Genomic DNA, 72089 nt, shown 5'->3' with positions numbered 1-72089 from the left:
GTGTCATTTCCTTTCTAGGTTTCAATCAATTCAGCAGTATAACCCATAGAAGAAGAATCTGAGAACAAATATTACAAATGTATCACTCTCCAATCTTTGTCTACTTATCTATCAACACAAATACTAAGAGAATCTAAGAAAGGATGCACAAAGCTCAGGATGCACAAAGCTCAAGAACAAGCTAATCGCTTGTTAGGTAAAGATTCTAACTGGCCTCCTTTTAGTTGGTATTGTTCAAGATCTACACCTGCTTGGATACATAGCTCAACTACTGCTGGAAGCCTCTGAACACTAAAGCTTTCCTTGCATCCAACTCTCTGCTTTCCAACTCCATCGAGGAGGTGGTAGCAATATGGAAAACCAACATCTCTTATTACTCCTCTCCTCCACACAGGGGTAGAATTCCTAGAACCACATCTAGGGCCATCACATGTCCTTATCTCATGGCCAATGTGACCAATGTGCACTTCTGAACAAGACCTAGAGATACAAGTAACGTTATTTGCACAATCTAATTCTCACTTCTTATCACTGCCAATTACAAGTATTCACAACTTGGAGAAAAATGAGGAATGCTCCATAGGGAGGTGCTAGAGATGGAGGGATTTACCTGCATTTTTTCACAGGGATGACAGTATATCACCATCGACAAGTTTGTCAAGGCCGCGAAGCAGCGTCTCTCTTGCAGTGTAGACTTGGCGGACTACCTCAATGAGGTGGGCAATGAGGAGGCCATTGTTAGGAGCATGCTCAAGGACCTTTCATGGATTTTTCTGCCTGATTCGCTTCTCTTCCTTAGCCCTCTGGATTAGAACCTTCATAGGTGTCGGGTATGGCTTTCTCTCCCATTTCCTTCCAGGCTTGAGAATACCAGCATATGGAATTTCCTCATCTTCCTGCAAATCTTCTGTCTCTTCTTTGTGAAAACTTTTTCCTTTGTGAGCTGAAAGGGGCCAGAAATTTGACTTGAATCTGGATTTTCTTCATTCTACAAAAAACATACTGTATCAGGGGCCTTTCTAGCAGCATCCCTCATCCAAGTTGTTCCAATTTTTGCGAATGTCAGTAAATTTTCTAGAAAAGAAAGGAAGGGTAAAATTAAGTGACTGTAAATTGCAGTTATGACTCAAATAATTTGTAATCTTTGACGGCCATTTTTTTTTGTTAAGGTAGTAAATTGCAACACTAAAACAAGATAATCAAGTGAAAATTTGCACTATGATTAAATATTAAAGATGAGAAAGAGAGGGAAAAAAATATTACAAAATACCAACTAAGATATAACTCCAGGCAGTAGTCTTAGAAAGTAACTTAAAAATTTAAGTCTAGTAATGTGCGCCATTCAAGGCCTGGGCTTATAACATATCGTTTCTAACAATCTAAAGGAAAGTAAAGCCGACCAAATTATAGCCTTCAAAACCAAGACGAAATTTATCATTCTTACCATCAGACTTCTATAAGGAGATTCAACAAACATCTGTTGGGCACTAAAGTAGAATCTTAACATTACATAGCAAATCCTTTTTCCCATGACCATTCTCCTCCTCTTGTACACACCTAACATCTCATAGTGAAGGAAAGCCGAACGAAAAAGAAAAGAAAAGAAAATTTCTACCACTTATCACTCCATGGCCGAGCAATCAACAGCTCCAAGATAGCCATGATGCCTCTTCGCAAGCGCCAGATCTTCTCATATTGTAAACCATCGAGGAAGGAAGAGGGAAACTCTCTTCTACCACCTCCTCATTCGTGCTGCAGTTTCACTCCTCGCTTCGAAAATCTCTGAAGGAGAGCAAAGTAGACGCGAAAACAATACACTGATTTCATGTATTAGGGATATTTGCATTTAACACCCTATAGGTTTTATAAATTTGCGATGCACTCCCTGTATTTTTCACAAGCCTAGATTAGGTGAACACTACTATAGATAATATATTCTCACATCCTTCTTCTTTTTCTTCTATCTAGGTTTGGTGATAAATGATACACAAATCATAAACATTATCCATTTAATAATCGAGGTAGGGTGTGATGATGATATATTATAATTTGATGTATGATTAAAGTATAAGTTATTTTTGCTAGTGTATGTTCTCTAGCTCCAAATATGCTAGATTTTGAAATTAATTTTGTGCTAAGCTTGAATTGAATTGGATTACACTCCTAGCATTGGAAAGCTAATATACGATGATTTTTTTTTTAAATTAAGTGGAAACTTATCCCAGTTAAAATACTGGTAGGATTCGAATTTAAGAATTGTATTTATCAAAATTGGACTAGATATTGACCTGATTAGAGGTTGGATCACTAGATTATTGGATCAATCAATATGTCACCAAGTCGGATTACAGGTTTATTTAAGATTTATAGTTGTATTTCCTCTATTAAGTCATGGTTAACGAATATTTACGCTTAAGTACATCAATCATATGACTCATAAAAAAAATCATATCTTGATTAAAATTTTAATTTCTTAAAAATATAATTATTTTAATTTTAGGATTAAATTACATTTAGGGTAAATAATAGGATAGTTGAATATTAATAAGAACTAAATAAAACATTAAGTATAAATAGATAAATTTGATAGCAATCCAGTCGGTTAACAAAAATCGGTCCTAGTTGCATAATTCTTTGAACCACTTTTATTTTTTTATTTTTTATTTTTTATTTTTTTTATTTTTTTGTGTGGAAGGGTTCATAGACCAATTTCATTAAGAAAGGGGTACAATCAAGACTTAGAGGTGGATTAGTCCATTCCATACTAGTACATTCTCGAATGGCTAGACTGGCAAGGGATGGGCCTTGGTGTTGTTACACTTGCCCATTAAGGCTACTCTAATAGAGGGGAGAGAAGAAGTCCACTTGATACATTCTTAGACTATCGGATGAATAGTCTGGTCAATATAAGAATTTTGATCGTTCATAGTTTTAACAATCATTTGAGAGTCTAGAAAGATCTAGCAGTCTTCGTTTGCAGCATAAGTTTGCATAGCCTCGAGCCCACAAAGAAGAGCCAATGCTTCCCCATGAAGGGCACTCAAGTAGTTGTCTAGGTAGATGGCTTTGCCCCTGATGAACCGGCCTGGATAAGAGCTAATGAAGAGTCCTATACCACCATCTTGACCACTGCACGAGGCAGCATCTACCCAGCAGGTTATGCCGCCTGGTTTGAGATCGCCCAGTGATGTATCCTCCTACCTTTGCTCAAGATGCACGTGGGAGAGGTAGTTCGCATGGAGAGGTCACTGCTTTAGTTTGTCAAGTGATGAGATCGTGGCCGGGCCGATGTTCCAAACCATTTTCTAGAGGCGCTCTCGATCGGAGGAGGAAGCGGAGCTGACCCAACTTCCATTAGATAGCAAGCAGTACGTAGACTTGCAAGTGAAGGCTCCTGACGGCTTTGGCATCCAGACTAATTTGTCAAGCGATGAGATCGTGGCTGGGCCGAAGTAGATATTGAGAATGCGCCTAACAATATTTGGAGAAAAACTTTTCTGATTAGATCTAGATTCCAATCACAATCCCTAATAAGATCTTGAATGTCACTGGGGAGAGCAAAGCCAGATAAATTTGTATGGGGGAGCCAAGGGTCTTTAGTGATCACAATGGATTTGCCATCTCCAACAGTCCACATGACATTATCCTTAAAGATCTCTCATAGTTTTAGAAAAGAAGACCACGTCCAAGTTGATCTGTTTCGTGACTTGGCATCCTAGAAGGAAGAGTTTCAAACATGGCTTTAAGAAGAACAGTCGAGAGGCTATTTGGCTCATTCACCGGTTTCCATATAAGCTTGAGAACCAGGCTCTTGTTTGTCAGCTCCGGCATGCGAATCCCAAGCGCCCCCATTGGCCAGCAAATGACAAATGAGGTCCCAACTTCTATAGTAAATGTGTGATTGTCCTGGCTTGCAACCCCACCAGAAGTCCCGCATTAAGCTTATAATTCTGTTTAGTAGAGTTTTTGGAAAGATGGTGGTGCCCATGAAAAAGATAGCAATAGAACTTAGTACAGATTTAATTAAAGTAAGTCTGCCAGCATGAGATAGCATTCTAGCTTTCCATCTTGATAATTTACTTTGAACTTTGTTTACCACAAATTCGAAGGCTTCTGATTTGGACTTCGGAGTAAGGAGGGGACAGCCGAGGTACCTTTCACCAACTTCTAACTATTTCACTTTTAGGTAAGAGTAAATCTGAGAGCATTGAACTTGGTTAGTGGGTTTGCTGAATATAATGGCCGACACCTCCAAGTTAATTGCTTGACCATAAAACTTGCAGTACTGATCAATTGTGCTCTTTAGGTTGGTGGCATGAGTTGATGATCTACAAAACAGTAGGAGATCATTAGAGAACATTAGGTGAGAGACTTCAGGTGCTCCTCTTGCTGGTTTGATGTCGTGGATGTTGCGTAGTCGAGTTTCCTTTGATAGAGACAAAGATAAGATATTAGACCCTAAGATAAATAGATATAGGGATAAAGGGCATCCTTGTGGAACTAGTGGGCAATATTTTTCCATAGGGTTTGCCATTGATCACAACAAAAAAAGATGATGAGGTGATGCAGCTCATAATCAAGTTGGAGAAGTTGTCAGGGAATCCATATAACTTTAAACAATCATGTAAGAATGGCCACTCCATTCTGTCAAATGCCTTGGTTAAGTTGGCTTTGAGGATGAAGCTTCCCATACTGCTCTTCGAGGTCTTGAGGTAGGCGAGGATCTATTGTGCAATAACATGGTTGTCTACGATCTGGCAGCCCGGCACAAATGCATTTTGTTCTTTGGAGGTCAAACCATCAAGATAAGGCTTCGTTTGAAGAGCAAGAATCTTAGTAATGACTTTGTAGATTATGTTGTATAGACTGATGGGTCGGTAGTCATTGGTGGTGTGAGAGTTGTCCTTTTTGGGGATCAAGATGATGTGGGTTTGATTAAGAGCTGGGTCAAAGTTTCTAGTCCTAAAGAAATCAAGGATTTCCTTACAAATACTTTCTCGAAATACAGGCCAAAGAGCTTGGAAGAACTGGGCATTTAGGTCGTCTAGGCTCGGTGCCTTGTCTAGACCTAGGCTTCCAAGGACTACTTCAATTGCCTTGTCAGTGGGGACTTGTTGAACTTGTCTGCCTCCATGTCGAGAATCCGAAGGATCAAGTTGCTGAGAGAGGAGCCTTGATTGATAAAAGATGGTAGGTTTGAAGAGGCAAAGATTTGCTTGAAGTGCAAGATAAAGGCCTACTTAATCTCCTCTGACCTATATGTCTGATACATTTAGTTAGAGTCTTTTCTTATTCTATTAGTCATTTATTTTTATTAAAAATAAAATTTCTATAGGCCCTTGCGAACGCCTGCATCAGGTTCGCAAAAATAAAGAATGCAAAATGTGCGTTCGAACGCCTGCATCGCGTTCGCACATATAGAGAACGCCTTTTGTGCGTTCAAACGTGATCGGGCACATTCGAACGCGATTGACAGGAATATTCTAGAATTAGGGTTAATAATTATATTTTGGCTTGTTAACTAGCCTCTATAAAGGTGTGGTTGGCAGCCAAAATCATTATGCTTTGGGATTATTGATTTCTTGCCTCCTATCTTCTCTCTATTCTCTCTACCCTAATCTCCCTCCTCCCTCTTCACCAACCTACCACCTCTATCGTTGGCAAGGTCTCTCCTAACTTCTAATCTCCCTCGTCTGTCGAGTCCTCCCTCTTCCTTAGGATCTCGACCACTTATTCCCCTTCTTCTTTATCTTTAATAACATCCACCATCCACCCTCATCTCCATTATCATCCATAACCCTAAGATCTACTCCACCCATCACCACCACCATCATCCGTAATATATGGTATTTTCATCTCAGTTGCAGTTCGAATCTACAAAGGGTGTAAATACGAAAAACATAGATCAGGGAGTTATAGATCGATTTCACTTAGTTTCATAATTTTCTGACTACGGGAGAATATTTTGTAACTATTTTCCCTCAATTACGTGGACTACTTCCTGCAATAAATTCAGATCTTGAAGGAATCATTTCGTAGCATTATCATTTGGTATCAGAGCCTATCCTTTGGTACCGTAGAGGACCCTATCTTTGGTATCAAAGCCAGGCAAACTTAGACCTCCATTAATGATTGAAACAACGAAGATAACGTCGACAAGGAGACCAATGGAGAGCACACCGAGAAGGGAAGATTCAACCCACGATAACCCTAACTGTGAGACCGATTCCTTTGGAGCAACCATGGCAGGACCGAGTCAACCAACGTCCATGGGTGTAAGTATGGGCTTGGCGGATGAACTGAGGGGCATGTTCTAAATATTGCCACATAGAGTTGACGCAATGCAGAACGATCATAATGCTTTAAAGGAATATGTCATGAACCGATCGGCTTCGTCATCTCCTCGACGACGATCGGTGCCTCAAGAAGGACCAGTAGTGGGACCACACCGAACCGATACTCTATAGGTCCAGGTGCGACATGTTAGTGTCAATGATTCTCTTTTACATATGCCTACACATCATCCCTCACCTCCGTTACAAAACCCAAGACTGGCGATGGTGGAACCCGAGAGGCGAGCGGCACTAATGCGCTTTGTCGATGAGGAGGATTGTCACTTTGAGAATGATGTTGATCCCTTTGGAGATGGTGATGGACGTGCTTGAGGATTTAGAGAAGGAGATCAATATGCACAAAGGTTCAGATATGAACCAATGATCTTTTGCGAACCCGGCAATGCTATTTGGGGGAGAACCGCACGCTTGGACTTTTCAAAATTTTAAGGCGGTGATCCAACGGATTGGGTGTTTCAAGTGGAGCAATACTTTGATTGTCAAGGGACAGTGGAGGACGCAAAGGTTCATATGGCAAGCTTTCACCTCCAAGGAACGACATTGCATTGATATAGATTAGTTATTCGTGGTGGTGGATTTACTAGATGAGCATATTTATTTCAAGGCTACGAGATGAGATACAAGCGGATGTTCGTGCTTTTTGCCCTACTACTCTTGAGAAGGCCTTTGAAAAGGCCATAAGTATGGAACAAAAGCATAGGGCTCTAAAGATAGCAGCGAAAACCAATTGGGGCAACCGAGATGGGTAGTTTGCACCTAGAATGCCGGCTGAAAATTCTACGGGTTCAAAAACAGCGGCTGCGAGCACTAGACCACGACCACCTTTGAGACCTTCTTTCGATGTTAGAGGAGGCACAAGACCCCTGCTCGAACTCTCACGCCTGTCTAGGTGGAGGAGCAAAGAGTGAAGGGCCTTTGCTTTCGATGCGATGAATGTTTCACCCTCGGTCATCAGTGTTCCAAACCGATCGGGTGTGTGATGCTCATCAATGGTCTCGAGGAGAACGATGAGGTTATTGGTAATGGAGAGTGTTCAGAGGAGGTCCATGAGTAGGCCATTAGGAGGGCGTGGAGGAAGATATCTAAGTTGAAATATTAATGCATGTATATTCGGGTACTTCCACGTTGAGGACATTAGGGGTAGACAGACTCATTAGAAAGTATTGTCTCCACATCCATATCGATTCCGAAAATACACACAACTTTCTATATGAGAGGGTAGTGAGGAGATTGGGCTTGGATGCTAAACCGACCATGGGGTTTGACGTTGCTATTGAAGACGACACAAAGCTTAAGGCGGAGAGCTTGTGTCGCTAGGTCGGTATACAAGTGCAAGGACACGACATCATTGTGGACTTATATCATTGGCGCTGCGAGGAGCAGACATTATCCTAGGCACATAATGGTTACAAAGCTTGGGACCCGTCACTTTTGATTTTCGAAGCATGTGGATAAAATTTAAGTAAGGAAACAAAGATGTGCAGCTTGATGGTGTTTGATCTCCGCCAATTCCTGCGATGCAGCCAATGGTAAGGCTGCCATGTGCGAGTGATTTGGCCTATCTTCTATAGTTAGAACCAGTAGGAGACGAGCCTCAAATGAGTCCAGATACTACCATCGAGTTGTCTAATTTATTAGACAAATTGTTGGACTGTTTGAGGAACCAAAGGAGTTGCCACCAAGGAGAATGACGGACCATCGCATAAAGATTGTGCCCGGGGCTGCATCGACGAATGTGATGCCATATCGGTATCCACATGTGTAAAAGAAAATTATCTCAAAGATGGTAGCCGAGATGTTGTAGTAAGGCCTCATTCAACCAAGTCATAGCTCATACTTATCGCCCGTGCTATTGGTGCAAAAAAATGACGCAACATGGCATTTTTGTGTCGATTATTAGGCACTAAGCACTATTACTGTCAAGGACCAGTATCCCATTCTAGTTATAGAGGGGTTGTTGGACGAGCTTGCAAGGGCGACTATATTCAGTAAGCTTGACTTGAGGGCCAGGTATCATCAAATTAGAGTCCACCTAGCGAATGTGCACAAGACTGCCTTTCAGACTATGGACGATCACTACGAGTTCCGAGTGATGCCCTTTTGGTCCCACCAATACTCCAGCTACTTTTTAAGGCCTCATGAATGATATATTTCAGCCTCTATTGTGAAGGTATGTTTTGGTATTCTTTGATGATATTTTGGTGTATAGCAGGACTGAATTGGAGCATTGGCGGCATTTGGAGGATGTCCTGAATTTTTGAAGCAAAACCATTTGAAGATCAAGAAGTCCAATTGCCTATGGGGAGTACCACAAGTAGAGTATTTAGGCCACATCATCTCAATGGATGGTATAGCGGCGGATACATTTAGTTAGGGTTTTTTCTTATTCCATTAATTATTTATTTTTATTAAAATAAAATTTCTGTAGGTCACGTTCGAACACGGAAGGGGTCGCGTTCAAACGCCCTTACAAACGCATGCATTAGGTTCACAAAAATAGAGAACGCAAAATGTGCGTTCGAACACCTACATCGCGTTCGCACATATAGAGAACGCATTTTGTGCGTTCGAATGCGATCGGCAAAAATCTTCTAGAATTAGGGTTAATAATTATATTTTGGCTTATTGGCTAGCCTCTATAAAGGTGTGGATGGCAACCAAAATTAGGATGCTTAATGAATATTGGTTTCTTGGCTCCCCTATCCTCTCTTTAGTCTCTTTACCCTAATCACCCTCATACCTCTTCACCAACCTACCACCTCTAGCGTTGGCAAGGTCTCTCCTAACTTCTAATCTCCCTCATCTATCGAGTCCTTCCTCTTCTTTGGAATCTCGACCACTTCTTCCCCTTCGTCTTTATCCTTAACAACATCCACCATCCACCCTCATCTCCATTATCATCAATAATCCTAATATCCACTCCACCCGTCACCACTACCATCATCCGCAATATATTGTGTTTTTGTCCCAGTTGCGGTTCGAATCTGTGATGGGAATAAATACAAAAAATGTAGATCAGGGAGTTACCGATCGATTTCACTTAGTTTCGCAATTTTCTCACCATGGGAGAATATTTGGTCAATATTTTCCCTCGATTGCGCGTACTACTTCCTGTAATAAATTCAGATCTTGAAGGAATCGTTCTATAGCATTATCATTTGGTATCAGAGCCTATCAACTTGGTATCGTAGACCTATCTTGTCTAGATTCCTGAGTCCAACTTGAGTGAGGTAATCAAGTTTTTTTCTCTTCCTGACAGTAGCATATGCATGCAAAACTTGCTATTTTGATCTACCTTGAGCCAATCGACTGTGGATCTTTGCTTCTAGTAAATTTCTTTTTTGTAATTAAGATCATCAAGTTTTCTTATGAGAGTTTTCTCCTTTAGCCACTCCTTGCCCCGGTTAGGACTTCCTTGTAATTGAAGCAGATCACTCTCTAGTTCTTTGATATTCTTTTGAAGGTTGCCTGCATGCACACTTGCCCATCTAATTTTTAGCAAGTGAGTGAGAAGAGGAGTAGGAGCTATTCCATAAGTCCTTGTAGAAGTTGTAGTAGTCATTTATCTTAAACCACCAGTTCTCAACCTGAAAGTGATGAGGTTTCTTCTTTCTAGCATGAGCGATATCCAAGAGTAGAGGGTTATGGTCGGAGGAGATAGCTGGCAAGTGGAAGATGCTAGACGAGGGGAAGAAACAACTCCAAATAGAGGAGGCAAGAGCACGGTCAAGGTGCACCTGAACCAAATTGTCCTATGGGCATTTGTTTGACCAAGTATAGGTTGGCCCATTATAACCTAGATCAAGAAGCCCACCATTATTAATTTTGGAGCTGAAGTTCCTCAGCTAGGAGGTCATCACAGCAGATCCACTAGCTTTCTTTGAATGGCTAGTGATATTGTTGAAGTCGCCGATGCAACAAAATGGGGTAGGACCTATAGCAAAGCAGTTGATGTGAGTCTAGAGCTCCGAATCCTCCTCATAATATGGGTCGTCATAGATGCCTCCTAGAATCTAGTTTAACTCAGATGAGAGACCCTAGACTAGAGCAAAAATGAAGCGATGAGAGGCTTCCAAAATCTTATATCTAACAAAGTCATCCCACAAGAGCCAAAGACCTTTAGATAAGCCGGCTGAACTGACGATATGGTTATTCTTGAGAGAAAGGTAGCTGGTGATTTTCTGAGCTTTCACTAGCTCACACTTTGTTTCAGAGAGGAATGCTAAAGAGGAGTTAGTACATGTTAGGAGGCTAGAGAGATTTTGAATTGTCAAGGCGCCTCCATAACCTCGACAATACCAAGCCATAATTTTCATTGATAACCTCGCGACAATCTATCTCTCGCTGCATTACAAAAAGTGTAGATTTTTTTAGATAGGGTTTCACAGGCAACGGGGATAAGGCTTTCATCATGAGAGAATGGAAAGAAGGTTGTTATGAGTGGGAATTCTTTTGGAGTGGGGGAGGGTGGTAGTGGAGTTTTTGCATTTGTTGGGAGGGGAAATGGAGGTTCAGGTTGGTTGCTAGGGGGTTTGAGATGAGGGAGGTAGGGTAGGAGTAGTTGCATGGGTTCACATGTGGGACATGAGGTGGTGGGTGGGTAAGGTAGGGGGACAGTTGAATAGACCATCCTTAGTTTGGATTCTCATCATGCACGAAGATATTGTCAGTAATGTCAGGGCCATTACTGGTTTCTTAAGGTATTGTCACCGTCCTGATGGTCCATAGTCTTATGCAGTAGAGAACCGGCATTTTAAAAAGTCGACAGGTGGGGGGAAGTGACCCGCATTCAATGCATTTAGCGAGAAGGACAGCATGTGCATCACATCGTGACTGGGAGTGCTCTCTGGCGTCCCAAGAATTGACGCGTAACCATGTTGAGGTGACGTAGGAGATGCTTGGGTCACCATGCGCAACGACAGGTCTGAGATGGTCTGTTGTGGATATGTTTTGGATCCATCTCCCCTTCTCACTGGACTGTTAGTCACCGGCGAGGTAGCATTGAGGTTGGAGAAGCGCGGCTTAAGGAGCTCTAAGAGTTGAGCCCTCATATGTGGAGAAAGTCGTTACTCACTTTTACTTCAAGAGCTCCACACTGTGCACAATCCAGAATTTCATGACCTATGAGTCCACAGAAGACACAAAATCTTAGGAGCCTCTTGTACCTAACTATTACCTCATGGGTGGATCCGTTGAGGAGAGATACCGGAAGCACAACCACATGAGGGTTAGTGATATCCACATAGATACAACTTCGACTGAATCTTGTCCATTTCATAACTTCGTCATCAGAGCAAACTAGATCGCCAACCTTTTTGGCTAGGGCTATAGCTATTTTTTTGCGACATATACTCAAGAGAAAGACTATGGAACTGTAGCCAAAATTCAGCGTGGGAGAACTTCCATTGTCCCGGGGGCAGGTTTGGTTGAAAGGCCCAAGAACGAAGAGGTCGCGGTTGTATGACCAAGGGGAGCTTATCCAGATTTTCCATTTGTCTATCTCAAGCTCAAACGTGAGGAGAAAGGTTGGTGGCAGCCGGGGTGGTCCCAATGCTCCAGCGGCCAAGTTGGTGGTGGCTGGGGTGGTCCAAAACTCCCCCCACGACTACCAAAGAGGCTAACGTCACCTCAATTAATGTTGCCACGTTGGCCCAATCCAACGGTAATGTTACCGGGTCTCAATCCAACAGTAATATTGTCGGGTCCAATCAAACCACTTCGGAGATGTCTCGGGCTTAGACTCATCCTGTCATGCATCTTGGGTGCGCACCTAGCCACACGTGTGTTAGGTTTGCTACCAAACACAAACTGAGTGCCTTGGGGCATGGGGTTAGTGGAGAGGCCCTCCCTCTCCCATCGCCCTGATGAAGACACATGTTTCCAATCAAAGGGGCATGTATCTAGCAATGTCAACAAAATCTCCTCAAGCTGAACCCCGAGTCTTGTCAACCACTCTACGCAGTCTACGCCATCAACTCACCATGCTGGCCACGTTGCCTCGGGCTTGGCCCCCTTCACTATGACTGCTACTTCCTAAGGGGACGCCCATCCCCTCGACTCTCCCTATAGAGCTCGATGAGGGCCATGTGGCAAAGGTTGGGCTAATAGCGCCTGATATCTGTCACGCATCCTCATCTATTGCTCCCACCCTTAACCCTAGCCCTCAACCCTAATTTCCTAACTCCACTTCGTCTAACATTCCTTTTCTCTGCACACCTCCTAACCCGCTCGAGCCTCCTCTCTCACACCGCTCCAATATGGCTACTAATATCAACCCACCCAATGCTCTGGTCTTATCCCACCCTCTCTCATCCCCCTAGCCTGCTTCCAATACGAAAATCTTCCCCTTTATGGCCGTCTCTTGTGTTGTTGTGTGTTTGAATTTGCCCAACAGCGGGCCATGGACGAACATATCCACATCCTCGAGGAACCAATAGACAACGACCTCATGCCTTCCGTCACTAGTGCAACACTCAAGCACCTCAAACTACCAGCCTCAAAGTTGCAGCTCTCCTAAAGCCTAAGTCTCAAGCCGGCAAGTTCAAGGGCCACAAATCTCCTAACACTAACGAAGGCCTCATCTCCTTAACCGGCATCATGAAGGGTGGAGTCTCCAATGATATGGTCCCGTAATGAAGCTAATATCTCGGAACTATGGCATTTTCGCTAAGAGGGAAGACCGCTCTACTTTTTCAAACTTGTTGTCTATGCACCTTCTTGATTTCTTTATCCTGCTAGAAACTCATCTCACTGACCGTCGGTCTCGCTTCTTCTTTCGTAGACTTCAACCTAAGTGGTTAGGGACGTATGTCCTCGGAATTGGGTCTGCTGGCGGTATAATGATCAGCTAGAAGGAGGAGGCAGCATAGGTCTTTGAAGTCCTCTCTTTTGACCAAGCCATCTATCTTATTGTTGCGGTGCCAAGTAAAAATCTTTTCCTTCTGTCGGCTATGTATGCTAGTACTACTCTATTGATTCACAATTGGCTCTAGCATGAACTTAGTCTACTTAATATGTCAGATTTACCTTGGATTATGATGAGCGATTTTAATTATATCATGAGCCTTGATGACAAGATTTGGGGGGCGGGGGGGATTCTACTTATATTATTGCTTTTAGGATATGGGTTTTGTTGGTTCTGCTAATCGGCATGGCGACTTATATTAAGCTTGATAAAGTATTTTTTAATGCAACATTTTTTTATATTTATTCAAATTATTCTGCCATGCATCTTCCGCATATTGCTTCAAATCACTGTCTTGTTCTTATCAATCTTTATGTTTTTGCTAAACCTAAGAGGACCCCTTTTCCATTTGATTGGTTACGGTTTGAGTTTTCGGAGGTCTCCGAGATTGTTGAGAAGTCGTGGTGCTAGTTGGGTAGGCAGAGTTCTCCTCAGTTGCTATGGAGATATTCCACTCAAACCTCACATGTGTTTTAAAAGGAGAGTCACGACCTTGCCTGCCTCAACCACAGATGCGTAGCTGTCCTTAGGCAAATCAGTCTCAAGTGGCAGAGCAAAGCCAGGGTTAGTTGGATTAAAGATAGTGATTCTAAACTCATTTCTTTCAACTCTCGGCCAAAATTCGTGCTCAAATAAATTTGTTTAAAATCTTAGAGCTCAACAATCATACTTCTATTTCGGACAGTTCTCTTATAACCAAAGCCTTTGTGAAGCATTATTTTAATCTCTAGTCCCCGAAAACCTCTAGTAACCCTAGTCATACCCATCTATCTTGGCCTCCATTTCCCGCCCTGAATCCAGACTACTATGATGAAATCCTCAAGCCTTTTGGGACTGATGAGGTGAGATTAGTTGTTAACTCTATACTGACGGGTAAGGCTCCTGGTTCGGACAGTTTTCACATTGAGTTTTTTTGTATTTTTTGGAGTGTGGTGGACGGATCTTATTTCAGCTTTTTCAAATTTTCATCAGTCTGAGTCTCTTCCCCCAAGTTGGGGGCAAACCTTCATTACGTTCATTCTGAAATAGCCTAACCCCGCTCGGGTGGCGGATTTTTGGTCGATCTCCCTCTGTAATGTGGTCTATTGCATCCTTGCTAAAGTCATGGCTAACAAGATAAAATGTTATCTTCCTGAGATCATTACCTCTTAGCAGTCCACCTTCATGGCAGATAGACATCTTCATGACAATATTTTCCTGGCATAGGAAATTATTCACTTGATGAACAAGCATTCTAATATGACTAAGTACCTTGTGATCAAATTTGATTTCGGGAAGGTTTATGATAGAATTTTCTGGAATGCTATTTTGAATGCTCTTACTTTTATGAATTTTTTGTCTAAATTCATTAATTGAATCAAAGGATGTCTGTCCTCGTTCTTTTTTGCGGCTATGATTAAGGGGTCCCCGTTCTAGTGGTTCATAGGCCACAAGAGTATTCGGCAAGGGGATCCTATCTCCCCATATTTGTTTATTATGGTTACTCATGTCCTTACTGCTTTAATTAATGAGGTTGTTGATTGCGGCAAAATCTATCCTTTTAAGCTTGGTAACTTTATGATTAGTCATGTCATGTATGTTGAAGATCTCATGATTACTATTAGAGCTGATACTTGCTCATGCACCTCGCTCATGGATATCTTCAAAAAATATGAATTGCTAACTAATCTCAAAATTAACATAGCTAAATCGGAAGTCGATCACCCTCCAAACATTGATTCGGACACTTCTACCAAGTTGCTTGATATTCTTACGATTCTCATGAGCACTTATCCTTTTAAGTACCTCGGGGCCCAAATCTCCCACGTCCGCCAGCTTATCCGTGATCATAAGGCCTTGCTTGCTTGTATTGATCAACGGTTGGCTGGGTGGAAACAGGCCAACTTAAATTAGGTCGGGCGTCTCACGCTCATTAACTTGGTGATTAACTCTATCCTTGTTCACCTCATGTCCTCGTCTTGGACTTCGCTAACGGTTGTTGACCGTATCGATAAATTTGCTAGGAAATTTCTTTGGGATAAGGGCGATGGCCGCAGAGGACTTCACCTCATTGTTTGGGACAAGGTACACTCCCCAAGGTAGAGGGTGGCCTTGCGGTCAGAAAGCTTAGAATAGCTCGCCTTGCCCTTATGACCAAGATAATCCTAGCTCTTCTCAATTCAGATGACTCCTTGTGGGTCAGGCTAGTTCAGGCCAAGTATGGCACCCCTCACCCATGGAAGAAGAACCATGTCTGGAACTCGGCCGACATTTGGAAACTCATTACGACTAGCCTAATCCACACTCAGGGTGGATTCCAAAAAGTTATTCGGGATGGGAAATCCACGGCATTCAACCCGGCCTACTTTTCTCAATACTCGCTTGCTGGCTATGCGGAGGTATGTTTCCGACATTATCTGTTCCATGGTTTGGAATGAGGATCTTCTTACCCAACACTTTGGACCTGTGCTACATAAAAAAATTCTCAATATTAATATTCCCTTTAAGATGTGGGGAGGATTTGTAACGCCCCTGCCCGGCACAAGCACGTGCACGCCCACGCGCCCACAGATACACTCCTATGCATATGTAATCATGACATCATCAAATAATACCTATTAATATATGCATACTCACATAATTCAACACCAAATAAATTATATTAATCAACCAAATAAACTTGTTAATATCTGAATATCCAAGTCCACAATAATATACTTGAAACCACTACCTAATCTGGTAGGACCCACACAGACCACAACAAACCATCAAGATACAACTAAACAACTGATACACGAGTGCTTTATAATCTGACATATACTATACAAATCATCATCTGATATAATAAGGTACAAATATAACAAACGATACAACTTAATGTCTTGTTAAACTATCTTCTATACTGCTTCACGTTTATAGGTCACCTCATTCTTGCTTTAAAATATCTTATCAGGATATCTCAAGTCGCTATCACGTATTATAATATCTGTGAGTTAGAAAAGAAATAAAAAGAGAGTCATGACCAAAAGACTCAGTGAATAGACCTTATCCTGAATTAGTGAAGCCAAACAGAAAGTAAATCATGTACTGGAATAATATGAATCGAAAGTAGTATGATGCTATGTATGAACATGTATATATGTATCCTCAACAACTTATATATGAATAAAATCAATTCTCATGAATGACCATATTATATCCTCAACCGAAAATATATAACATGATGAAATTACCATATAACATCACTAAATATAACACCATATCATGTATAACAATAATGATCCAATAATACTAGTCACATCAATGATGATGCATGATGCATGTCAACCACTAGATAATCGTATATGTCAGAGCCAGATATAATCCACAGATCTCTCACTATCACAATCATCTATCTCAACTCTGAATATCATCCACCATGCTGGACTACGGTACCCAGCCCCAAACTCGATACACATCATGTCACAAGCTCAAAGCATACCCTGTCATACGCTAAAAATATCTCTGTAGATAAATCATACCCTGCCATACGCTAAAGGTATCTCAAAAGAAAGTAATCATACCCTACCATACGTTAAGGGTATATCAATGATAGTTGTATCCTGTCATACACTAAGAGTACAACCATCTTCCATCACCATACTCTGCCATACGCTAAGAGTATGTCTAGTACCAATCCGGACCAGATACCGTTCCAATCATCACATCACATCATATACATAACTATTGTCATGATTTCCTATACATGATAGATCATATGCATATATCCAGTACTGTAACAAATCATGCAACTTAGGAATTTAGGTGGTGAAGAAGCCAAGAGAAAAATGATGCAATACCGACTCCAACCATATATCTAACACATGCATACTCCTGGTAGTCTATCACATGCATACTTATGATAGAGATTATCCCGATATAAAACCATAACAGTATAATCATCTCCAATCATCTCTATATATCACCAATGTACTCATATCCCAGATCAGCCTAATCAAATGCAAGATAAAATATGCTTGATTAAAATCATCTCTATATAAAGTCATATAGTCATGCTTGAGGCCAATACATGCATGTACATAATATATAATATAACCTAATTTAAGAAAGGGATCTAGGGGATAAGACTACTCACCGTCTGATCAGAAGATACAAACCACGCATCTCTCACGTCCGTCAATTAACCGAGTGACACTCATCGTTAGCAAGGTCCACGGGGTCTCAAATAAGGGGTCCGGGATCTGAAAATGTTTAAGTAACATAAAGTTAGTTGTTTATCCCATTATAATCCGTTCGAGTAAAATATGATGATTTATTAGATTTTAGAATTTCTACTTATTTTTATAACTCGCTAGATTTTAAAAATAAAACTATAAATATAGATAAAAGCCTAATTATAATTATATCTTGATTAATTAGAAACTATATAGTCATTACTTTATAAAATAATAAATAAATATCTAAGGATAATAGTATATAAATTTGATAATTAAAATTTACAAATCTATATATTACTCTAATAGGGATATAAATAATAAATATAAGTATTACCTATATTTATACCTAAATAATCATTAATCATACAAATAATAGTTAATAATAATTATATTGAAATATATATAATATTAATAAAATAGTTAATGTCTAAATAATCTATTTGCATTAATTAAGAAGGAAAACCTAAATAAATAACACCAATAAATAAATAAATAAAACACTGTCATCAGCGCTAAGCTCGGCCCAGCATTGTGCAAAAAGAGAAGGAGAAGAAGCTGAGGAAGAAGAGAAAAAAGAAAGAAAGAAAGAAGAAGAAGAAGAAGAAGAAGAAGAAGAAGAAGAAGAAGAAGAAGAAGAAGAAGAAGAAGAGAGAGAAGAGGAGGGGACTACGGAACCGGGTCGGCGGGGAGGGCACCGGCCGTTGCTGGCCAGCCAGCGGCTGACCTCTCGCCGGCGGCTCGGTTCCGACGGGCCCGAGCTCGGGTGTGAGCGAGAGAGAGAGAGAGAGAGAGAGAGAGAGAGAGAGAGAGAGAGAGAGAGAGAAAGAAGCTCACCGAAGCTCGCGGAGGTGGCGGCGACGGCGGTGATAGGCCGGCCTCAGCGAGAGAGAGAGAGAGAGAGAGAGATGTAGCGGGAGAAAGAGAGGCGATGGGGGGTTTGGCGGTGGCTGCGACGGCGCTGGGCCCGCCGCGGCCAGCTGGCCGCAGCCGGTTGGTTGCGGCCACACTAGGGGGTGCGTGGCACCCCCACTCAATGCCCAGCTGGATGGGCACGAGGCCGGCCACAGTGTGGCCGGCCACGTCGTGCCCATGCAAAACTTAAAATTTTTAGAAGGAGAAGAAGCTGAGGAAGAAGAGAAAAAAAAAGAAAGAAAGAAAGAAGAAGAAGAAGAAGAAGAAAGAGAGAGAGGGAGAGGGAGAGGGAGAGGGAGAGGGAGAGAAAGAAGCTCACCGAAGCTCACGGAGGTGGCGGCGACGGTGGCGATAGGCCGGCCTCAGCGAGAGAGAGAGAGAGAGAGAGAGAGAGAGAGAGAGAGAGAGAGAGAGAGAGAGAGAGAGAGAGATGTAGCGGGAGAAAGAGAGGCGGTGGGGGGTTTGGCGGTGGCTGCGACGGCGCTGGGCCCGCCGCGGCCAGCTGGTCGCAGCTGGTTGGTTGCGGCCACACTAGGGGGTGCGTGGCACTCCCACGCAATGCCCAGCTGCATGGGCACGAGGCCGGCCACACTATGGCTGGCCACGTCGTGCCCATGCAAAACTTAAAATTTTTAGAAGGAGAAGAAGCTGAGGAAGAAGAGAAAAAAAGAAAGAAAGAAGAAGAAGAAGAAGAAGAAGAGAGAGAGAGAGAGGGAGAGGGAGAGAAAGAAGCTCACCGAAGCTCGCGGAGGTGGCAGCAACGGTGGCGATAGGCCGGCCTCAGCGAGAGAGAGAGAGAGAGAGAGAGAGAGAGAGAGAGAGAGAGAGAGAGATGTAGCGGGAGAAAGAGAGGCGGTGGGGGGGTTTGGCGGTGGGCAACACCGGCCCTTGGGCCGCCCGCGGCCCGCCGCAGCAGCCGGTTGGTTGCGGCCACACTAGGGGGTGTGTGGCACCGCCACGCAATTCCCAGCTGCATGGGCACGAGGCCGGCCACACTGTGGCCGGCCACGTCGTGCCCATGCAAAACTTAAAATTTTTAGAAGGAGAAGAAGCTGAGGAAGAAGAGAAAAAAAGAAAGAAAGAAAGAAGAAGAAGAAGAAGAAGAAGAAGAAGAAGAAGAAGAGAGAGAGAGAGAGAGAGAGAGGGAGAGGGAGAGGGAGAGAAAGAAGCTCACCGAAGCTCGCGGAGGTGGCGGCGACGGTGGCGATAGGCCGGCCTCAGCGAGAGAGAGAGAGAGAGAGAGAGAGAGAGAGAGAGAGAGAGAGAGAGAGAGAGAGAGAGAGATGTAGCGGGAGAAAGAGAGGCGGTGGGGGGTTTGGCGGTGGCTGCGACGGCGCTGGGCCCGCCGCGGCCAGCTGGTCGCAGCTGGTTGGTTGCGGCCACACTAGGGGGTGCGTGGCACTCCCACGCAATGCCCAGCTGCATGGGCACGAGGTCGGCCACACTGTGGCTGGCCACGTCGTGCCCATGCAAAACTTAAAATTTTTAGAAGGAGAAGAAGCTGAGGAAGAAGAGAAAAAAAAGAAAGAAAGAAGAAGAAGAAGAAGAAGAAGAAGAAGAAGAAGAGAGAGAGAGAGGGAGAGGGAGAGAAAGAAGCTCACCGAAGCTCGCGGAGGTGGCAGCGACGGTGGCGATAGGCCGGCCTCAGAGAGAGAGAGAGAGAGAGAGAGATGTAGCGGGAGAAAGAGAGGCGGTGGGGGGTTTGGCGGTGGCTGCGACGGCGCTGGGCCCGCCGCGGCCAGCTGGCCGCAGCCGGTTGGTTGCAGCCACACTAGGAGGTGTGTGGCACCCCTACGCAATGCCCAGTTGCATGGGCACGAGGCCAGCCACGTCGTGCCCATGCAAAACTTTAAAAAAAATTTATTAAGGTTGGGTTATTACATGATTATTGGATATGGGTCCCCCATCCTTCTGGCCGGGCCCGGCTAAATCAACTCACCACTTCATCCGGCTCTTAGAGGAAACCCTTCTTGAGAAATGGAAGAGATGGTCTATTTTGTGGCTCCTAAGGTCAAAATGTTCTTATATAAATGATGTTGAAATTGACTCCCAACTAGGCCAAATCTGGCCAGGCTGGGATTGGGTTCCGATAGGAGTTTCCTCATATGTGTTCCGATAGGAGTTTCCTTATATGTGATACGAAGGAGGAAACCATTGCTCACCTCCTATTTAGATGCTCATTCTCTTAGGCCATGTGGGCTGAACTCGGAGCTCTATGACCCATTGGGCCACTGGACCTGACTTGGGCCGATGGCTTCTGGCTCCTTGAGTTTAGCTTGCTACCTAAGAGCTCGCGAGCTGTCCTGCCGACGGTCATCAGTGTAATGTTCTAGAATATATGGAAGCATCATAATAATATCCTTTTTAACTCCGCCCGTGAAAGCACTCATATCACATGAGAACGAACACTAGCGCTTGCATATGAATACTATGACACGCTGTGCAAAAGGCCTTCTGAGCCACCCACCCCTCCATGCCTCATCCGGTGGGAGCCACCTCCCCTAGACTTTCTCAAACTCAACATCAATAGCTCCTTTTCGGGCCCCAGCGAAACTAGTTTGGAGGGCTTTGTCTTGCACTCCTCACTAGGTTTCCCGATCTGTGCAGGCTATCGGTATGGCATCATTCACTCAACTTTGGCTATTGAAGTGATCGGACTTCGTGAGGCTCTTCGCTATCTTAATTACCGTCTAATCACGCACCTCATTATTGAAATCAACTCGCTGCTCCTTGTTAACATTTTGAAAGGTCTCCACCCGGCTCTTTGGGCGTCCGTTGCTATCATAGATGATTACATGTATCTTTTATCTACTTTTTCTTTCTATTTTTATATCATATCTACCACGAGGGCAAATCAATAAACTGATTGGCTCGCAAACTATGGTAGGAATATGTCTTAACTGTACTTGGGAGGGTTCTTATGCCCCTTGCTCATATCTATTTTGACTGCTGATGTGAGTGATGTTTATCATAACCGGAGAAGTTGATTAATAGATTTGCCTTTATTTCTTAAAAAAGCATAACAAAAAAATATATTAAATTCTATAACTCGAAGATACAAGCATAATACCGAATAATAAACTGAGTTTTGGATTAAAAAAAACACACACACACTACAGTAATATACTTTGAGCTGAGGGACTTTTTTTGAACTGATTTACTAAACTAGTTTCAGTAACTAAATATATATATTTTTTTATATCTAATTAAATTTATTTACTAAAAAATTAAGACTAAAAAATAAAACTGAGTTCGTGGATTAATCTCAAACCAAACAATATGTGTACTCAATTTGCTAAAAATCAACATATCCCCTCCTCCTTGTGCATCTCGGGCTCTCCTCCAAGCTCGACGCCGGGAACGACGCCGCCGGGATCGGACCGACGTAGAACCTAATCTCATCTCCAGCTCGCTCAACCTTACTGATGCCAACCCACAAGAACAAGACCTTGACACTCACCCCGTCCAAGTCCTTCACCAGCCCAGCCTCCACCATCCCTGAGATCTTCCTCTTATACCTCACCAGGTACTTGTCTGCGACCTTGAACTCGCACTTGCCGTCGAGGTAGACGTCGAAGGTGCCGTCTTTCCTGAGGAGGTAGCTCTGCACCCCCTCCGGGAGGATTCCTCCGGGCAGGTCGAATTCCTTCAGGATCTGGTATGCTGATGGGAATTTGATGAGGAGTTGATGATGGGATTTGCAAAAGGCTACCAAGGAAAGGGATGAGATTAGGAGGAGGAGGAGAACCTTCAAGGAATTAGGGATTTTTGAGGATGCCATGGTGACCGATGGAAATGGTGATGGTGGTGGCGATTTGTTTTGGGATTTTGGGAACGTTTTAATACCTCAGATTACAACTTTACAAGAGAGAGAGGAGAAGAGAAGAGAATAATGACATATTCCTAGTGTAGATACCCTCAGATTAACAAATTAAGGAAATTTGAAAAGTATTCTCCTTTATTTTAATAGTTTTTTAATCAGAAAAATAAATATTATTTAAGGGATCAAGGATTGTTATTAGAGCATCTTCAAGGGTTTGGAGCCCAGCGGCTCCAATTATCGAGCCTAAAGCCCTGTGCACTTTAATGGACAGGACTCTATATTTATTATTTAATTAATATAATATATATTTTTATATATTATATTTTAAATTATTTATTAAGTCCTTTTAATATTATTATTTTTTAATAAAAAATATATAGTTAGAAAACTTTTGGTGATATCTTTATACAACTAATATTTAATAGTTTCAGAAATAATTTTAAATTACTATTTTTTTAATTAAAAACATCGAAATTATATTATACGAAATAAAAATAAAATATTTAAAACAATTTAAATAATTTAATATTAGACTCATTTTAAAGATGTTGATGAGAGGTTTCTAATGGCATTATTTTTATTAAAAATTAATTAGTAAAACTAATTATATATTCTATTTAATTAATTAGATTATTTATAAAGGATATAGACGGAATTTAAATTTTTGGAGCATTTCTAAAAGTTAAATAGTGTTGGAGGTGGGCTCCATTTGGAGATTAGAGCTCCACGGAGTTCTAAATTTAGAGTTTTGAAATCCGATTAGAGATATTCTTAAAAATCTTCACTCTTTTTTTCTACATATTTTTATATAACATCCTACTCTTGTTTTAATTTAAGTAATGTCAATATATTTTGTTAAAAACGATGATTTTTTTATATATTTTAGCCTACTTTGACAAAAATTATATATTTATGGCTATTAGAGTGCATGTGAGATAAGAATTAATTAAAAACATATGCTTTATATATTGAACATTATCCTAAGCTTCTCTCGCATCACATGTGGCTATCGCCAAACGGAACTTATGAATCATATGATTTTCGTGCTAGCTATTGTTTAATCATATAGGTGTTATTTTCTCTTCTAATTACCACACTAGGTGTATCTTTTTATATACCCTAAAATTAGCTGAAATAGATTCATTTGTGTCATTTTACCTTCTTATAATTATATTTAAACTAAAACCGTTAAGCACAGTTTATATATATTATTAGAGCGCCAAAGAATGAAGGTTATGCATCGATCGGTGGTGGTTCTCCTCTTTGCCGAATAATTGATTCAGAAGTAAACTTTGTTTATTTTAGTTTAATGTTTGCGAGTAGGTGTTATTAGTTTGAGTAGTCCCATGGCAAAGAATGATTGTTGATTTATAACTTCTTCTTTTTTTCCTATAAATTTCTGGAATTATTTAAAAGAAGTACATCTATCTGCTTAGAACTCCAATTTGTAAGTACTCTTGGTTCCTTTGCATTTACTTGGTAAATATAGCAGTAGAAGTAACATCTGACCTAGTTTCACTTGCCATTGCAATAGTAAAACCATTGCTTAAATTCTGGTTATAAGCAAATGAACAATAAAAATACTTTCTTTTTTAGTCATAGCTGCTAAGGAAGACAGTAACAATTGATATCTGAGTTTTAAAAACTTCAGCAAGCCATACATACTATGACATATATTCAAGGTTCATAACCAGCAACCAGGCCTACAGTTGAAGCAAAAGCTTTCTAGAGGAACAATACTCATAACCAGAACACAGAAGTCAGTATTTTAATAGTTAGTTAGCTGAAAAGGATATACAAACTATAAGTATGTTCTAAAGTCACATATCAGTACTTCATCATGACATTACCTAGATTAAACAACATAATGTAGGACAAACTTTTTAATCATAGATTTTAAAAGAAACATAACTAAACTCAAAGAATCTAACAACCAGAGTGTTGGAATCTACCAACAGAAAACTCGGTATATCAAAACTCTCTAAAATATTCATTGCCAATGAAAAGGGATGATTATAAGCTTTTATATAAGCAAAATATCAAACTAACCATGATGCTCTAATATAAGCAAAAAATTAAAAAAAAAAGCTTAATAAGTAAAAATAATAAAAATAGTCCTATAAAATTAGTTAAAACTCTCATTAAGCCAGAAAGCCACAAATGCAGTTCTCTTGCGCCAGTGAGAGTAAAAACACCACAAGCTCTATCAATGAAAAATGATAACTATAGAGCATAAAAGCACAAGGTGGTAAAAGCAGAACAATCCAACTTAACTCAGCTACAACAAACCTATATAAGTAAAACAAAAAGATATTCAACTTATAAACTCACAAGTTTCAGGATAAAGCTGTTAGAGATGCACATTTGATATACATATTTAGAGGAGGAGAAGAGAAAGAAAAAGGAAGAAACAGACATACCTTTCTCACTAAGAATATGTCATTAGATTATCTGTCAAGAAATGTTTTGGTAAAAAGCTTAATCAACTGTTTGTATACACAATTCCAATTTGGAGAATTACTAGCTTTATGTTCTTAATTGTCTTCCTTTTACTACCTTGTTCTATTGATTATTTATGTCTGAGAAATATAATTTGCAACTACCAATAAATCGCATTCGGCATAATTCCAGCGAACTTAGAACTTGAAGCATAGATAAATAGTTCGGTTGGATCACAAAGAGAATTATTTATTATTTTCTGATTCAACAATATCATAAGTTATATGATAGGTTACGGAACAATCCCTTCAAGATTTGAATTGATTACACGAAGCAGTCCACACAACTAAGGGAAAATATTCACCAAATATTCTCCCGTAGTCAGAAAATTACGAAATCAAGGTTGATCGATCCGTAATTTCCTAATCTACGTTTTTTGTGTTATGCCCTTCGCATATTCAAACTACAACTGGGACTAGAACATGATAGAGTGAGGATAATAGTGGTGGTGACGGGTGGAGTGGATGTTAGGGTTATGAATGATAATGGAGATGAGGGTAGATGGTTGATGTAGTTTTAAGGGATAAGGACGAAGGGGAAGAAGTGGCCGAGATCCCAAGGAGGAGGGAAGATTCGACAAACGAGGGAGATTAGAAGATAGATGAGACATTGCCAACGATAGAGGTGGCTGGTTGGTGAAGAGGGAGGAGGGAGATTAGGGTAAAGAGACTAGAGAGAGGATAAAGGAGGATAGAAACTAATATTCATTCATCCTCTAATTTTAGCTGTCATCCACACCTTTATAGAGGCTAGCAAATAAGCCAAAATAATAATTATTAACCCTAATGCTAGTGGACTCCCGCCAATCGCGTTCGAATGGGATCGACCGCGTTCAAACGCACAAAAGACGTTCTCTGTGGATGTGAACTGATGCAGGCATTCGCATGCGAGCGTTCAAACGCGTCTGACCGTATTTGAACGCACATTTCGCATTCTATATTTTTGCGAACTGATGCAAGCGTTCGAATGCACACCCTCTTTCGCGTTTGAATGCGACCTACAAAAAAATTATTTTAATAAAAATAAATAACTAATACAATAAGAAAAAAAAACTCTAACAAGGTGTATCATTATATAAGCAAGACAGAGTGAATTACGAAGAATGCATAATATCATTATAGAGGAAGCCAATACTGAAAATGTAAAGCTTACTAATAAAATATCATCTTCCACCTAAATATATTTTAAAAAAAACCCAATCAACTCTAGTAGAGTTATTAGGTATCCTTCTTTATAACCAAGGAGGTCATGCAATCGACTCCAACCCTAAATAATTATTATGATTTAGTGGCTTAGCTCAATGGCTCGGTTCGGTTAATTGCTCAGCAATGTAATTGTCTTAGAGGAGCAGCGCGACGACTTGGAGATGATCTCAATGGAGTTTAGTTCGGAGCAATTGTTCAGCGATGCACATGATTTAAAGTTTATACTATACAGCTTACTATACTGACTAAAGCTTGACAGGGCATAAGTGCCTCTATATCTAGGGAGGGTTAACCCTTTGTCCAGCTCATATCTAGTCTTCGGACTCATAAATGATAAAAAAATTAATGAAAATATCATCATAAACAATTATGTCCCTTGACATTTTTGGACCAATTGAAAACACTATACTAAGTGAGCAACATATATCAGTATCAATGTACTAATCGAATAGAATAGAGTAGAATATTTTCCTTAGATGAGATCGACCTACTCCAATTTTCCAATAAGAATAATAATAGAGACCACTTTGGGTACCATGTGTTATTTGCACATAAATGAAAAATGAAAGCAATAACCATATAGGCAAATCAAATTAATGTGAGTCTATTTTATTTATAAGCAGACTCTAGGGCTCCTCTTTTTATTTTCATTTTCCCATATAAAACCAATATATTATAATCAAAACACTCTAAATCTAGCGGTCTCAAATGAGTTTGTTGGCTGATAAACCTCTTAACTTTGCTCATTCCTACTTTGTTTCAACTGAAGCACAAAATTTGAGGACTACTTATGAGAACCACATGAGGACTATTTGTTCCTTTGTCTTACAATGGACTCTCTCCCACAACATGTAGAGTCAATCAGTATCTCGACTCATTGCTTCTTGATCAAACCCTCTACCCGTAAGGTTTGGGGTGTGCTCCTTCTCGTCTCCTCTTAGGAACATGATCGTCGTAGATTGTTTTTTGCACTTATAGCCTGGAGAGAACTTTTCGTCGCAGTAGAAGCACAACCCCTTAGCCCTCCTTTCCTCGATCTATGTTAGGGTGAGCCGTAGGGAGAAGCTCCTCTATTACCTTTGACATCGATGAGAGAAGCGCTACTTGGTAGGGGCTTCCCCACTTGCGACCAAGAGGGAGGACCAAAACCAGCATCACTCGATGTAGTCAGTTAGGATCCTCTCCAATCCATAGGGGTCCATGTCACCTTGGAGCTTCTTCCTAGCTCCTTGACCTTTTCCTCTATCATGGCTATTGTAGAAAAGGCCTCCAATAATGTCCTAGGCTGTAGGCTTTGACCTCCATTTGTATGTCAGAGTTGAGTCCATTAATGAAGGTGCTGCAGACGGCTAAGTCTGACCCGGTAAGCAATTGCAAATCCTCTCGAACTCCTTTTGATAAGCTCGAATCATGGTCCATTGAGTCAACTTAGTCAAGATTGCTTAGAAGTCTTCATACTTAGTTGGACAGAATCAGGGAACAAAGACATGCAATTCACGAAAACAAGCCATTTGGAAGGGCTCAAGTCGGAACAAGACAATTTAAGTTCCCCAAGTTCATGAGAGGCAATCCACTAGACTGGCTCTATCGAGCGGATCAATTCTTTGCCTATCAAGGGACCCTAAACCACCAAACGATCCTAATAGCCTTATTCCATTTGGAAGATATCACAATTAGATGGTTCCAAGCAGCACAATAGACTCAACTATTTTAGTCTTAGGACGAGTTCGCGCCCACCATATGTTTCCCGCATGGATCCCTTTTGCCACGTGGAGGAGGGCCCACCGTGGCATCGGCTCCATGACCCATTAGTGTGGACCATTGCCTACCTTAGCCGTAGGTGGCTTAGGCTAATTTTTAGCTATGGGTCGCTCAAGCCATAGTCTTAGTGCAAACGGTTCATGCCAGGGTCTACCCTAGGGCATCCTCCTCTTCGACCAGTTTAGTGCTCATCAATTAGGGAGCTGCGACATGCGTCATTGAGCATAGTTCTGTCACACACCTCTCTATTTTGTGTCTGTGGCATCTGTTCATCATAGAATTTGTGAATAATGGATGTCATCTCTGCCATAGATGCATGTATTGACAACAAGGTCTACACACCTTCGGTTGGGTAGTAGGCGGAGGTGGAGTCAATAGTTCTAGTGGTAAGTAGCTGGTCTTTATTGCCTCACCAATTACTGTTAGAGGATCCCTAGTCGTAGAAGTCTCCTCAGTCAATCTTGTCTCCATCCCACGTGTGGTTGTCATCTTGTTCAAGGATAGTAGTGGCTCTGATACCAAATTATTACAGACTGATTAGAGTCGATCGGCAACAAGAGAGTCTAGGCTTCGATTAGGTGAATGATGGTAAATGAAGAGAATGGAAGGTGATGGATCTCAATTGTAGGAGGGAAGATGGCGGTGGTGATGATGGAAGAAGAAGATGGAGTATGGTGGAGAAAGAAGATAGAGTACGATGAAGAAAGAGAGTAGATGGATGGTGGTAGTAGAGAAGAGAGATTAATATACTTCTACTCATGGATTATCTTATTCTAATTCCTAAAATAAAATTAAAGCTAAAATAATTTCTTAATACTTGGATGATTATATAAAAAAGCCCAACCTCTCATATATATATATATATATATATATAGCAGATGTAATGAGTCCTACAAGGACTAGCCCTAAAGGCTGACATGACTTGAATTAAGATTTACCTTAAAGACTTAAATAACTTAATTAGACTTATCTTAAAGACTTACATGACTTAACTCGACTTGTCTTAAGGGCTTACATGACTTAATTAAACTTGTCTTAATAGCTTATATAACTTAACTAGACTTACCTTAAGGGTTTACATCATGAATTAATTAAAGAATAAATAGAGTCAATCAAATCAGACTAAGATCACACCATAAATAAATAAAAAACTAAATACAATTAAATTGCAAAAGTCATAGATAATTACACTTTGATGAAAATGTCTCGAATATCCATTCCGTAAATTATTTTATTTTAAAAAATAAAATATGAGTGTCGTGAATTTTCTTTTCAGAAAATTTTACGCACACTACAGCTTTTAATAAATTGCTATAAATAGTTATAAGATTTTTCTTATATTATTTCAATCTTGGAACTAATAAACTATGTAGGATCATGTACTTGGGTTAAAAGAAAATTATATGGAAATAAATTTTAACTTTACTCTTCCTTTCTCTCGATCATGTGAAACTGACCACGATCACGATCATAATTCGAAACTTTCTTCGGAGAAAGGATGCTCTCTGCAAGGTGGTGCCTTTGCCTCTGTCTCTATTCAATCAATTAGATCAGCCTTTTTAGTCAAAATAATAAAATGAATTTTTATTTTTTTTCGTAAGAAGTATTGAATAAAAGAAGTAAAAGAATAAAAACGTCTCCATTTTTTATTTTAAATATTTTTCTTTTGAGTTCCGAGGTCCAGCCTACTATTATTGTCAGAATTTTTCTTTATATTAAATGACATTCACATATAGATAGGTTGAAAAGATTAAATACATTTGAATTCGTTGTATTTATGTCCAAAATTATTTTATCTCATGTATAATTTTTTGTACTAAACTAGTCCATATACTTCTGATTAAAATTTATGCATGTATGGAGAAAATTAATAATTCAGTTTAACCCCTTGTGGTTTAATACCTTAAAAAAGAGATTAACTTTTGTACATGTGATCCTTGTAATTTGCTACTTATTCAAACTTGTTATCTATTTTACTTTAATCTATAAGCCTAAGAGTTGGAAATCGAGAAATTTCTTAGACAAAAATAAAACTACTAGAAGCGATCATATAGACACCACTTCACTATTATTCTCCTTAGAAGTTAAAAAAAAAACGTTATGATGTGTTCCGACCTGATCGAATTATTTCATATGGGACATTAGGTTCGCTGGGTCGAACCTGATTATCATCGGGCCTTTAATTTCAGCACTAGTAGCCTCAGTCAACACTCCTTCATATCGTTCAAACGCCCTAGCCCAAGAGTGCAGAATTTGAAGTTTAGAGGGAGCGTTCAAATGCCCGACGCCAAGGTCATCTCGTGTTAGGGTTAATTTGAATATTTCTAAATATCTAGTTAGTCTCTAAAATTGTGGAGAGCAGCCATTAGGAGTTTATTAAAAATAATTGTCATTTTTTTTACCTTCTTCCACCTCTAGACTCCTCCTCTACCCTCTCGATCCTCTTCCTCTCTCGATCTCTTAATCTAGATTGTCACCCTCTCCAAGATCATTGCCCTCCCTCCCTCCTCAATCATACCTCCCTAGACCTGTCAGGACGGCCTCTCCTCCCTCCTCTTTCCGTCTCAATCCTAGCTCCACCATTTTCTCCATTATCACCACAACCCATCCATCCGTTGTTATCATCATCTTCACCACCTATCCACCAATATAACCCACCTAGGAACATAATATGCTACTATTTGTTGCATTAGTGGGCATATAAGAAAATCTACTGTGGCATTTATCTTAGTTTTTAGTAGTATTCATCAACTATCAATATAGTTTGATTTTCTAGCAGTGAGAGATAGTGCATTTAGAAAGTAATAAATAACAAATGATATATGTTACGAACCGGTTTGATCCGATCCGTAACGGTTCTAAACCAGTTTAAAAATGTGACTTTCGAAGAAGATTCCGGATCTAGCTGTTGGATCTTGCTAAAGTTTTGATATGTTGTCGCTCCTGAAGAGAGCTTTGCAACGAATCCAATATCGTAGAAGGTTTGGATGGCTAGATCTTGAGATATCTACCGAACAGTGACCGAAGATCGGATAGATCATAGCTTGTTAGTTCTTCAATGGCTAGATAGGTGCTAGGAGAGCTCTTTTAATATGAAGGGAGAGAAGTTACTGTAGAAGAGGAGGATTATGAGAGCCGACCACACTAATAGTTTAGATGGCCGATGAGAGAAAATTTTAGGAGGTGGAGAAAGAATAAGATAAGAACATGGGGCTGTTTTAGCCACATACCGATCATACACATAGCTCTTGCGCTAATATTTACCCAATGGAAATGCACCCAAGTAGGGAACGGTACATGCAAAACCAATGCAACGGTTGCTTTGCGCATGTTATGTTGTTGGGAAGTGAAGGAAATGAAGTAGGTATTTTCAAAAAAAATTCATTGTAAGATTGCAATAAGTGAATCAAAAAGTGACTTTTCTAACTTTCCCTAAATCATTGGACTTCCCTATTTACTTCTATTTTTGGCCCAATTCACTTCCTCTCCATTCATTGCATGTAAAGTATCGACCACTAAGTTCTTACAAAACTTTATATCTCAATCCAAATTATTTTATTTCAAGTTTTTTTCCCTTTATGTATACCCTTTTAAAATATGTTATTTACATGTATACCCCTCTAAAATTGACATCTATGTTTATCTCTTATAATATCCACAGTTTTTGCATGGAAATCTTTTAAGAACTTTTTCCTGGATCCCCCCTCAAACCTAACTTACTATTAATATTTCATTAATTTGACTATGAAAAGAAAAAGATACCCTTATTCTTGTTTTTTATATATTCTTCTCAGTTAATAATATTTATGTCTTTTTATATTTTAAGTACAAAAGATTTTGTTTATAGTTGTCAAAAAAGTATCCTAAAGTGTATCCATAAAAAAAAAATATGGCTTTTAAATGATATACACACAAATATAAAATTTAAAAGGTAAAAGATTCTTAGGTTGTAGTAATGGCAAGATTAAACTTTTAAAACTAAATGTGTTTATTTTTTTATACTAAACGCATATCTTTTTATAATAGAATGCACATAATTTACATAAGAGATACGGACAAAAACTCTTAAAAATTTTCTTTTAACAAATGTTAAAAAAAAGGTCATTTTAATCATTTTGCATTTATTTATATGAAGATCATCTTTATTTGCATTACCATTGGAACACAGTTAAATTTCCACTTCTCTGAATGAAAAAATAAAAAATAAAAAATAGTTTGTATAATAATTAGATTGTTGTACAAATTATTCATGTTTGGATTGCAGCCCACCAAGTCGGACGTGTTGGCCTAACACCTCTCCAAACAAACATTCTTATTGGAGGCGGAAATGGTTCTAAAAATAAAAATAAAAAATAAAAAATAAAAACAAAAAATAATAAAAATAAAAAATAAAAAATAAAAACAAAAAATGGTTCATGGATTAGGGAAATGTGTCCATTTCTGCCCGAGCGGAGATTGGCTAAAATTCCTGCCTGTAGGAATTTCCCTCACTTACCGTACTCTCAACCATTCGTTGCCTGCCAGATAAAAGTCGAATATTTTTCAACAGATTCGAGCCAATCATGAGCGGCGACGTGTCCAGTTTGCATACGATCCTTTACCCTCTTCAAATATGTCTGACGCCATCAAAGCCTATGAACCCAAGATCCGGTGTCCTTACGTCCACTCTCCGTCTGCCACGTCAGCTCTTCCCATCTCTTTTCTTAGTATCCTAAAAATGCCCCCCTTAAAACATTGTTATAACGTAGAATTTCCAGGGATAATTGTGTAATAAATGAGTGCGGGTATATATTTAAAGAAGAAATTTACAATTATACCCTTCCTCCCTCCCTCTTGACCACCTCCACGAGGAAGAGAGAGAAGAGAGATCGAAGCGCGAGCAGGAGAGAGAGAGAGAGAGAGAGAGAGAGAGAAGGAGATCTCGATGCCTCCTCCTCGTCCCCCCAACCACGACTTCCAAGACTGGTGGAACCGCGAGCGCGACCGCCTCCTCTCCCCACCGTACTCCGGCTGCGGCGCCGCCGCCGTTCCCGCCGTTGCTGCTGCTGCTGACGATCCCCCCTCCTCGTCCTCCTCCCCCGTCCACCCCCACCGCCGCCGCCGCCACCTCCTCCGCGTCATCCTCCTCCGACTCCACCGCACAGCCTCCCTCCTCTCCTCCCTCCCCCTCCTCCTCCTCTCCCTCCTCTCCACCGCCGTCCGCCGCCTCTCCTCCGCTCCTCTCTCGCCGGAACCCTCCCCCCGCCTATACCGTATCATCCGCCTCTTCCTCTTCCTTGCAGTCGTCCTCCTCATCCTCGAACTCGCCGCCTACTCCCGCGGCTGGCACTTCTCCCCACCCACCTACGCCTCCTCCGCCCATGCTCTCGAGCTCCTCTACGCTCAGTGGCTCTTCGTCCGCGCCAATTACCTTGCGCCACCTCTCCAGGCCATGGCAAATGTGTGCATAGCGCTCTTCTTGGTCCAGTCGGTGGATCGGCTGGTGCTCATGGTTGGATGTATCTACATCAGGGCGAAGGGGATCCGGCCTGTGGCGAAGGCGAGCGATGTGGAGGAAGGGGAGGAGGAGTACCCGATGGTGCTGCTCCAGATCCCCATGTGCAACGAAAGAGAGGTAAGCAGATGTAGGTCCTCTCCTGTTCCTGATGCCCTGCTTTTGCTAGGATTGATAAATTTTTGCTGATTTGGGTAGGAAAGATGAGATCTTTATCTATATAACTTACATTTCTCTTGAAGCATGATCTGGGACAGCTTAGTGCGAACACATTCAGTTAAAGTCGACACAATTAACTCTATTCTTGCCAAACAGACTTTGTTAACTCTATGTGATTCCCCCTTTTCTTGCTTTATTCTGCAACTAGATCCCATCTCATGAAAAATTAGTTCTAGTTAGGATTTGTGATGGTTCTATATCATAGTCTACTTTCAGTTTCATTTATGTAGTTGTCTAAGAGCACTACAATTGCATAACTTGTAAAGCTAGAAAAACTAAACTATTATGCAGAACAACCATCGGTTCTCTATTAAATGCACATATAAAAGAAAGGGTAAACACCAGAAAGTTGCAATCCGAACTTAGTAGTGAAATAAACATATTTAAGTCACATAGCATTCCCAGGATACAAGGTCTGCATAAATAAAGAATTCTCTGATGGTTGGACTTATGGCTGTATCTATCTCTTGCCTCATTTAAGTCATAGCAGTGCTTATCATGTAACTTTTGTCCTTATTTCCCATCGACCATTTAAATGCACAACTTTTAAGTCCGTCTTTGTTGGCTATTCTTGTAAAGAGAAGATACACAATTGTTGTTTCCATTGAACAAGAGATCTTTGTATACTTTTTAAAACCTTAATTTAGGCCAAACTTATATTTCGTGAAATGATAATATTACTCTGCAATGCATCCTTTCTTGCTAGACATTTTAAATGCTTTGTCGTCAAAATGTTTAAAAATATATTTCACATCTGATGTGAAAAGCAGATATTTCTTCAAACTTCTCTGACATTTATTTTTTTTTTATCTTGGTTTACAATAATCCTATTGCTTTCACAAAAATCATAGCTACCCACCTGTCTCAAATCATGAGCAATCCTTTTTTTTTCTCTTCTTTTTGACATCTTTGAAATTTTCTTGTCCCATGTTTCTAGTGTGTTTCTTTTTCCATTTTCACTTTTTTCTCCTCCTCATGACTAGAGCATGGCCAGAATAAAGAGAGAATGATACATTCTAGTCGCGTGTTCTCTTTGAAATTTCCATTTTTATCTAATACACTTGCTGATCGTTTCATGTGCTCAATGGAGTATCAGGCTATCAGTCCTGTGACAATGTAGGAAGACTAAAAGCTAGATCTGTAGCTGAAACAGGTTATTATAATATATGAATTGCAAGTAATGGCTTGAAATGTCGTCTGAAACCGAGGCATTTTACTGAAACATTTTGCGTTTCAGTCCTATTCGATCTAAAACTAGCCCGCAAAACTAGCTTCCAACCGAAACATTCGTAATACAACATTTTTTTTTGTTTTAAATTAAAAGCTAGATTTGACTTGAATCCAACTTGTACCTAACTCAATATCAATCTCATTACTTAAATGCTATTAAATTTTGTGTGATACATTGAAAAATACGATAAAGAAGACTATTATCAAAAGAAGTTAGAAACCGATACAACGAAACTAAAATCAAAACCTATTGATACTGAGCAAAATGTTTAATTTTTGTAATCAAGCCAAAACCAAAACCGAAACTGAAATTTCGAACTATGATTGCAACATAACTCCATTGGTAGAATCAGTGTTTTAAGTTTATCCCTGAATTTAACGTTTATGAGTTATTCTTTAACTTGAATTATCTGCTTCTAGTACTTCTTTTCAACATGGGTGGCCTTTTTTATCATGTAAATTTTCCACTTATGCATCTTTTGATTTATGGAAGTTCCATGGGGAAATTTCTGGCCATGATGTACAATGACTTTAGAGTATTGTACTTTCAGGCTTCCAAGTAGTAATTTTGTATCTTAATGTATTGTAAGATAGTGGCTCAAAGATTTCATTTTAACTAGTGTAGGATATCTACATATTATATTGGTGGGACATCTCCACTTGCATTTATAGTTTCAAGGTTTCAAGGCTTTTATGTGATAAACCACTGCTTCATGGGAGACTGTAACGGGCACAAGATCATAACTCAGAATACTGAGAACATTAGTAAGTTGGTATGAGGCAACAACAACAACAAAGCCTTTAATTCCAACTTTTTGGTGTTGACTTTATGTATCCTTCTATAATTCGGTCTGAGAGTTTTGAGACTGATTATAGAAAATTCAACTGGAATTTTTTAGACTGATTAAAGAAAATTCAACTGGAATTTTTTTTTATAGAAATACTTTATAGTTAGCAGAAAAAGAAGAAGTGATTTTTCTACATTAGATAGGACGGATTGTTCAATGTGAAGGGAGAATTAAGGGGATACTAAAGCATGATAAATGCAATAAAGTTCTTGTTCTCTGTAGTGTCTAGTTATTATTTCTCCTTAAATTAAAGCCGAGGTTCTAACCTACAGTTAACAGCTGTAAGACAACCTGAATTACATGATGTGAAAATAATTTGAAGCTGATCTAGCTTGCATGAAGATATTGAGATGTGTAATTGTGCACTAGAAAAGGACAGGTAATGGTTATTAATCGACTAAGTCAAGGTTCCATCTCGGAATGAAATACTGAACGTTAAGAATTCCATTTTCAAATGCAACCTTAGTATGTTAAGAAAATATTTGGAGGGTGCTCTAGTAATTATGTTGTGTTTGGAAGTAGAATTCCTAGGATACTTTCTCCCAACTTGCTCCTTTCATTTTCAAAGGTCAACGATAACATTGGACTAAGGAATTGGAAAAAAAATTCCTGTTACATGCATCAAATGTTTCATTTTATCCTATAAAATAGTTCCACCCATTTGGTGGAACTATTTATCCTAGGATAAAGGAACAAAACACCTTTTTACTTTTTCAAAATGCCAACTTTGCACATATATTACTCTTCTGAGAAAGGAGCTCTTTTGGAACAACTAATGGGCAAGCATGTAGCATTCTCTTGAGAGCATTACTGCTATCTCCTTTGTTGCACTGTAGCAGTCTGCATTCCTGCTTAAAGTCCATGGTTTCAGAACATAGTTCATAGACCAAATTATTGTAAATTATTTTGGTGGTATAAGGCACAACAAATGAGATTGAGAAGCATGACAATAGGTCTTTTACCCACCTATACTTTGTGATTTATGAGTTATGGGTGGGGCCCACCTAATCGATGTTTTTAATCAGATCAGTCCCTTTAGCTAGAGCCATTAGATCCTCAAATTAGTTCTCTTTAACTGCAGATTTTGCAAAACCTTTTGGTTGATACTTTCTTAAATAGACAAGTAGAAGAAGAGACATGGACATGTCCAAAATTTCACTCAGAGAAGGTAGAACAGAGCAAAGCAGTAGTTATGATAGGATAATATATGTTTTCTGCTTATAGTTAATAGTATAATGGGAATGTCCAGATTATCTTGAACAAGTCCTTTATTCTATGAATTTCCTGCACCACTCTGACTCAGAGTTCCTAATTTTGTAAGTAACAGAAATAGGAAAGCCTCAAAATGATAAGAAGGTAAAGTTTCAAATGGTGAAGTGGGTGCTAGAGAGGGTAAGGTTGGTTAGGAATGAGTTCAACTAAGGAGACTCAGATGTTTCTCACTCTCCCTTATTGATTTTACTCCAAGATATTATAGTAAATTGGTATGGAGATGTGTAATGATGATTTGAGGTCATGGTAAGGAAAACTCACACAAGTTAGTTGACAATTTGAATAAAGTGAGAGGAAGGATGTGGATGAGAGCCCATGTGGGAGTGAAGAAGAATGTAAATCTAGGTCTGTTGTCTGAAGATGGTTCCTAGTCATGCAGACCCTTTTAAATCTGCTTTTTTTTTCAGAAGCACGAACTGCGATATTTTCTATATAACTAGGTATTTATATTTGTCAATTTGACTGAATAATCTCTATGCTCTCTTCTTCCTCCTTTAGAAAGGACTCATGTCCCTTAATTACGACCTAATTAATTGATCTTACTTACTAAAGCACCTCCAAACAAGCAAGGTAATAGCAATAGTTTCCTTCCCAAAGCTATACAACAGATTTTGTAATATATACAACTAATTGATATCGGTGGCTGCCCATAAGGTAGAAACCCTAGAGAGATGAGTTGGCGGCGTTTGAGTTGGCAGTGCACACGCCTACCACACTGATAGCCCCCCTTAAACTGATGTTGGTCGATCAAGAAGCATCAATTTGCCAACAAGAAACTGATGGTGCTGCCGGATTATGGCCCTGGGGAACACATCTGCTATTTGAAGATTTGTGAAAATGTGGGAGAGAAAATACTCAAGTATCGACAGCTTTCTAAATAGAATAATAATTCACCACAATATGATTGGTACACTCATGAGATAGCCCTGCCGACATTGCACAATACTCTGACTCAATTAAAGATTTGGAAACACCATCTTGCTTCTTACTTTTCCAAGAGATTAAAGAATTTCAAAGAAATATGCACCAACTAGTGGCAGAAGGACAAGTATCAGGACATCCTGCCCAATCGGCATCACTAAATGCAACAGGACGAAGAGGAGAACTAGCAAGAAAGAACAAGCTATGATGCGAAGAACCTTGAGACATCAAATGATACGATGAACCATAGTTCGAAGGATCACGAAGCTGATCCCAATCCCTCAATTGATCGGGATCGGGTGGGATCGGTCGATCCCAATCTGGATTTCCTCCTCTCTTTCTCCCTTTCACTATTACTCTTTTTCCCTCCCTACGATAATAGTTATTGCTTCTCCATGCAGAAATTCAGCTCTAGTAAACTCCACCGACGTAGATCCAATTCCAGCTACTTCAATTATATCAATTTTTTATTTTATTTATTTTTCTCTCTCTTCTCTTATTTCTTCATTGCAGTTTTTTTTCTTCTCTCCTTCACTATGACAGAATTTTTTATTTCTTTTTCTTTTCATTTCTTTCACTCTCTCCTCCTTTTTCATTGCAATAGTTATGAGTAAGTTTTTTTTAGTTTTTAGATTTCATATATGAGTAATTATTATTTTCTTATTTTTGTTAGTTTATAAAAAAAATTAGAAATTTTCATGTATTTTTAAATAATGTTTAGAATTTTATGCAATTAAAAATAGTCTGATCTAATCCTAGCAGCCGATATATATTGTTTTTTGGGAGAACCAGTCTCCATCCCAATTCCGATTTTTTGAACCTTGCGATGATCAACTGCCAAATGAAGATGTTGAGGAGACTACATGAATTGACTAACTTGTTGGACAACAAATGAGATATCAGGCCGTGTAATCATGAGGTAATTTAAGCTGCCAACCAACTGCTGAAATAATGTAAGATCAGAACCGTACTTAACATTCACTTCTATAGGAGTATCCATAAAGGAAGAGTCCTGCAGACCAACTAAGGCAATCAAGTCATATGTGTGTTTGTGTTGATGTAAGAAGACACTTGATGGATTAGTATGAACTTCCAATCCTAAGAAGTATTGAAGAGGACCAAGATCTTTCATATGAAAAGAATCATAAAGGTTGTGCTTAAGGTGAGTAATTAGCAAAGAATCAATCTTGGTAATAACAATATCATCGACATAGACAAGAAGGACCACACTAGAGGATGTCTTTCAAAGAAATAAAGAAGAGTCATATTGGCTTTGCACATAAGAGAAACGAACAAAGTAGATCGAAATTTCTCTGGGAAGCTGTTTCAATCCATACAGAGTCTGCTTCAACTTACACACGACTGAAGTAGATGAAGGAGATAAGCCAGATAGAGGTGTCATGTAAATATCCTCCTAGAGTTCACTATGACAAATGGCATTTTTGACATCCATTTAATAAAGTAGCCAACCTTATGAGGCAGCAATCACTATAACTACAGGCACGATAGTTATTTTGGCTACAGGAGCAAATGTTTTCTCATAGTCCACCTCATACTCCTGTCAATTATCAAGAGCAACCAAACATGCCTTATAGCGATCCATGTACCCATTTGGACGAAGTCTAACTAAATAGACCCATTTACACCCAATAAGCTTAACATTAGTTGGACAAAGAACAATGTCTCTTGTGTGATTCTCTTAAGGGGTTTGAAGTTCATCCTACATAGCTTTTTGCCTACACTCATGCTTAATTTACATGTGAGTAACATGTGGGAATGGAAATAGTGGACAAGGTCACAGTAAGGAGGTACAAGAGAAACCATACCGAGCAGGAGGATGTGAAATGTAGTCAGATCGTCTAAGAGGAGGTGAAATAGGAGCAAATACCATATTAGACTCAGCAAGGTGCGCAGTAAGTTGACATCGTTCATACACAAATCTAGGCTTAAACCACTAAAGAAGAGAGATCAGATTATCAAAACTAGAAAGAATAGGAACGACATGAGAGGATGCAATATGACAAGAAAGAAATACTGGTTCTCAAAGAAAACAACATTACAAGAAATATGAAGTTTGTTAAAACATGGATCGTAGAAAGCAAAACCTTTTTGAGACACTATAACCCATAAAGGCGCAATAAATAGTAGAGAGAGTTTATGACGTTCATGAGGGGGCAAGTGAACGAAACAAACACATCTAAAAGTATGCAAATTATGATAACTAGGATGTTGTTTGTGCAGACAAAAATATGGAGAGCAAGGTTTAACACTTGAGAGGGCAGTTTATTGATTAAATAAACTATAGGAGATAAAACCTCAACCCAAAATTTAGATGGAATAAAATATTTAAGTAATAATTTCCGAAAAACATCTAGAAGATGATTCTTCCTTACAACAAGATTGTTTTGCTATGGCATATAAGGTCAAGAACATTAGGAAATAGTACCTTTATGGCGTGAAAAACCATGAAACTCATTAGACATATTCCCCACTATTATCATATCGCAAGATCTTAATATTAGTGGAGAATTGAGTCTCAACATATGCCAAAAGGACTTGAAAATAGCAAAGACCTCAAATTCAGAATGAAAAGATTTACCCAGGTATGCGAATTGTAATAATCAATGAACGTCACAAAAATACAAAATACTTCCCCAAACATCACTATGAATAATATCAAAACACTTCTCTACACAATTATTTGTATCCGTTTAGTTAGGATGTGGTTTTAAATTTTACTATCTATTCAATATCCATATTTGAATTTATATCCGCACCAAAAATATGGATCTAGATATGAATTGAGTACTATCCGATCTGTTTTCACACCTAAGTCTCTTGCTTAAAGGATGCTTGCATGAATATGTTGTTTTTCCTTTGGTAACTCTCTAAAGCAAATATTGAGAGATGAAGGAGGATCACATTCATTAGATTGAAGCGACTAGCCTCAAATTCAGACCTCGATTTCATCAAAACTTGACCTCTCTTGCTATCTCCATGTACAACCTGAACAGCCAAGAGAGATGCAGATAATACCTTAGCATATACAATATTTGAACATTTTCCCCATAAATTCTGAAATCTAGAAAAGTAATCTTGAAAAAAGAGATTGCCCCGTGTATAGCTAGTAATCTCATACTCCAACTGAAAAAGACTTGTTGTACTGTCCTGATTATATACTTCTTTTCAGTTATTCCCACATAGATTTGGCAGTCTTATAGGGCCGCATATTAAGAAGTGGGTCAATAGACCCCAATATCCATGTCATTGCTTGTGCATCTTTGACCTTCCATTGAGCTAACTTTTTAGGATCAGTAGGAGCAGAATCACTACCATCCACATGAACCCACAATTTCTTTCCAATTACAAATAATTGGAACTGAATTTCCCAGGTACTTTCTGGCAAAACGGATGGAGATCTCCCAAAACCAAAGAAGCAACAGCCACCCAAAATGCTAAATAGCACCAGGAACCTGTCAACAACGAGCCAGAGAACTAAAGGACTGCGGAACTGAAACTCACAGAAAAATTCAGAAAACAGGGAAAGCACAGAGAGGCTCTGATATTATGTCAATTTAACTGAACAATCTCTATGCTCTCTTCTTCCTCTTTTAGAAAGGACTCACATCCCATAATTACAATTTATTAACTAATTTTATTAATTAAAGCACTTCCAAACAAGGAAGGTAATCACAATAGTTTCCTTCTCAAAGCTATACAACAAATATGGTGATATATACAATTAATTTATATTGGTGGTTGCATCAAAGATTGCTAGTACAAGGTAGAACTCCTAGAGAGATGAGTTGGAGCCTACATGCCTATCACACTGACAATTTTATTGATCAATTACTTCAGCTTGCAATAATATTCTATATGTGACTGTCCTTCAGAACTTCCAGTCTTCTTCTTTTAGAGTAGATTGCTAATTTATATTGTAGTTGTAACAAAAGATTATTAGAAGATACAACTTATCTAAGCACAAAAAGAACTGGTTGAAATTGATAACTATTTTACCATAAATATATAATGAAAGTTGCAGATGGATATTGCATTTGACGTTCTTATTATCTATAATAAGATGTCTTACTATCATTGTCTTTCAGTTGATCGGTTCTTGTTCAACACTCGTTCACCACAATATATTTTTTGATTTTATTTTTGTAAAGAACTTTAGAAGAATTTCTATGTTGTAACTTCCTTCCAAAAATAGGCTGGGGAGATTTATTTATTATGGTCTGTTATGAAGTACTGGTACATTTCTTATCCTGTCCATAAAGATGTTCATTAACATCTGGTTTCATGAAATCTGTTTGTTATGTTCTTAATGTCTTTGGTACTGAATGTTTTTCAATGTCAATGCACCAGGTCTACCAACAGTCTATTGCAGCAGTTTGCATCCAGGACTGGCCAAGGGATAGAATGCTAGTTCAAGTTTTGGATGATTCTGATGATATGGATGTGCAGCTTCTTATAAAGGCAGAGGTGCTGAAATGGCAACAAAAGGGTGTCCGCATCTTGTATCGCCACCGACTTATCCGCACAGGCTATAAAGCAGGGAATCTGAAGTCTGCTATGAGCTGTGATTATGTGAAGGATTATGAATTTGTTGCAATCTTTGATGCTGATTTTCAGCCGACACCTGATTTCTTGAAAAGGACGATCCCTCATTTTAAGGTAGCTCGTTTATTTGGTCACTGCTGTTAATCTACCCCTAGGCATCAGCACTCTTGTGCAGTCTATTCCATTAAGCAAGTTTGGCTATTATGTTACTACATCTATTATTTTCCAGGCAAGATATGAATAATTTCAGCGAGTCAATTGTTAAAACTTAAAATAACTCGTTAAAGTTTAAACTATCAATAACTTTTCGTTTATGTTTCACATTCATCTAAATAGATTGCAGAGTATTTATAGTGACGGAGAGAACTTATTGTGATCCTTCCTAATATGCAATACTTTCAATTTTCAGGGGAATGATGATTTGGCATTGGTACAAACTAGATGGGCTTTTGTCAACAAGGATGAAAACCTCCTCACAAGGCTGCAAAACATAAACTTGTCATTCCATTTTGAGGTAGAACAGCAGGTGAATGGTATATTTATTAATTTCTTTGGTTTCAACGGTACAGCTGGGGTATGGAGGATAAAGGCACTCGAAGAGTCTGGTGGCTGGTTGGAGAGAACAACTGTAGAAGATATGGATATTGCTGTCCGTGCTCATCTTTGTGGATGGAAGTTCATATATCTTAATGACGTAAAGGTCTGGTATATGTTACCATACATTCAGTAACTAATTATCCTAGCCATCCATGTAAGATGACTAAATCCTTTTTTGTATCTTCATGTTCAGTGTCTGTGTGAGCTTCCTGAATCCTATGAGGCCTACAAGAAACAGCAGCACCGATGGCATTCAGGTCCGATGCAGCTATTCCGTTTATGCTTCCTTGACATTCTTCGGTCGAAGGTGGACTTTCCATACTCGTCAAGTACATGAATAAAGTGTTGCGGTCATCTGCTTAAACATTTTGTACAAGTAGTAAGTGTGAATATGCATTTACGCTCATGACAAATTATTCTCTTTTGTGGTTTTAGGTGAATATCTTCAAGAAGGCCAATTTGATATTTCTTTTCTTCCTCTTACGAAAGCTGATCCTTCCGTTCTATTCTTTTACTCTGTTCTGCATCATCCTCCCATTAACTATGTTTCTACCAGAAGCTCAATTGCCAGCTTGGGTTGTCTGCTATGTTCCTGGTATCATGTCTCTCGTGAACATCCTTCCAGCGCCAAAGTCATTTCCATTTATAGTCCCGTATCTTCTTTTCGAGAATACAATGTCAGTCACCAAATTTAACGCCATGATCTCTGGATTATTCAAATTCGGAAGTTCATATGAATGGATAGTGACTAAGAAGTTGGGAAGGTCATCAGAAGCTGATTTGGTTTCCTTTGCTGGAAAGGATGCTGCACCCCAACTTGAGAGCAAAGGCCTTCACAGAGCCTCCTCTGAATCAGGCCTCGCTGAGTTGAACAAGCTGGAGATGACTAAGAAAGCTGGAAAGATCAAGAGAAATCGTCTCTACAGGAAGGAGCTTGCACTCGCTTTCATTCTATTAACTGCATCTGCAAGAAGCCTATTGACTGCTCAAGGGATTCATTTCTACTTCTTACTGTTTCAAGGTATAACTTTCCTTGTCGTTGGGCTTGATTTGATTGGAGAGCAGGTTAGCTGAGCTTTATAAATCATCTGCAAGTTATGTTCAGAAGGCTTCAGAAGATACCAATCCACCCAGACTCGGTATATGGTTACTGCGCTACAGGCGGCAGCAGTATGATATGATAATCACCTTGACAGAAAGAAGAGATTTCATTATCCTTTGCTTTCAGCCGTCTACTCATTAAATATGGATGATTATTATTAAGAAAACAAGTGACCATTGATTTGAATAATCTGTGCTTGGATGTGGAATATTCTTTGGCAGCCCACGACATCAGAGGCGGCAAAATTCATTATATTTATTCTTTCTCGTGTTGTATGTTGTGTATTCATAGATAGATTTTTGTTCTTCTTTAAATACACTATTTTTTTTTCCTTTTTTTCGAGAATCAGTGTTGTATTTGAATAGTTATCTGATTAAAAAACTCATTGCTCTTGTGAGGGGCTGTAGTTACATTTTTGTTTTGGAGGTTAAGAGTCCAATCTGTTTCTATTATGCGGTGAATGTTTTACTTTTCTTCTTTCATGCTTTTGAGGTTTTATTCAGATCACTCTTTGCTGCCATCTATTTATTCTGCTCATAAATACTAATCTGTCAGTTTCTGTATTTAAATTGGGCCAGGAAGATTACTATCACCAAAGAAACAAGGGGATATACAAGATCAAGAGGAAGTTGTAAATATTCTCTTGATTAGTCCATACTTATATGCTACTAACCAGATTTCGCAAGGTAGAGTGGTTTGTGGAGGAGGGTGGCAGCTAAGATTTTGAGGTTTAGAAAGGTTCTAGGATTATTAATCTACTCCTAGGAAAATAAAGATGATCTAACGACTACGATAAAACTGTAAATGCACGATAACAAAATAATTAAAACCAATATTCGTTCCACACCTCAAAATAACACATGAGCTCTCCTATCTATAAAAGTAGAGTCATAACGGGTCGGATCCACTTCGTCTTATTAGGCTTACATCTGTTTTAATTTAAAATTAAAAGCAATAAGCAAAATAAAATAACTAACTAGACTCGATTCGACTTGATCCGACCTAACTGACTTGTCTCCCGTGATCGGATCATAACATTATACACTTACATGTAGACTAGTGCATATATAGCATATACCTAAAAATCTTATATTTGCTAAGTATTTAGGATATGAATGAAAAATACATAAACAAAAAGAAATGCAAATGTATTAGGGGCATATTGAAATACAATATGAAAATTGTAGCTTAGAAAATGTAGTAGCTTAACTAATTCATACTAAAGTTTTAACTAATCAAGCTAATAAACAAATATCGTTACTATAAAATAATATATAATCAAGATGAAAGCTATAGAAGTTTTTATAGTATATACTGCTATATGGAATTAAAATCATGAACAACACCGGGACAATCTCTTGGTAGGTATTTATTCATAAATCCTTAGAGGATGAAAAGCATTATTAAAGATAGTAAATCTCTAATGAAAACATTCAACAATATACTTTCTAACCACACAATTATGTATGAATAATTAATTATTCTTTTTCTATGATGGTACAGGGCATTTTGACATATAGACTCTAGTCCATTTTGTTGAAATATTATCTCAGGCATTCTTACTCATGAGGCTTTCTTAATTTTGTTCTTTTTATATTTTTTGTCCAATTATATGAGAATGTGTTTGTATAATTTATTCATGGGATAGAGTGCTTATAATCTCACTCAATGATTATATAATGCAAAGTGTTTGTGGTCTCATATTATTTTGTTCAATTGTTATGTTTATAAAGTGTTTGTGATTCCATACTGTTATTATTTTACTATTTAATATGTATTATATTTACTTTAAATGCTATAGATGTCTTATCATTATCATATACTAATATTTTACAATGAAGAAAAACTTATTTATAGATCGAATGTAACCTATATAAATGGATAAATTATATAATATATAGTTTATCGAGACTATATATCATATATAGAGGCCATAAAGTTATTTATTTTTCTCCTATACAGTTACTCTTATCTTATAGGAACTATTGAGAGTTAATCTTGGTATTAATCTCAATTTTTGGAATAAATGGATTAATAGTTTTTGGCTCGAAGATGACAATCTTAATACTTAAGACTAAGCCTTGGATGAGAGCCCTTATTGCAGTTACGCTAGCAAATATAAAAATATCGTAATAAAGTGATTTTTTAAAATGAGCGAGAAGAAATTAAACAAGTTTGGAGGCGTTTTATTTTATTAACTAATGAATAGTTTCAAAATATTTTTGTTGGATCCACAAATCCCCCCTCCCCCACACACACTCTAGTTTCCTAGTTCGCTAGGAGCCTCCTTCCCTAAATTGTATTAAGGTTGATTTAGATGGATCCTTTGTGAATCAATTAGAGTTTTTTTTTTGTTTTTTTGTAGGGGGATGTTGTGATCTGACTAGCTATCTATGTAAGAGTCATATGTGAGAAATATGGATCGATTCTGATAGCTAAAGTTGCTGCTATACATGAAGCTTTCTTATTTTTTAAAAATAAGAATTTTACCAATATCTTCTTCGAGTCTAACTCTCTTCTTCTTATCAACATCATCAAGGGCATTTTCTCTAGCCCATAGTCATTTAAATCCATCATAAATATATCTTAATTTAAACTAATAATTATTATAATTGTAAAGTTAATCATATCTTTTGCAAGGCTAGATGGTGGCTTTCCTATTGAATTGATGTTTATTTTGGTTTTCGACTCTAATGAAGCTTTTTGACCGTGGCTATTTATAAAATTATTCTTTTAAAAAAAATAAATCTAGAATGCCCACTAAAAATTTCAAAGTATAACCTTTCCGGATATGAATTAAATATTAATTTATGAGAGATCAATATAAGAAATTGATGTTGAATAAGAAGATGTCTACATTAATATGCCACACTCTAGATAGCGACATGATACTTCATGAGTTAATTAATACAAAAAGTAAATGCAATCACAAATGATAATATTAAGATTACCAATGAGCCTGTTGGAGAAAATGACAGCATAATAAGTACTAGTGAAGAGATATTGTTGAGGGTTGTAAGAACAACTTAGGATAAGACCAATATTTGTAATAAATATATATAAGATGAGGATGCATCTGCTGAAGCTATTGAAGTTATACGTGCTAAAAAATTTAAATTTTAAGGATGAAGTTGTTAAAAATTAAACTCCAAGGATGAACATGAAGCTAATGGGGGATATAAAAATTGATTAATTATTATTTAAGTAGTATTGATAGGAAATGTGATTGTTATAATTTCGATTGCACTAACACTAATTCTACAAAAGATGAAGATTATAATTAAGATGACATAGTTTTCTGAGAAAAGTTAAAATGAGAGAGAAGGGTGATTCTTCCATGCAAATTTTTTATGATGATAATATTTCTGACAGTAATAAAAAATGATCAATATATATTATCTAGGGAGGAGAAAAGACCTGATTTTTTTTAATTTAAAGGTGAGGACTTTAATAAATCTATGTTGGTTATTAGAATAATTTTTTTTTTCAAATGTGTGATCTTTTAAGTTATTGCTTAAAGAATTCCACATTAGAAAGACTATCTATATAAGTTTTTAACGAATGAATCTTCTAGAGTTACATTCGTTTGCCCAAATAAATTATTTTAGCTTAGACTTTCTATATCTTCAGTAAGAAGGACTTAATCCTTTCAGTTTAAGAGTTTATAAGGGCCCCACTCGTATGAAAAAATTTATATTTAAAATCCAACTCAAATAGTTAGACAAATTTATAGAGCAATTAATGAACATCACTAATTGAAAAATGAAGGCTATAAATTGAGCGATGAGAAGAGATTGAATGTTGAATATTTTTGGTATACAAGTTATAGAACAAAAATAAGCTATAAATGCAATTGATACTAGTCATAAATAATAATATTGTTGCGGGATTATTATGAAATGATGAAGAGACAATTTTTGGAAGCAATCCTACTACAGGTAGAAAGACTTGCTACTAATAAACCATCAGTTTTGAAAAATTATTTATATATATGTTGCATAGTCCAAATGATTTCTCAATAGATATATGACTATCTAAAAAAGTCATAGTGGATAATTGCTTAATCAGTAAAAATTGATAGACATAATTAAATGTATTTATTGACTATTTAGATATAGAGATCATGTAAAGATAGCTAAAGTTGATTTCTAGATAATCTCATTTAAATAATTGGAAGACTAAAGAAAAATGGTTGGGTATTTATTTTTGATAAATGGAAGATATATATGTATATATATATATATTTGAGTTATTTCAAATATCAATTAACTAATAATAATTTCATACAAAAAATATATAAATATTTGAGCAGCTCATGCTTGGGGTAACAGAAATACTACTTAGGCACATGTATACCAAAATTTTTAAATTATTCAAAAACAAAAGGTATAAAAAATATATCATGTGGGTAGTTGTAGAAGCTTAGACAATCCATGAATTTTAAACAATTTTGAATATATTCAAGTCATTGAACGAAGAAGTCTATGTTTGGTTAATAAATATAATTCTGCTTGTTAGGCTAAGAATAGACACTAAGTGTGATGGAATCGTAAATAACATGCATGAGTAAGGTATTTAATATACACTTGAATAATTATATAAATAATTCAACTATTGTAATGATAGAGATGATAAAAATATAGTTAATAGATTATGTACAATGAAATAATATAACTTATTACTAATTTTAAACACAAACTATGATATAAGATTCAAAGAAAATAGAATAAGAAAAAAATAGAGACTAGAAAATGTGAGATTATATATACATAAAACTCTATCTTTAAAGTAAATTACATTTAAGTCATCAAATGTAGATACAAAATGTGGGACCTCATTGGGATACCATGTTTTATATAGTTGTTGTAATATTTATTAACTAAAGACAACCAGAAAATTTTTATTACGATTACTACCATGTTAACATTTTTGTTAAGGCTTGCAAGTATATGATATACCTTATTCTTAATTAGTTAAAATTGGTCCATATAATTTTTGATCTAATCATATCTCCACATTACAGAAAATAAGGTCATCTCTTGTCTCGATTGACCCACACTTGGCTGGTTGTAACTGAGAGGGTAATGGAGAACGGCATGACCCCTTGTTGGACTTGGTGTGGCCAAAAAAATTATGCCCATATTGTCCTTTGGTCATTATTTTTATTTTCTTACGTTGTGGTTTATGTTGTTGGTTGAGGATTTTTTTCTTAATTTTAGAGATTTGTAGAACTATGCATATGTCAGATTACAAACTTTAGATCTTTTGCGCTTGTGAAACTTTAAGACTGTGTTTTTTGTTGTATTATATTTGTGCCATAGGGCTTGATACTTTAATTTTTTTGTTAGAATATTTTACTTATATAACCAAGTATGGAGCTTGTGTTAAATGACCACTTTCTTACTTCTCTTAATTTGTGTCTCAAGCTAACTAAATAAATGAATAAATTATTGTATTACATTTGTGACCTAGAATTTGATATCTTAATTCTTTTTATTTGAATACTTTATATATATAATCAAGTGTAGGGTTTATGTCTAAAGGCTATAGTCATTTCTTTCCTCAATTAGTGTATCAAAGCTAATTCAATAAATAAAATCTATATATAATTTTTTTTTTAAAAAAAAAAAACTTCATGAATTGTTTAGACTATAATTTTAAACTTTAAGAATGAATCTAAATAATCTGCATATCTATTTTTCGCCGGAGCTGTAACTATGAATGCAATCCATGCTATTCAAAAATATAATATATAGGCTGTTTTTTTCTTTCTACCATGCTCATCATAATTCTAGATCTAATAATGGTCAACTATTGACCAAGTGTTCCTCAAAATCAATCCCACTAAAATGCCTCTCACCCCTCAAAAACCAGAGATATACCGTTGTATTACATATGAACGGCCCAGATAAACCCCGGGATCCACATACCACAACTTTCCGCTCACCCGCGGGTAATCATATCCCGAAATTTCAAATCCCAAATCCCCTACTTCTCCATTAAATCCAAAATACCAACACTAACCAAAATGACGTTCGTACCCTCCTCCCATTTCAAATCTTGCTCCGCTCTCCTTCTCCCTCTCACAACGTCTCTCTCTCTCTCTCTCTCTCTCTCTCTCTCTCTCTCTCTCTCTCTCTCTCTCTCTCTCTCTCTCTCTCTCTCTCTCTTTCTCTCTCTCTCTCCCCCACTCTTAGGGTTTCGATCTCTCCATCTTGAGATCTATGAAGGCATTCTTCCACTCGAGGAGCGGAAGGGCTCCGCCGTCGTCCGAAGCCCTAACCCCTTCTTCCCAGAAGCAGCGGCCGCCTCGGACTCCCAAGGAGAACGTCGATCCAAACCCTACCCCTCCGGATTCGTCGCCGTTCCGGTCGGCATTGGCGTCCGTGAAGCCTCTCGGGGGAAAGAACCGGAGCCCGCTCCCCCCGAGGCCGCCGCTCTCGTCGAACCATGGAGCTGGCGCAAACCCTCTTAAGAGGAAGCTGAGCTTGGAAATCCAGGCGGAGAATGGCGCTACAGCGTCAGCGGCCTCGGATTCTGGTGTACAGGTGAGGATTTTCTTGTAGCTCTAGAAACCCTAGAATGGATGTAAAGATGTCGTCTTGGAGACCAGTTTTTTTGTTTTGTTTTTTGAACATCTTTGTCGGGTTTCAGGTTATTGTTCGGATTCGGCCTCCGAACAAAGATGAGGAGGAAGGTGATCGGATTGTACAGAAGAACTCCACGAACTGTGTCTCGATTCTTGATCACACCTTTACTTTTGATTCGGTTGCTGACACTGATTCCACACAGGTGAGAGTTCTTTTCATTTGTTTGAATCTGAATTGAAAGGCAAGTTTTTTATTTTTTATTTTTCTACTTTCATGAAATTTATTCTTTGGCCTTTTAAACCTGTGCTAGTTTGCTTATTGACTTATACCAGGAGGATTTGTTCCGCTTTGTCGGGCTTCCATTGGTGGAGAATTGCATGGCTGGGTTCAATAGTTCCATATTTGCATATGGGCAGGTAATTTTCAGCTTCAGTTACTTCATTTCAAATCTTTCATGTTGTAACTAGATTTTTAAAAAACAACTAAATACATCCTCTCGATTTGCTTTTATTTTGAACAGACTGGCAGTGGCAAAACATATACAATGTGGGGACCGGCAAGTGCCTTGTCAGAAGACAAATCGTTGAGCAATGAAAGAGGTCTCACTCCTCGTGTCTTTGAGCAGCTCTTTGCTCGAATTGATGAAGTAGGTAACTCAAACAATTTTGCTGCATATAGATTGCTCAATTATTTTGATTTTAAAACTTGTACTTCTTATCATAGGAACAAACTAAGCATTCAAACAAGCAGCTCAATTATAAGTGCTGCTGTTCTTTTCTGGAGGCAAGTATACTGATGCCACTTCAAAATGCACGTAGTCATTTCTTTCTTCTATGCTACATGGAAATTAAATTGATTGCTTTACTTGTAGATTTACAATGAGCAAATCACAGATTTGTTGGACCCAACACAAAAGAATCTTCAGGTGAAAAGATAAAGTTAAATCATTTCTCTTTCTCATTCAGCTAATTCTGTGCTTTCTTTTTGTTTGCTGATTTATTCATACATTTCCAGATAAGGGAAGATAATAGAAGTGGTATATATGTTGATAATTTGACAGAGGAGAATGTGTGCTCCATCAAGGATGTAACTCAATTGCTAATAAAGGTATGCACTTGGCCATCATTATTTAGGCTAAGTTTTCATTAACTGCTAGGTTTAGAATTGGACTTCCGAGTCAATTTTTATCGTCTATATTTTTGTCAGCAACATTAAAGTTATCTTGAGAAAGAAAAGAAAAAACCAAAGTTGTAATGTAGAAAATCTTGGTAGACATTTATAAGAAGCATTTTCTCTTGTTTTAGGTTTTTTATGTTGTTTTAATAGATTAATGCTGAGCTTGCTACTCTTGATGTTCAGTATGAGATCAAATCAACAATGGAAGGTTAAAATGTTAGATTAGTTGCTATAAATTGCTAAAATCTGATTACACAAAGAGCTTAAACAGACCCATATGCACACTTTTCCAGGCTTACATGCTATATTGTTCATATGACACTTGGTTTTGCAAACTAAAATGGTTACGCTCAAATACAACCATTAATTTTGTATATCCAACGAAAGAGTTGTAATTTTAATCACTTAACCCATTTTAAGCCAAAACTACGCAATTGTAAAATCTAGACGATGTTTATTAGCTAATCCAATATCCATTAGTTTTCACTTGTTTCAAACAGTTTCTTTTAACTTTTGATAGTTTCAGACTGCATCATATTGTTTTTAGTCAAATTAGATATCTACTTTAGATTTAAACAAGTCATAAGTCATAATCAAATTTGGTCAGTTCAGAAAGTCATAATGTACTATGAGTAGCTAGGGTCTTTGAATTCTTGATAGTAAGAGGATATCAGATTTACACAATATTGTGAAAAGTGTTTGTGGTATGTGTCACAATCCGAAATTGAAATCTTGACCGATCATGTACCCAGTAAACTTGAGATACACAAAGCTTTAACATTAATTTTCTAAGATCTACAATATAAAATAACTCAATAAAAAAAATTATAAATCTTAAGCCGATTAATGAAACAATCAAGGTAAGTAGGTTCAAAGTTACGACAATCAATGCCTTTCAAAATACTACTAAGATAATTAATGCAAATAAAGGGAAAACTAAATCCTAAGTGGAGGTAAGTGGGGTCCCGGTGCATAACATTCATTCGCCATGTTGATCAGCATCTGTAATTGTTAAGAGAGGATTTTATGAGCTAATAACTTTAGCTCAATAGGTGAATTTACTCATTAGCAATTGAAAACCATAATCCATAAAGCATGATTACAATCTAAAGCTTAACAATTTACAATACATTACAATACACGGATAATACCAAGCATGTCCATAACAAGAATAATAAAGCATGAGTAATGATAATGCAAGTAACAAATTGATAATATGCTCATATTTCAATATATGGAGCTTCTCAATCTCAATAAATGTCATATTTATTTTTTTACGTCTGTGCCTGTAGATCAACATCAATTAGAAATCACCTTTGAGATAACGTTTTGGCCTTATTCATTTAATGATTCAATTAAGGTTACCAGGAGACATTACCGAGTGATAAACACATTTGGTCTTTTTCTCAAATTGTTGAGTAAGATTAGAGTCACCTTAGGGAGACTTTTGATTTAGTATGAGATTATTGTTTAACTCTGTCGGAGTCATCTAAATGGATCGCCATGGTGATTAGGAATACTTGAACTCTAAGATAGACTCGAGCCATCACAAGGAAATTCTTGATCTAGCTTGAGACTGTTATCAAAGTTATACATACCTAAAATTTAAGTTTATGTTAAATCACAAAGAATAACATTTCACGAATTATAATATTGCACGAAATATAAATGGCATGAAGAGTAATATAACAAGAAGAATACCATCGCATGAAGAATATGGTAATTTGTGACAGTAATATGCATATATTTTATAAAATACAATGTGGAGCAAAACTAAACTAAGTGAATTCACTCACCTTAGCCCACACGGAATAACTCGAATCAGTAATCCAGGTGCGAGGAAAAATCGCCGCCTTTATCAGTAAATATCTTATGTTTTTAATTATTAATAAATAGAATTTCTAGAATTAACAATAATTTTTTTATCCTTTAAGTGGGCTGATTTAAATTCCAAAAACTAGGACTAGGTTGTAACCTGCTCGCAACTCAGAAAGTCAATAAATTGAGTAGGGCTTTGGCCTAACTGACTGGCCTAGCTTGGGCCCAACCCAAGGCCTTAACCTAAAAGGGAATTTTGATTGGGCCTTAGCCTGACCCACATTGGCTTGCGGGACAGTCAGTAGCCCAAACCAATCAAGCGGGTTGGGCACAACCCAACCTATACCCTTTTGTTTTCCTAAATACTAAAGCTCATGATCGTGTAATCTTATGCTTGACACAATCACACAAAATATATTACGACTGAGTTATTGTTGTGAACTGAAGAAATCAATGTTCAACTATGGAAATATTGATACGAACAAAAGTAAATAAATTAGGACATCTGATACATAAGCAAGGAATCTAATTTATACCAGCTTTTTGGTAGTTTGACACTTTGACACTTTGTTCACTGTAAAATAAATTCAGCAGAATGGTCGTCAATAGTAGATTTTCTAACTTTAATTTGCATTGGAAGGAACAGGGTAGACAGACTATTTGGTTATGTGCTCATGTGTTGGGTAGAAAATCCAATTGGTGGGTGCATACTTGCATCTGGATGAACATGGCAACCCTTCTTATGTATATGCATTTGCTTTACATGTATGTTAATTGGTTTAGCCATTTATAAATATTTCCATAGGTCAATTTCTCACCTGTGTGCAGTTTTCAATGTCTAAGAGGTCTCTAGATCCCTCGTCATCGTACATATGAGATTCAGATTTTGTGTTAAAATTGATTGTCTGATGAATATGTATAATTTGAATTGTATGTTCAACGTAATTTGGTTCTAATCTTCGACGACAGTTTGTACATGAAAAGGTGAGACTAACTTGAAATATAAGAATTGAATTGCAAAATGGCTCTTCAACTTGCTTTTCGTTCTTTGACTTGGACCTAAATATAATGGTTGTTGATTGTACTGTACATTGCATATTTATACTTTATCTGTGGTTATGTTGAGCTGCTGTTCTTTATGACATTTTAAATCTTGAATGCTGTAAAATTTTCCTCTCTTTTGATTGCTAACTATAATTATTTATTCATGAACAATATCACTGTGATAATACAGGGACTGGCAAACAGGAGGACAGGTGCAACAAGTGTAAATGCAGAGAGTTCCCGTTCACATTGTGTTTTTACTTGCATAGTTAAATCTCAATCCAAGGTGATGCCTTGATCTTGCTTGTAGTTTTTACAGATCTACTAGATCCATGCAGACTCCATTCAAGTAGCTCAAAGATGATTGTCTGTCAATGAACCTTGATACATATGATTGATTAAATTCTTTTTCATATTTATCTGGGAAAAATTCTATATCAATGCAAAACTTCAATTTGTCTATCATGTTACACACATTATAGATATAAAGAAAATTGATATTTTACTTTTTTCTACTTTTGGCAAATAAAGAAAAGAAAATCTATGCATGCTTTTAGTTTCTTAATGTAGGATTCTTATACTTCATGAATATTTCATACCTATATCATTGAGTTTCCTTCATTTGTTTTTTCCTAGGCCAATGCTTACTGTCCTTGCATATGCATGTCTTTCTTTCTTTACTCTGTTTAAGAAAAAGAACATACTCTTCCCCATGTAGTATTGTAAGAAACGACCCTGAAGATTATTCAGAAAAGTGGCGTGTAGTATTAACTCACCATACTATATCTTTTTTTGTCTGATCACATGTTGCGTCATGTAATAAGCATTACAGAAAGTAGCTCTTTCCTTTTTAATAGGATCCCTCATTCTCGTTTATTTTCATTGTTCTATAATCTTGTAGGACATCGCTGATGGTTCAAATAGCATAAGAATAAGCAGGATTAACTTGGTTGATCTTGCTGGATCAGAAAGACAAAAGTTAACAGGTGCTGCTGGGGACCGTTTAAGAGAAGCAGGAAATATAAATCGTTCACTTTCACAGCTAGGGTATGATATAATTCCATCTGGACTATGTTGTGCTTATTATGTTTGGATAATAAAATTGATCATGTTGCCCTGATATACCCTACGACCGTCCAATTTACTTAAATGTGTTTATTTTGTTAAAAGATGTTACATCAGTTTGAAGCTCTGAATAAAAATGTTAGTTTCTTGAAGTTTGTCCTCTTACACAGTTGCTTAAAGTCTATAGAAGCATCATAGGAGCTGGATTCTGGATCTTGTAATGTTGTATCAGTGTTGAACATTTGAATTTGTATATGTACAATTAGTTGGGTTCATGAACCCAAATTTCATAGGTTGTTGGCAAATAATTACAATTCATTATCATCTACATTTTTCAAGGTACTCTTACTTGCTGGGCTTTTGTCATTGCAGGAACTTAATCAATATTCTTGCCGAAATTTCACAGTCGGGGAAACAGAGACATATACCTTACCGTGATTCCAAGCTGACATTTTTGTTGCAGGAATCCCTTGGTGGTAATGCAAGGCTAGCAATGATTTGTGCTATTTCACAATCTCAAAGGTAGTGCCCCCTAATTTTGCATCTTGATCTGCCTATATGTATGCCCATGAATCTGTTTGCCGTCTTTTTTTTTTCTTCTTTTGATGGGAAACTGACAACTGCAGCTGTAAGAGCGAGACATTCAGTACTTTGAGATTTGCTCAGCGGGCAAAGGCCATAAAGAACAAAGCTGTCGTAAATGAAATTACACAGGATGATGTTAATGTTTTACGTGAGCAGATTCGTCTACTGAAGGTAATCTTCAAATTTTCATCGTATTAGATGTTACTATGGAACTAAGTTCTGCTGCAGTAGTTATATTAAGTATTAACTATTATGTTTATATTTTGTTAATAGGATGAGCTACTAAGAATGAAGTCCAATGGAAACATGGCTAGAGAAAATGGAAGTTATTCAACAGGATGGAATGCCAGACAGAGCTTGAAACTTTTGAAAATGAGCCTTAGTCGTGCTACAGGATTACCAACTATTAAAGATGACAGTGATGAAGAGATGGAAATTGATGAGAACGATGTTGAGAAACCCTGTCTTCAAGTAGGTATTCGATCATCTTCTACTGTAGGAAAAGTACCTACTCAATTGGAGAATTCAAAGGATGGAAGATACTGTCCTTCATCTAATGAACCAGTTGTTGGACATATGCAGCCTCTAAATACATCTGGGTCTTTCTGTGGTAGTGAGCAAGTAGATGGGATGATTGATATTAGAGAAAATAGAGGTGAATTAGAAGAAAGAATTCAGTCATGCTCGGGATCTGTCCAGAAAGATATTGGATTGACTGATGTGGGCAATTCTCTGAATGATAGCTCCACTGTACAAAAATCTAATGCAAAATTTAGTACACTTCCAGAAGGAACAGCTTATGGATACCAAGATATCGCTTCAGATAGAGATTGTACACATGTTATGGCTGCAGACCCTGCTCACAATTTGTCTAGCTCTTCAAGTTCTATTAAATCACCTTCCATCCTTAGCATTGTTCCCTGCGAGATATCCCCAACTCTTCAGTTACCTTCATTGAGCACATCACCTATAGTAGAGAACTACAGCAGGAAAAGCCTAAAGACCTCATCTTCAATGTCTGCATCTCAGAAAAATATATTAAAAAATGTGAATTCTTGTTCAGGTGTCCCAGATCTTCCCCTTGCGGACACCTCAAAAATCGATCCAACAAATTCTTCTTCAGTACGAACAAGTAAAAAGTTCCTCACCCCAACTGAACACCTGGCAGCTAGTCTTCATCACGGTCTACAAGCTATTGAAGTTCATCAAAATAACTCTGCTCTAAGGAGGTCATCATTCAGGTTTCCTGTTAAACATGTTGATGCTAGGCCAGTGAAGTCAGTATGTAAGGTTGATGTTGGCACTCAAACGCTTCATCAAGATTTTGAAATATTGGAGGATTTACCTATAGATGGTATAGATGAAAATGCTATTGGTGGTTGTTCCAAGAAGGAAGATTCTATAGATGAAAATGCTGCCAGCAACAATACGAATTTGCAGTTAGTACCTATTGATGGATCAGTGCCATCTCCAAAACTTAAGAAACACAAAGTTCCCAAGGTATGTCTCAAGGCATAGATTTGATAAATCTCTAGGTACTTTATATTTCATGGTGCTATTGCATTCACTTAAATGGTTCCATAAAATTCTTGTTCTTCTCATTCTACAGGCTGTGGAGAAGGTCTTGGCCGGAGCAATCAGGCGAGAAATGGCATTGGAAGATCATTGTGCAAAGCAAGCTGCTGAAATTATGCAGCTTAATCGTTTGGTTGGTTTTTTCCCTTACACACCCCACCCAATCCAACACCAGAATGTGTTATTATGTGTTCTAATTATTTTGCATCTGCAGGTCCAACAATATAAACATGAACGTGAATGCAGTGCGATAATTGCAGAGTCACGCGAGGATAAGATTTCACGTCTTGAAAGCCTTATGGATGGTATTTTACCAACTGAAGAATTCATGGATGAAGAATTTGTCTCATTAAAAAATGAACACAAGGTCTTTGAAATTATGTTGTCCTTTTTGTTACCATTTGAAGATTTACTCAATGTTTTATTGATAAATTTCTTTACATTGGCAACTGTAGCTTCTCAAAGAGAAATATGAGAATCATCCAGAATTTATGCAAGTAAATATTGAGCTGAAAAGAGTTCAAGATGAGTTGGATAGGTATAGAAACTTTTTCGATATGGGTGAGAAGGATGTGCTGATGGAGGAAATTCAAGACCTGAGGAATCAATTGCAATACTATATGCATTCCTCTTCCAGTTCAACTCGTAAGCCTAACTCTTTACTTCAGCTGACTCATTTTAGTGAACCCGTATCAACTCCTCTTGGTACAATACCTGAACTGACCAGAGGAAGTTCTGATGAGAAACTGGAAGCGGAGAGACTTTATTGGACTGAAGCAGAAAGTAAATGGATTACTCTTACTGAAGAACTTAGACTTGAGCTTGAAACAAGTAGGTCTCTTGCTGAAAAATGGAGACTGGCACTTGATTCTGAGAAGAAATGCACAGAAGAGCTAAAGGAGGCCCTACAAACAGCAATGCAGGGACATGCCCGAATTCTAGAACAGTATGCAGAACTTCAGGAAAAACATATGGCCATGCTTAGTAGACATAGACAGATTAGTGAAGGGATTGAAGATGTGAAGAGAGCAGCTGCAAAAGCTGGCGTTAGGGGAGCAGAATCCAAGTTCATTAATTCCCTTGCCGCTGAAATTTCAGTTTTAAGAGCAGAGAGAGAAAAAGAAAGGCGATATTGGAGGGATGAAAATAAAGGCCTTCAGGCTCAACTAAGAGATACAGCTGAAGCTGTCCAGGCTGCTGGCGAATTGCTTGTACGGCTGAAGGAAGCTGAGGAATCTGCTGCAGTAGCTCAGGTATGTCAATATGCTTTTACACAATTTTCATGTTACTATGCATATCACCTCATATGAATGCACAGTTGCATTTGACAGCTGTAAGGAGAAAAAATATCTCTTTAAGTGGCAGCTGGATTTTAGAGTGATGAGATGAAGATAGATCAATACGAAAACATTTATTTCCATATTTCATAAAAGAAACATGATCATACATATTAGGGGATCTTTCTACGATGATCAAAACTGGAGTTTGTAGAGATGATTTTATTTGTTGGTGCTTGATTCAATGGTTGGATCTGCTAGCATTGCAACGAGGAAGACCTTGATAAGAATGTGCATGATCATTGAAGGGAGAAAGGAAGAGAAGCTGATAAATATTCACAACCTAGTAGTCTTGTACTAAGGATATGTTCTAGTACAGTTTTAGATGGATAAAATTTCATTTCACAATTCACACCTTCCTTTTTAACATATCTGTCTTAGACACCATATTTCCATTATGAACAAATTCAACACTATGTTATTTTAATTTATTGACCAAAAATCATTTTATATTAGTTGACCAAAAACTCACCATATTTCCATTCACACCTTCCTTTTTATTAGTTCATTTATTTCAAATATTTAAGTTGAATACCGAAAATAGACATGCTCTACTATGGTTACTAGAGAGTTTTATTTCCTCCCTTAGGTTGGGTATTTGGGTAAGATCAATGTTGAGAGAGAAGCTTGGATTGGACTTGGTTTTGTACTTTTTTTCCAACTAGATTGAAGCCATTTTGGTAGTCATTTTTTTTACTTACGCTACATTTATGATTAATAAGGATTACGAAAATGCCCCTATTATATTTGTTAGACAAATTAATTGGGAAGAAGTGTAGGTTGGGTGTTTTGGTAATTTGGGCGCACTTTTAATTTGAATGAAAAATCTAATAGTTTCACTTTGATCCAAGGTTCCGAAACTCAATATCAAGATCGGGATCAGTAGATTTGAAGCTTTGTCTTCAATCTCTATGCCTCCTTGTTTTTCCTTAGCAAATGTAGAAGAGATGATCTCACTTCTAAGTGTATCACTAGAATTGTCAGAGTTATCACTAGTATTGGTAGTCGTACTATCTCTCACTAGCCTTTTACCCTTGTCATGGTTTCCTCTTATATCCTATCTAATCATGAGTTATTTCTGTTATTTAATAATTTGTTATCTCTCTCATATTGCCTAAAAGATTTTTTATTTTTATTTTTTTCTTTCTTCTCTCTCTCCCTTCTCTTCCCTTCTCTCTTCCTCACTTTCTTCCTCCCTGTCTTTCTTACTATCATAGGACATTTATTCAAATTTTTTATATCCATTTCTTCTCTCTTTTCTCTCCCTCTCTAACTCTATTACTGTTGTAGTAACAAAGTGAGATAAAAGAGAGAGAGAGAGAGGGAGGAAGAGAGTGGAGGAAAGAAATAGTAGGGAGGGGCTAGTCCAGAGGTTGTTCGAAGAAGGAGAGGAAGACAGAGAGAGAGAGAAGAAAGAAAAAGAAAAAGAAAAGTACTAACTTGAAGTTGCAGTGGAGCTCGTCGAATCTTGGTCAAAGGATGTCACTAGGGATCTGCTTGGGTGCCAACATTTTGGGTGAGAGAGTAGATGTCCCCGGGTTGGATTTGATTCATATCGGACTAACCCAACCCGTATCGAGCCGGATTGGCTAATACGACTGATCTTGGCCCGATATGGATCGGCTACTCCGGCACGATACAAGGTCAGAACCAATGGCTGGATTGATTTTGGCCTTAAATTAGGATCAACTATAGCCGTTTCCAATCAGTTTTTGCCAATCCTGAGTCGAATCGGTCAATAATAAGGGTCAAAATAAACTCGGGTTCAAACTTGGCTCAACTGAAACTCGGGCTTGGTTCGGCTAAAGTTGAGCTGAGCTTGGGCCTTAATTTTAGGCTCGATTTGCATTTCAAGCTGGGCCGGAGTCGAAGTTGTGTCGCTCAAGCTTGACTCGATAGGCTTATTATATATATCAATTTAAAGTTCTAGACCCTAAAGTTCCTATCCTAAGATTTACAAATTGATAAGATTGCTTCTCAGTAAGCTTCCTCCAAGTCGACAAAATTATTAGCGCAACCTACCCAAGTCATCGAGCTTCTTTGAATGGTCATGGTGGACCGATACGATGTAGTTGGTTGACCTATGATGGTGTGGCTGTGACACTTTCGGAGCTTGCCTAAGAACTTCGCGTCGACCATGTGGCACCTTCGACGGTTGGGGCTCAGCCTTACAAGCAGGGTCAAACACATGGTGAACTCCGACATCGCTTTGCCGTCGTGGCGATGTCGGTGAAGGTTGGGGCCAAGTCCTTGCGTTAGCGTCAGTGTTGAGTGCCATGGAGAAAGCTCCATCGAGTAGCCATTGCCGATCCGAGCCAAGACGAAGTCCTCGATGCCTTCTTTCTCACCATCGATCTAAGGGGTTCTCGAGAGGAGGCTAGATCAGCCGCTAGAGGCGTAGGGGAAAATGGATTGGGGAAATGCTTACGGAGGCGACAATAGTGGAGGAGTAGGGATCCGTGCCGTTCTCGGTGGCAATGAGGGTGAAGAGCAACCTTAGAGGCAAAATAAAGCTTTATTTAATTTATCTTTGTTCAGCTTAATAATTCTTGGCTAGCTTGTAGTTGTTTTAAGCTATACACAACTATGACTACTATGATGTGAGCGGTTTAATTGGTTTCATCTTTGTGTTAAAATTTGAAATTGGTGTGAAGCCTTTTTATTTGATAATTTGATATTATTTTTATTATTAGAGATGTATTTTTGTTATATTTATTGGTTAAATCTTAAAATTTCTAACTTTAGTAAACTTTTATTTAATTCAACTATTAAAGTTTTATTCAGCTTGAATAATTATTCCTAGCTCGGCTCGGGGTCGATCCAGCTCGATCGATTTGAGTATGGCTCGTTAATAAGCTAGATTTGGCTCGAGCTAAGCTTAGGTTTGGTTTGACTTAGCTCGAGTAGAGCTAAGCTGAGCTTGAAACTCAAAATAGGCTCAAAATTACTTCCGAGCTGAGCTTGAGCGAGGCTGGAGTTGGCTCGCTTAGGCTCGGTTTGTTTACACCCCTAGCCAAAACTAGCATCTGTCACGACCCGTAATAGGAATCATGACCGGCCATGCATCTCAATATACTTGAGACACACGAAGCCTTAACAATACTTTCTACATGTACGATGGCAAAATAAATAAATAAAATGAAAATCTGTTTTATTAAATTTTATTACTAATTGCAATAACATAAAACAATATTAATGTTTTTGAGTCTCTAAACTAAATAAAACTTCTAATCTAAAGCATAAAATTTAAAAGAGCGGAAGAGTAAACAGGTGAATCCTAAGTGGAGGTTGAGTCCGGGTACATCTCGCTCAGCTCCCCCGCTGATTATTACCTAAGATAGATAAATAAATACAAAAAAAAATAGAATCCATGAGCCAACAACTATAGCTCAGTGAGTGGAATCCACTCGAAAACCAAATAAAATTCTACATTATATTAATGCTGAAAAAGATTAAATTAAAAGCAACAATATCCATAATAATTGCAATAAGCATGCTCTTTAAATAATAACAATGATAACAATAGAGAGAGAGTCACAACTTGTTACCTTGCATGGTTCCAACATATTAATATCTTTTCAATATTTATAATGTCATATGTCTTAATGGGTCTAAACCCTGTGGATCCACATCAACTAGAAGTTACCTCGAGATAACGCTCATGACTTTTCTTCATAGCTGATCCGGTTAGGGTCATTAGAGGTTATCATAGAAGTTACCTCGAGATAACCCACCCAAACCCTTTCTCTTCTCACGACCAACGCGAGGAAGAGAAGGGTTGAGGAAGGGAGTGACCGCCGGCGACCCTGCCGGCGGCGGTTCACGACCACCCTCAACCTCTCGGCTCTCTCTCTCTCTCTCTCTCTCTCTCTCTCTCTCTCTCTCTCTCTCTCTCATCTTCATTGTCCTCATGAGGTGGAGGAAAACTCACCACCGACGGCCGACGCCGAGGCCGGCGTCGATTGGAGTCACGAGGGCTCCCTAGAAGACATCACCGGCACTGGCTTGGAGCACAAAGCTTCTAGTGACGATGCGATTGCGACCCGAAGCCGCCGGCTGGCCTGATTTGCCGACGAGGCCGAATTCCACGAGTTAGGTATTTCTAATCTATCTCTTTAAATTTAAATTAAACTAGAGGGATGAGAGAGGGCTCACCGGGGAGGAGTGTGGTGGTCCCAATTTCCTACGGCGATGCTCCGGCGATCCGATCCCACAGCGACAACTCCGACGGTGAGAAAAGAAAGAAAACGATGGAGGAGAAGAAGGCTGGGGGGGGGGGTTGAGGAGAGAGAGAGATGATTAGGGTTAATTTATAGATTAGAAGAGGATCAAATCTAATCCTATTCGGATTAGATGAAATCCTCTCTTTTCCGCACCTCGTCGCGTGCCGGAGAGGGAGAGGGGAGGGGCTGCACGTGCACCCTCCTCTCTCAACCCCCAATTTTTTTTTTCTGGTTCTGACAGCATCCATGCTTTGATTAAAGTAAAAGGACTAGTTTGGTAGAAAAAATTGTACAGGGTGTTAAATTAATTTTTCGTATAAGTACATGAGGTAAAATATATTTAATCCAAAAAAAAGAAATAAATAGTTGCTATAAAATTATATGTTGATTGCTTAGAGAAGAAAAAGTAAAAGCATTTTATGTATGTTAGAATATAAAATATAAAAACCATCGTTTTCTCTAACAGTTTAAGCTTTTATAGTAGTTGACGAATCAGTATAGTATCATAGTAGAGGTCCTTTGTTTGAATACTGCTAGACTCAATGGTCATTGAAAATATAAAATCTCCACCTATTTAAATTAAATGCGCTTCTTAGACCTATTAAAATGTTTTAGCCCAAAAATAAGGATAAATATTAGAGTACGAAATATAAAGAATTACCGTTCTCTAATAGTGTACGTTTTAGAGTTGGTGATGAGTTATCAATGTAGAAATTATGAAATAATATATTAGCAATTTTGAGGAAGACAATACTTATACATTCCAGACCAAGATGGCTACCTATATTAAGCTATAAGTATTAGGAGGTCTGGTTGTTTTGGAAGTGAACATGTTCATATGACAGTTAGTGGTGGACTAATGAGGTCCAAAAAGCAACTATAGAAACAAATTTTGTAAGACCCTATACATATTGTGGTTCTTTTAGAAGAACGAGGTGTTTGGAAAGTATCGTGATGTTATCAAGGATATATATATATATATATATATATATATATATATATATATATATATATATATATATATATATATGGAAGGGACGAGGGAATTTCTTGAAAGAATTGGGTTGCATCACGGTTCAGCATTATGTCCTTTTTCTTTGCATCCATTGTACTTCAATTAACTCATGATACTCAAGATGAGATTCCGTGGTGTATGTCATTTGCCAGTTATATCATTTCTATTTGATAAGAAGAAGATCAGATTGAAAATTAAGTTAGAAGAATATAAGAAGTAAAGGATTCAAAATAAGTAGAACGAAAACACTGGGTTTAGGCAATTGACTGTATGAATGCTCATACTTGTGAACTAGAATGTCAGATAACTAGGAAACAACAAATGCAAAAGTGATATCGAGATATGATGTTAGACGGAGATGCTGGATTAATGTAAATGACAAATTAAGAAGCGAGTGTAACTGACCCAAATTAGAAATCGCACCAACAGATGCCCAAGTAGTGAGGATCAATTGAGATGATTTGCGATGTGCAGAGGAGGTCAGCCAATCATCAGTTTGGAGTGATTTGTTGTAATAGAGAGTGCCTTGAGGGGATTGGGAAGACCAAAAATGATGTGGGTGGAAGTAGTATGAAAGGACACGATAAAGCTTACTTTAGCAAGGAACCTTACGTTAAATAGAGCTGAGTGGAAGAGATGGTTGCTGATAATTGATCCTAAATCGTTTGGACTAATTTTTGTTGTTTGTGAAATTTCTATTGCATAAAATGACCAAACATTTGAAATGTGGAGAGATATGAGATACAAAAATGGTACAATACAAATGCGTTGATACAACAAATTTTGAAAAATATGGTAATGATATATGCAAAGGAAGTGCCGGTGCTGCAGTTCATATTGGGGCTGTAAAGGAATGAGCTTGAGTAAGATGAGTTGACCTGAGCTCATCTAGCTCAAAATTTGAGGAAACCAAGCTTGTCTAGGCTCTATCTGAAAGTGAGCAAGGAAATATCTAGCTTGAATTTGACTTGCTGTACTCTTGAGCTAGCTCCTGCTGCGAATAAATATTAATTTCTAAAGTTTACATATATATATATATATATATATATATATATATATATATATATGCTTATCCTACAAGCGAGGTGAGCTGGTGCTCATTATGTTGAAGAAACTAGCCAATATTTCCAACTCATTTAATAAGTCAGACAACCTTGAGTTGAGCTGCTAGTCCCAAAGCTTGAGCGGCTCATGAGTCATTAAGCTTGTGTGACACCATTATATACACACATGTACAATATCATGGTACCAGTACTGGCTTCCTTCCTGTACTTGGCATTTGGGTGGTGAAAATGCGGTGTGGCTAATGTCTGTTGAAGGTTATGACATTCAGTGCGGCAGACTTATGGAAACTATGAAAGGACAAAAGAAAACTATAATTAGGGGCTCCTGTTCATTCTTTGCAGGCTAAATTTGGATTTATACTTCTTCATTGTCTTTACAATCCATTTTTGTAGCTCTGTGAAGTTTTTTTTTCCTATTCCAACTTCTAATGTATATTTGCTTGGATCTCTTCGAAACTCATGCTGAGGAGAAAAGAAACAATGATTAACTAAAATTTTCTTTGTCAGAATGCAACTTTAATGGTGAGTTTTTATTCCAAGTCAAAGGAATGTGATGTCACATCATACATATTGAATAGGAATTAAATTTCTTTAGTAGGATTTGGTTCTCTTGCCATATCCCTGTTACTTTTCTGTTCCACAAAAGTGAGTTTATTCTTCTGCTATTTTTCAGAAGAAAGCATTATTGGCAGAGCAAGAGACTGAGAAGGCTTATCAAGAGATAGATAATCTGAAGAAGAATTATGATCAAGAGATTCTTTTATTAAACCAATTTCTTGCAGAGTCACGATTGCCTAAAGATGCTGTTAGACCTGCAGAGGTAAATGTTCCCTGTGAAGCGAAATACGATGGAGGGGATAGTCTAACAGATCAACGGTGGAGAGAGGAGTTTGAACCTTTCTGCCAAGAAGTAGATAATGAATTCTCTAAAGGCACAGATCCTAATTCATGGTTCTCTGGTTATGATCGATGCAACATTTGAAGGCATAGTCTCAGTAACATGATTGTATCAATGATTGAGGAGCATGTTGTACACTTTGAGTGATGTATCAATGATTGATAACATGGTTATCATCTGTTGTAGATTGGCCCGCCATATCCACAGTTTCTGGTTCTCTCTGGCTGTGAGAGGAGCAGTCTTTTTTCAGATCCTTTGTATTGCATTCAAATCTTGTAAAATGAGGAGCTATTCTGGTTCATTATAAACCTCTATAAAATCTAATATAGTTCTTCAAGTTCTCTTATTATCGTTTACCTTATAGCAGGTTGCTCGTATCAACGTTCCTACTCGGTGCTAAATTAACGGACACCAACCGTGTTAAAAGTATTGTCTTTTTACTCCATTATAAGCTACGCTAATGGAATTACATGAATCTATTCTATATTTGTAACAAGCTAAGTTAGTAAGTTTAATTTAGTGCATTTTACCTGCATGGAAACTCACTACTGCAGTGTTATCTCCTTGATCTCGACTCATAAATGTAATAGAAATAACTCTAGAGCTTCTGGTAGAACTAGAATATAGTAAGATTTCATTGTTTGGACTGTATGGTAGGACAGGACTTTTCCTTCCATCTTTTCTCCCTCTTCAGAGAGATGGTTGTATAAATTAGACTCAGGCACAGTATTGTTCTCTTTGGAGATTAAATAGTCTATAAACTTAGGAATTCTTTAAACTTTGGTATTGAAAACTATACAAGTTGATTATAACGAACGAACAATATAAAACTGACTGCTAGGTAGTTGACTGACATATACACTTAGCACCTAGTCTATTGCCGTTGAGCCCAGCTTACCAAATGGTATGGACAACATCATGGGACCACACTAATGGAGATTTATATTGTCACGATCCGAAATAGGAATCATGACCAGCTATGCAACTCAATATGCTCGAGATATACGAAGCCTTAATAATACTTTCTACGAGTACGATGACAATTAAATAAATAAAATAAATATCTGCTTTATTAAAATTTAAAACTAATTGTAATAAAGATAAAATAATGTTATTATTTTTGAGTTTCTAACGAAATAAATAAATCTTCTAATCTAAAGTATAAAATCCAAAAGAGCAAAAAAGTAAATAGGTGAATCCTAAGTGGAGGTGGAGTCCGGGTACATCTCGCTCAGTCGCCCCGCTGACTATTACTTGAGATAAATAAATAAATACAAAAATAAAATTCATGAGCCAACAACTATAGCTCAGTGAGTGGAATCCACTTAAAAACCAAATAAATTTTAAATTATATTAATGCTGAATAAAATTAAACTAAAAGCAACAATATCCATAACAATATGCAATATGAATGCTCTTTAATTAATAACAATGATAACAATAGAGAGAATCACAACTTGTAACCTTGCACGATTTCAACATATTAATATCTTTTCAATATTTATACTGTCAAATATCTCAATGGATCTAAACCCTGTGGATCCACATCAATTAGAAGTTACCTCGAGATGACGCTCGGGACTTTTCTTCATAGCTAATCCTGTTAGGGTCATCAGATGGTATCACTATGTGATCAACACATTTTGTCTTTTTGACTAACCGTTGAGACAAGTTAGAGTCACCTAGGAATTTCTCATTCATCCTAGGACCGTTCCCTAACCCCGCTAGAGTCACCTAAGAAAGTTACCGCAGTGATCTGATTTAAGATTTTTCCCTGGACTTTCAAATAGACTTGAGTCACCACGAAAAATCGCAAGCGATTTATACCAGGACTGTTCTCTAAGTCGTACCAATACTAATCTCGTTTCTCTTTTCACTAATTTTAATATTTGCACAAAAAATGGTGATGCACTGAGTATAATGATTAAATGCACATAGAAAATGTAACAATTAAATTTTTGCACGTACGGATGAAAATAATAATAATTTTGCACATAGAAAATTTTACATGGTCCGACAAAGGTATGAAATATAATAAAATAAATATGTGAGTGAACCCACTCACTTGAGTATAGGCAAGACAACCGAAATCTCAAATCTCTAGCTCACATACTAAAAATCACCACCTTTAATAATAAATAATAATAAAATTTTTAATTTGAATAATATTAATATTTCTAAAATTAAAAAAAACTAAAAAGAACTAAAATGGGTTTAATTACCCATTGGATTGGGCTGGGCTACTTCTGGCCCGGCCCATTCCAAAAATGGAACTAATAGGGCTGGGCTAAGGCCCAGCCGAGAAAATGGATTGGGCTGCGGTTTAGCCCGCAGCCCATCCAATTTAATTGGTTCGGGTCGGGTCTGTGGATCCGAAATCCAAACCCAAAGCGAACCCGAATTCAAAAGAAAAAGGGGTTGGCTCGGGTTAAACCTGAGCCCAACCAACCCCTTTTTCTCCCTTCTCGCGTCCGACGCGAGGAAGGGAAGAATCGAGAGAGAGTGGCCGCTGGTGACTCTGCCGACGGCGGGTCACGACCGGCTCCTCTCTCCCCCCTCCCTCTCTCTCTCTACTTCGTCGTCCTCACGAGGTAGAGGAGAACCCACCACCGACAGCCGACGCCGAGGCCGACATCGATTGGAGCCACGAGGGTTCCCTAGAAGATATCACCAACACCGGACTTAGAGTACGAAGCTTCCGGTGACGATGCGGTTCCAACCCGAAGCCGCCGGCCGGCCTGATTTGCCGATGAAGCTGAGAAACCCAAATTTAGGTATTTTCGCTATACCTATTAATCTTTAATTAAATTTGAGGGGTGGGAGATGGCTTACCAATGAGTCATGTGGTGGTTTTCGTTGGCTTTGATGGCACTCCGGCAGGTCGATTCTACGGCATGACTCCGTCGGTGAGGAAGAAGAAGGTGAAAGAGGGGAGGAAGAAGAGAGAGAGAGAGAAGAGGCTGAGGTGATTAAGCTGAGAGAGACAAATTTTTAGGATTTAATTTATAGATTAAAAGAGGATCAAATCTAATCCGATTCGGATTAGATAAAATCATTTCTGCGCCCTCCTCTCCTAACCCCTAAATTTTTTTTTTCTGGTTCTTACATATATAGATTGATATAACTCAATTTTTTCTAATGCTATTCTGGAGTGAAACAATGGCCAATTTCCCTTCCTGCCCCCCTCTACAATTTGATCAACAGTGTGGACTCATTTGAATCTCTTAACTCAGATCTTGCCCACAAACTCCATTTTCCCTAATAATTTGGTCTTGTTTCCTTTTATTTGGATGTCCACAGAGTATCATTTGCGTCTATGTTGTCACTCCTAGATTTTAATTGAAACTCCCCCAGTTAGACTTAAGATTGCAGAGTCTCAATTCAATCAAGAAATTTTAGTCCTGCAGAAGGAAATGTGAGTTCCATCAAATTAACCGAAAGACAAAATAGAGGAGTTTTTGATCAATCTGCTATTCTTACCAAAGAAAAAAGAGAGTTCAGTTTGATATATTTTTTAAATTATTTATCAAAGTTCTATATTAGTTGCATGTAAGCATCGCACCAGCGAGATAAATTAGTCTCAGAAATTGATTATTAAAACAATTTCTGAGATAATGATTTACTTAATATATCTTAGAAGAGAGTCCCTATTGATGAAAACATTTTATTGTCCCAAACAAGTTGATTTATCTTAATATTACTTTCTCTGAGAGTGATTTACTAAAGAGTGCTTACTTGACAAAAACTAGTGTAATTTCGCATATAATTTGAAAACTATAATAGAACGGTAATAAGTTTTGGCAGGTCTAACAAATTGGTCAAAACTCCAGAATAGAGGCTTAAATTTCATTAACTAATTGCCCAATTGGTTCATCAGAAAGCAGACAAAAGAGATCCATCAGTAGCACTGGAAACATCCAAGGATGAATTAAAGAACAAAACAAAGGACACAACAAGGACTAAGAGTGGTTGGAGAGTTGGAAAGATTTTGTTTTGATGTGGGTATTGGATGCAGATTTATGCTGGTTGCAATTAGTGCAGTTAGAGTTCCAGTTGGAAAGCTGTGAAGATTCTCATTGGCTAAGGTGGATGCTGGAAAACAAATGAGACCTCACAGCCTGTGACCTTTCCCACTAGGCCAAGTTGAAACTGTGAAAGTGATGCTTGCCAAGATGGAAGTGAAGGAAGATTGCATCAATTGTGATGCCTAGTTTGAATGGCCTTCATTAATTCAATAATCCAATCGAAGAGAGTTCCCTTCTCTTTAAAAATATAATAAAAATCAAGTGTTTACCTCTTGGAAACCAAGTATTGTGAATGAGAAGAATTGAGGGAAGAAGAGATCCATGGATGCCTTTCTAAACTAGACGTGAAAGAATTCTTTGATGTAATCTTTTCTCAAATTTTCTTGAACAAAATCATATGATATTTATGATCATGCTTTAGGATTTAAAAATTCTATTTAGAGTTTCCTCATCCTTAGATTGTGCTCCATTAGAGCCCAATATTTGGTGGGAAAAGGGTTGGGTGAAGTGGATGAACAATGGATTGAGATCTCTGCAGAATTGTTGATTCCAGCACATAGAATTATGGTGTAAAAGAGAAAAGATTGTCACAACTCATCTTCAACTTTCTAAAAGGTGGTTGGGTTGATCCCTACACAGTTGTTTATAAGGAAGCATAAAGAATTTTCAAAGAACAAGGAAGTAAAAAGTATATTGCAAGCTAAGGTGTAAGCTTTCAACTTTTTCTGCATTTATTCCTCAATAGAGACAAGAAAGCAAAGGCACAATTGTAACAACCCGCAGAAAGGAATTAATGATAACCTCATGACAATAGAAAAGAGCATCAATGATGACGGATATCTCTCTCATGCTCACCATCAAACAGTATTACAATCTCTCTGTCTATTTTTCTCTGAAACCAGGAAGATCCCAGTTACAAGAATGTAAAAGTAATAATGTAGAATGAAGTTACAAGAATGTAACAGTTACATAGATTATACAAGGTTAATGGACAAATGGAAAATAACATTCGACAAATTTAGATGTGGTGTTTAAACTTGAAAGTAAATATTGCACAATTTTTGTGCTTCAAACTATTGATTGTTAGTTCAAATCTTCCTTCCTATATGCTGTTTGGCATCAATACTTCTCTATAAACAACGGCCTCTTGTACCTGAAAGTTCTAATGGTTATAATTCATTCTTCATTTGAGACGTCGGAGTTTGCCCTGCATTAGATTTATTCACATTGTAAGTCTTTTCCATGTAAAGCTTTCAAAATAACAGTTCATTTTTGAAGTTCTAAACCTACCAGGGAAACTCTGAGAGGAGACCAAAGCCTCCTGGTTCTGCCCAAAGCCCATTTGATGAACTACACTATGAAGGTCATCCTTTGAGAAATTCCCAAGCTGAAGCTGCTGAACAAACAATATTCATCTAATCAATTTGCCATCTTTTACACCTTAAACAAGTTTGTGATTGCTCCTCAATAACAAAGATTGCTACCTGAGGGGTGGCATTTCCAAATCCACCGGGAGGGGGAGGGGGAGGGGGAGGTCGAATGTCGACACTCTGGCAAAAGGAGGAGTCTAATTGGTTCAAGGAGTAGTGTGTCACAATGCCATTGGCCATAACACTCTGGAAAGGGGTCCCCTGAGGTTGCTGAGCTTGTGAAAATGTGGTGCTTATGGCCTCCAATGGATAAAATGGCATCTGCATCTGCCTGCATGCTTGATG

The 72089-nt window shown here is 37.9% G+C and overlaps 4 protein-coding genes and 2 long non-coding RNA genes across 7 annotated transcripts in view; 2 read left to right on the top strand and 4 right to left on the bottom strand.

Annotated features, from left to right (window-relative positions):
* The window catches only part of LOC140795312 (uncharacterized), a 2229-nt gene extending 435 nt beyond the window's left edge, over positions 1-1794 (bottom strand). Inside the window, exons 1-3 of the long non-coding RNA XR_012110284.1 lie at positions 1616-1794; positions 611-988; positions 1-58 (exon numbers count right to left, since the gene is read on the bottom strand). The exon at positions 1-58 is cut by the window's left edge and continues 435 nt beyond it. This is a non-coding gene — a long non-coding RNA (uncharacterized lncRNA). The remainder of the gene's footprint in view (positions 59-610; positions 989-1615) is intronic.
* A 14301-nt stretch (positions 1795-16095) lies between these two features.
* Positions 16096-17537, bottom strand: LOC140795285 (uncharacterized). The gene is made up of 2 exons (XR_012110279.1): positions 17432-17537; positions 16096-16282 (listed from the first exon to the last, which is right to left on the bottom strand). It is a non-coding gene; the product is annotated as an uncharacterized lncRNA (long non-coding RNA).
* Positions 17538-21659: 4122 nt separating this feature from the next.
* Positions 21660-22314, bottom strand: LOC140795284 (uncharacterized protein At5g01610-like). The gene has a single exon (XM_073147781.1). The coding sequence runs from the start codon at positions 22204-22206 to the stop codon at positions 21721-21723; it is 486 nt and encodes a 161-aa protein (XP_073003882.1). The 5' UTR covers positions 22207-22314; the 3' UTR covers positions 21660-21720.
* A 10267-nt stretch (positions 22315-32581) lies between these two features.
* Positions 32582-44369, top strand: LOC140794575 (probable xyloglucan glycosyltransferase 6). The gene is made up of 5 exons (XM_073146656.1): positions 32582-33327; positions 42066-42374; positions 42670-42960; positions 43051-43164; positions 43293-44369. The coding sequence occupies exons 1-5, from the start codon at positions 32638-32640 to the stop codon at positions 43929-43931; spliced, it is 2043 nt and encodes a 680-aa protein (XP_073002757.1). The 5' UTR covers positions 32582-32637; the 3' UTR covers positions 43932-44369.
* Positions 44370-50044: 5675 nt separating this feature from the next.
* LOC140795789 (kinesin-like protein KIN-12B) lies at positions 50045-66695 on the top strand. Its single transcript, XM_073148567.1, has 16 exons — positions 50045-50507; positions 50614-50751; positions 50882-50965; positions 51070-51195; positions 51273-51332; positions 51421-51474; positions 51564-51656; positions 54778-54873; positions 55489-55634; positions 56025-56174; positions 56279-56408; positions 56511-57737; positions 57847-57945; positions 58027-58179; positions 58268-59065; positions 66125-66695. The coding sequence occupies exons 1-16, from the start codon at positions 50184-50186 to the stop codon at positions 66431-66433; spliced, it is 3987 nt and encodes a 1328-aa protein (XP_073004668.1). The 5' UTR covers positions 50045-50183; the 3' UTR covers positions 66434-66695.
* Positions 66696-71201: 4506 nt separating this feature from the next.
* LOC140795238 (transcription factor bHLH62-like) overlaps positions 71202-72089 on the bottom strand; it is a 2583-nt gene continuing 1695 nt past the window's right edge. Inside the window, exons 6-8 of one of the 2 annotated variants that reach the window (XM_073147697.1) lie at positions 71859-72089; positions 71665-71770; positions 71202-71581 (exon numbers count right to left, since the gene is read on the bottom strand). The exon at positions 71859-72089 is cut by the window's right edge and continues 3 nt beyond it. In XM_073147697.1, coding sequence (XP_073003798.1) covers positions 71544-71581; positions 71665-71770; positions 71859-72089 — 375 coding nt within the window. In that variant the 3' untranslated portion in view covers positions 71202-71543. The remainder of the gene's footprint in view (positions 71582-71664; positions 71771-71858) is intronic. The other variant, XM_073147698.1, reaches the window with a different exon arrangement.

The sequence above is a fragment of the Typha latifolia genome, chromosome 9 (genome assembly GCF_019914945.1).
Source record: "Typha latifolia isolate L0001 chromosome 9, TyphaL0001v2, whole genome shotgun sequence".
NCBI lineage: Eukaryota > Viridiplantae > Streptophyta > Magnoliopsida > Poales > Typhaceae > Typha > Typha latifolia.
This window is presented reverse-complemented; position numbering and strand designations above follow the sequence as displayed.

Coding starts and splice junctions, on each gene's coding strand:
- LOC140795284 (XM_073147781.1), bottom strand. CDS start 22,206: ATGGCATCCTCAAAAATCCCTAATTCCTTGAAGGTTCTCCTCCTCCTC.
- LOC140794575 (XM_073146656.1), top strand. CDS start 32,638: ATGCCTCCTCCTCGTCCCCCCAACCACGACTTCCAAGACTGGTGGAAC. Junction 42,375..42,669: donor GGACGATCCCTCATTTTAAG/GTAGCTCGTTTA, acceptor TTCAATTTTCAG/GGGAATGATGATTTGGCATT. Junction 43,165..43,292: donor TTGACATTCTTCGGTCGAAG/GTGGACTTTCCA, acceptor TTGTGGTTTTAG/GTGAATATCTTCAAGAAGGC.
- LOC140795789 (XM_073148567.1), top strand. CDS start 50,184: ATGAAGGCATTCTTCCACTCGAGGAGCGGAAGGGCTCCGCCGTCGTCC. Junction 56,175..56,278: donor GCTATTTCACAATCTCAAAG/GTAGTGCCCCCT, acceptor TGACAACTGCAG/CTGTAAGAGCGAGACATTCA. Junction 57,738..57,846: donor AGAAACACAAAGTTCCCAAG/GTATGTCTCAAG, acceptor CTCATTCTACAG/GCTGTGGAGAAGGTCTTGGC.